Source organism: Crinia signifera, chromosome 1 (genome assembly GCF_055691185.1).
Source record: "Crinia signifera chromosome 1, ASM5569118v1, whole genome shotgun sequence".
Classification (NCBI taxonomy): Eukaryota; Metazoa; Chordata; class Amphibia; order Anura; family Myobatrachidae; genus Crinia; species Crinia signifera.
This window is the reverse complement of record NC_139217.1, coordinates 137,651,439-137,723,527: the sequence shown is the minus strand read 5'-3', so window position 1 is coordinate 137,723,527 and position 72,089 is coordinate 137,651,439. Positions and strand designations below refer to the sequence as shown.

The following is a 72,089-nucleotide window of genomic DNA, read 5'->3' as shown; positions in this document are numbered from 1 at the left end:
GCTCCCCTCCACACACTGCTAGATGCACGTGCCTGGCATGTATTCGGTGAATACCGACTGCTTTGCGGAGCAGCTGTGATCACATGCTCCACAAATGTGTCCCCCCCCCCACCACTGGCATGGCACTATGTAACAAGGGTGGACAGGGGGACAGTGTCCACATAGCAGGGGTGTCCCAGTGGAATTGGTCAATGCATAGCAAAGTAACAACCAGACAGCAGCCACCAAATCGGTCCAGCATTTGAGTCTGTATCAGGCCCTATATCACATAAAATCAAACCAGACAAATTAAGGGAAAGACCTGGAAAGGCCTTGGCTATACAGACAAAGCAATATTTAACAAAGAGTCCTCTGCCTGGAATTATCAGTTATACAGACTTATTCCAATACATGAAAATTATCTAGGAGAATGAAAGATCAATTAGCTGTTCTTCATGTACTCTGTCTGTGATGCGCCTTTAGAGATACTTGGCAACAGTATGATTTGTTTGATCTTACACTGTATACCAGCACTAATTGTGATCAAACTCAGCAAAAAAAGAAAAGATCTTGCAAAAAAAGAAGCTGCTTTGGCAGAAATAACAAAGTTTTCTGCGTTACATATGATCTCATTATTTCTTTAATGTAAAATGAACTGTTTCAATACCAAATATTCCCACAGTACACAATGTTCTTCCATAATACACATCGGTTAAGACTTTAACAATAGTCAGGGCCCTGTAAAAAAGGTAAACTCAGTCTGACACTCATTAAGAAGATGAGGTACTAGCTTCCCACAGAAGTGTGGAGTAAAGAAATCCTAAATTACTTTTAATAACTAATATTATCTTGAACCTTTCCGCTTTTTGTTACTCTGTGTGATTCTCTCCTTATTTAAGTGACCATGCATGATTATTTTTAGGTGGTATTTGATCAAAAGTTCATCACTATCTACAAAAGGCTTAATCCTCCTCACCTTTTTGAGGTGAAGTTCTGCCAGTGACCATTTGAGGCCGCTGGATGGACCAAATTACTCCTCAACAGAAAGTAAAACCAAAATGATATGTTTCAAACTTCCTGGATATGAAGAGAGGGAGCTTTGAATACAGAGATTGCAGGTAGGAGCAGATAGGGATAACGCCGTCATTTTGACAGACTTTTAACTAGTACATAATAAGTTGTTTTTCATATGTTGAAAATTGTGGTATAGTATTTAGAAATACTTTATATATACACAAATACAAGGGAATTAGTACTTAAAAATGTAACTTCACACATTTCATATTTTAATTACTGGCATTGTACAGTGTGGGCATGGCTATGATGGCACATTTCAATGTGGCTCATGCTATTGGTCATCCTTTGTGAGCAGGTGACTGGGTGGGTGATGTGCTGGTGGCTCTAGGAAACTTATCTATTGCCATGGGGCTGAGGGGGGAGAGGCCAGGAGATTAGGTAAATTAGTGCTGGAGAGAATATCTAATAAATAGTTCCGGGTACTGTATGTATAGCACTTTGCAGATTACTCCATTGGAATAAATTACAATTATTCATAATTGTTTATTATTTTTAAAGTCCACAAAAAAAAATATATATATATATATTTGGTTTTTAATAGACACTTGATGGCATGAGGGATATTTTATCACTGGAAAATTTACAGAAATCTGTGTTATTTCTGTGCTGTAAGAAAGGACAGGATCATATGGTGGACCAAAGCCAAATTCAGTAGTACTGTACTTCCTGCTATCCAAAAGATTCCAACATTCCAATCAGAGGAACAACACCGTTTCTTCTCTTACTTTATATTGGACAATTCTCTTGTCGAAATGAATTGGCAAAATAAACTATGGTACTTGTTTCCTAGCACGGCCACAACGATTTAGATCGTTGTGGTCGTAAGATAAAAAATCGGATCGATCGCATCGCATGCGATTTGGTCGCATGCGATGCGACCGATCCGACCGACCGATTTTTCACCCGATTTTTTTTTTTTTTCACCTGATTATTTTCAATTGCCCCCCCAAATGTTACTAAGTGGGCTAGACCCCACGATAGACGTCAACCCGAAGCGTGGCGAGCGCAGCGAGCCCGCGAGGGGCGGCGGTGCGCGTCCTCCGACCTTTTCATTCCCCTACTATCCACTAGGGCGTGGAGTGAGAATAGAATAGTGTGGCGAGCGCAGCGAGCCACCGAGCCCGAAGCGTGGCGAGCGCAGCGAGCCCCGCGAGGGGACGCGTATAACTTCACAGGTATACGCGTCCCCTCGCGGGGCTCGCTGCGCTCGCCACGCTTCGGGCTCGGTGGCTCGCTGCGCTCGCCACACTATTCTATTCTCACTCCACGCCCTAGTGGATAGTAGGGGAATGAAAAGGTCGGAGGACGCGCACCGCCGCCCCTCGCGGGCTCGCTGCGCTCGCCACGCTTCGGGTTGACGTCTATCGTGGGGTCATGGCGGGCACATAAAAAATGTGAAATGGGTCATATTGGCCCATTTCACCTTTTTTAACATTTTTCCCTATGTGAGATGGACTTAATCAAGTCCATCTCATCTTGTGCCATTATAATGGCACAAGACCGACAAGATCCTCCCGATTTCAATGTTAAAAGATTTTTTAACATTGAAGTCTATGGAAAAATCGGGTCAATCGGTCGGTCGCATCGCGGCCGATTTTAATTGGTCGCGACCGACCGATTGACCCGATTTCTGTCAATCAAAGGGAAAAAATTGTAAAAAATCGGCCACATCGTGAGGATCGTGTCCCTTAATTAAGAGCCACGATCACTCACGATTGTGGCCGTTCTAGGAAACAAGTACCTAAACTATTGTTACAGCCCACAATGTTTAAGGCATCCAAACACCTTTGTAAAACTGCTTTTAGGAGCAGGAATTTTACATGGCACATGCATGTGGATGTGCTGAGTTTGTGCTTTACAGAGGATATTGGTGTCAGAGTATTCAGCCATGTGCTCAATGCCCGGATTCATTGTGTGTTAAAACTGGCAAATAAGAACTGGTAGAAAATACAAATCTTTCAACACAAACACACTACAGCATTGTTCTGCCATTTAAAACACATAGGAACCGGCAACAGATGTCATTTTATGTGTATTCCATTCTGGAACAAGTTAAATTAGGAGCAAGTGGACTGTAATGAGCATGGCATATGTACATATTTCTTAATGGATGTAAAACATAATAGAAGCTGTATGTTTATGATTTAAATTGTTTATTACTATTGTTCTAAATATTCAGTGGTGCAGAGAGGGGGTGTGCGCAGTGGTGGAACTTTTGGGTGGTAAGTCCAGGTGAAAAAATATCATTTGGGTCCTGCTGCTCCACCCCAACCCAAGTTCACAAAAAAAACTGTGAAACAACATCAACAAAGAAGCACTCAAATGCGTGAAACATCCACAATTAAATACACAGGTTTTAAATGACAAACTGAATACTCCCTAAACAGGAAGTGTCAGGAATGCGTCCATCATGATTTTGCCCCTCAGGATTCTGCTGTCAATCCCCTGACTGTCAGGTTCCTGACGGATGGGATTTTGTACCCAACCCACTATTCAAACTTCACATTTCTGCTCCCAAACGCAGGCATTTGTGGTCATTTGTGTGTTCCTCAGTGGCATAACAGTAGCCCCGCGGTCACGGGGAGCTGCTGAGTGTGTGGGCACCAGGGGTCTGCGGGGCTATTGATGCGCTTCCCTAGCCCTGCCTTACCCCGCTGGCACTGCTTGCCGCTGTTGCTGGGTGTCTGGCCGGAACCCACAGATCTACGGGTCTTGGCCACACACCCGGGGCAGTAAGCAGTACCAGCGGGGTAAGGCAGGGTTGGGGAAGGGCAAGCTTTATTTCACCGGGGGGGGGGGGGGCACAATTTTTATAGTTACGCCACTGGTGTTCCTGCATAAATAGAAATACATTGCACCTCAGCAATTTTGTTCTTAGCAGTTGATCATACAAAAACTGCAAAGTATAATATTTGAATATTGAAATCTCCCATTATACAGTAATACACTTAACTACTGCATCAATGTGGCTCTCTTGCCAGGCTTGACCAAAATATGGGTAAGGCTCTTATAAAAAAGAATTTCTTACGAATTTAATGGTGTGAGCTCAGTTTCCATATTTCCAGAAAAAAACACCTTTAAAAGTGGTAAAATCTATAAAGTTGGCCAATGACAACAAGAAATAAGTGAACTGCCCTCAATTTTATAGACCTTCAATTCCCCCCACCACCATTAAAACGGAGTTTGTGTAAATTTGACTTATTGGATCACTTTAGTAACTGACTGTTATTTTACACTTACTCTATTAATGTGCGATAGGTGTGCATGAATACAGTACATAAAATTATGCACAGTATATGCTTTAAATAGAATGTATTTCCTAGAATGCTAAGCTATTTATATGAAGTGGAAATGATGAAACATGGTGGGAGATAAGTACTTATTTGTGCGTCAGCTAAAATGTGTCAACTGTGTTTCTAGCAATTTGGGTTACATTCCACTCATAAAGTATTTATATGTATGAATTTTGAATGAGTAGTAAAAGTACAGTGCATACCTAAAGCTAGCATAAATAAGAACGTTTTACAGTTTTGCAAAACCATTGGAAAGATAAACAGCGACATAGTGTATAACCACTAGGCTCATTCACTATGCCCATTTTCTTATATGACATAATCATTATGATGACCTCAAAGCTGATCCACTACTTACATTTCTTCTCTGCCCCCTGCACAGAACTAAATGTAAATGAGTATGGCTGGGGCTGAATATTTTCTAAAGGTGGTTTAAAGTATAGAAACTATTTTGAAAATGTTAAATATGTACAAATAAGGATATGTTGCAGTCAGACAGATTGTTTTAGAATGGAAATGTAACACTGAATATACTGTGTGACCACTTTTGCATCGTCATAGGCAAGGTGCATATATTGGTCTAATCATAATGAACAGAAATACTTGAAAAATGACAAACTCCCATAAAGGTCATTAAGATTTTAGTATTGGAAGCATCCCCCCCCCCCTTCACACACACACACACACACCTCCCCCATTTTGATTCTTTCCCAAAAAAGGTACTTTATAAAGAAATACTTCCTTGATAAAGAAGTAAATAAATACTTGTATAACACATTTTACAGAATCTAAAGTGCATCATTTTGTAAAGCAGCCCATTTTAAAAGTTCACTGTTAAGGTGCCCATCCACTAGTCTGATTTGGGTTATTTTCATCCAATTTAGATAGATCAGGCTGAGAAATCGGATGAAAAGTGCTACATCGGATGTTTTTTTTAATCCGATTCCAATCCCATGTACATCGGATCAGAGCTGGAGATCAGACCTGCTTTAACAATGATCTGTCATATCCATCCCACAGCTATGACTGGGATCACATTTGATGCATCGTATGCAAAAGGTCCGCATACATACAATATATCATATGCGATCCTGCCTCCCGCAAACTGCCAGGTGAGTTGGCGAGGTATCGCATGCGTTACCTCGCAGTAGTGGATGGGGTCTTTAGGATTGCTAATGTCTGTACATATCATTCTTGCTCCCACCTTGTCCTGAACACTTTACTTCCATACTATTTACTTTCTTGTCAGACATTTGTTTATAGATGAGGAGGATGAGACAGGATCTAGAAGTGCAGGTACAGTAGCTGAAAAGACCACTCCCTACTGTGTGTAAGTAAAGTAATTGTCAAGACTTTAAGAAACTATACGTTATGATGGATCATGATGTTTCACCATCCATTTATCATGAATTGTCATGTTCTGGGTGTAATGATCATCTACTGAGTATGGGGAAATAATCCCTAATTTAGGAGCCCAATGGTTCACAATAAAAATTCTGTCTGTAACAATCTTGTTGTCATTTGTAACACAGGTTAATCTGTTGATTTACATTGTATTTAGCAAATCAAGCATAGGAAAAATCACTGTAACAAAGAATTGGTAGTTTTGTAAGCCACATAGCAAGTGTTGGGCCCATGTTCTGCCTCTGGACAAGCCTTCAGGTGTTTTTTTATTTATTCATTTCCGATATGATTAACATTTTTCTCCCTGCTTCCACAAACAGTGCTAAGAATTCAAATGAGACTAAAGTAAATTAGTAATTGAAATAAAAAAAAATATGTATGGAACCAAAAAGCATGTGTCCCAACTGTTTTATTCTTGAAATTGGGACCTGCCCCACTGAAAGTGCAGCGAGAAGGGGCGGAGCTACAAGTGATCTGAAAAGGCGGTGTGGCTGAGTGCTACAAACCCAATCTTTGTCAAATTAGGGGAGTACCCAGCGCTCCCAGGGCAGCTGGACGGCCCCCGGCTCCCTCCCTGCACTAAATAGATGCCATCGGCATGTGCACAGCATCCATTCAGCGAGCACTGGGGACTGCTGGCTCCTCCAACCTGCACCCCAACCCCTGCTGGACACGGTGTCAGTCTTGAATTACCCAGACTGTTGGGAGATATGTATAAAACGATGCATTTCTACACATTGACACTGACTTTTCAATATGACATGCTATACTGACAGACTGGGGAAATAGAAGTGAAATAAACATGCTGGGATCAAAACTCAATTCTGCATATTGGCAATTTGGATATGAAAATGAGTTACACGTGAGGAGCAGTACCTGTGTCTCATGCCTTTACTGGTTCATCTTTATTCATGGCTAATTTAAGGGATTTCACTATTCAAATTAGATTACCCTTCTAAATTGATACCTGCCTAAAAATGGAAGGCATACATGCATCTATACAGGGAGATAAATATTTGTTCCCGTTTAAATAATGACTATGAAGCTTCCATAATACAGTACATTTACAGTATTGGAAAATATATTTGTATTTTATGCATTTATTTTCCAAAAGCAGCTGATGTATCTATGTGATACCTATAACATGAAATTAGGGTCATCTCTGGAGACAACAATCTCTTTAAAACCAGGGACCATTCCTGGAAGCTAGGGCACAGATCTATGCTTTTTATTGGTGCCAAAACAAAATAAGGTGTTACTGTATGTTTATTATTTAAATACGCTGTTAGGGTCAATGGCCTATTTTCAAAAAGTTCTTTAGTTTGTGTGCATGTGGTAAATGAGTTACACTGTAAGCTCCACTAGGACAAATATGTTGGCACTACATCAATAAAATGATGATGATAATTATTATTGTGCAAGAATATTGACAAAAAGTCTTAATATGTTGATATTTTAAGGATCCAAATGTTTGCAATCAATTCTGATCACACTAAAACACACTAGTCTGTATTTATACACCACTCATGTCTTGTCTCATGTCATGTAAACAAAATTGTTATTTACATGACATTTGCTTCTGCGCATTCCCTACTCTCCTGCAACTAAACTACTCTCTCTCTCTCTCTCTCTCTCTCTATATATATATATATATATATATATATATATATATATATATAGAGAGAGAGAGAGAGAGAGAGAGAGAGAGAGAGAGAGAGAGAGAAAAAAGGTGGATGTATGGCGCCACCTGTGTTTCTGGACTAATATATAACCTAGTAATATGGTTATGATAGGTAACCTTTATAAAAAAGGGGGGGGGGGGGGGTAGTCAGCTGGCCTTTAAGGAAAAACACCTTGGTAAGTGGTGTAAATACAAATAGCAGCAAAATTGGATAAAGGAAATAGCGACTACCTATACCTATACAAGAAACGTATCCAGTTGTGAAATACAAAGGATTTTATTCAAGTACACAGTACTAGTTAAAAGAGCAAACAATGGGTAAAAATAGAAAAAACACTTTTAAGTAAAATATGCGAAATATTATAAAAAACGGCCTACATATGAAATCGCTATAAAAAGGGGGCGAAGGGGGAGAGAGATAAAGCTGTAATAATTAAATAAAACAGGATCAAGGAAAAAAAAAGTTTTTTTAAAAAGCTGAAGTGGAGTGTCACTTATCTAATAGGGAGGAGTCAGCAGGCTGTACCCAACGCGTTTCGTCGCAGAGACTTCATCAAGGGGTATATATATATTGGGTAGTCCCCCGTAACCTTGAAAGAGTTTGCACCCGAACTGCATCCTGCCCACTTCCTAGTGTAGTAGGCAATATGGGAAGAATGATAAAGCGGTCTTTGAAAAGAGGGAGAGACCTAGTCACACAATTCTACGGGAATTGTTTGATTATGGCCCCGCTCTCTATTCAAATATTTGCATCATGACATTTTGGTGTTAGGGATAGTGACCTAAAGTTTCAAATAGTCTGTGGCCTACCTGCATCTCCTTTCCACCATTCTCCGGGAGATAAAAAAACGAAAATAGTCAAGTATGTGCTGGGGTGCCATGCATTTAAATTCTGCATGTGGTAATGCCTGGAAATGTTCAATGTTCTGTGTATATTTATTTGTATAAACTGTCCACAATTTAAGCTTTCTTGCAGAAAATGCTACTAAACTTTTTTTAATGTAAACTTTTTAATTTTATTGAGGTGTGATGAGTGGATTTTATGGATTGGGAATTATGTCACATAAATGTTTTGGTTTTCTTTTTCAATATAATGAGACTCTGACTTTACTATATAATAGTACTGAAGTATGTGAATGTGGATTTAACCATCATACACGTGAGGTCAGGTACTGTAACTCATAAAAAAAACGCATACTGTATATGATTATATGTGACATATATAATATATAAACAATTTCACTATTTATCTATTATATTTGTATATGTGTTATATATTCCTGTTAAAATGGAATTGGTTTTATTGCCTCTTTAATATTGACCACCTAATTATAAATCTTTCAACTGCTTTAAGAGGCCTGGTCTCCCTAAAGCCTTAATCCAGCAGTGTTTCTGCCGTCTGGCAAGGGAAGCAGATATATGTGTGTGACAGACTTTTAAGTGCACTTAACACTTGAGAAAAATACCTTAAAATGTGCAGTGCCTCATGCTTGTAAGCACACAGATTGAAATGGTCTTGTGGCAATGAAGTGTAAAACATATAATTTGTGCAGCCAAGATATTGCATTGGAGCGTGCAGTTACAGTAACTGTTCTAAATTATCCCTCACCTGCTCATAAAGATTCAGGAGGTGTATTCTCTTGTATTCTGTTGTACATATACTTTTGAATAGCTTCCAGGTCTGTCAGGGGTTACAGAGACCGAATTAAACTGGATACACATTAGACTACACTGCAAACAATGTTGCTCATGATTTCTCTCAAACTCCTGGACAAAAGATATCATCAGCGGCAACATCCCGGATTATAGCTGTCATTGACAATAATTTCGGATTGGAGTACATGTACAGACAATGGAGGACATCGTTGACAACCTGCCGAAGCGCACATCGTTAACGATATAGGCCCTCATTGAATTCTGCCCCGTTCCGATGTCTGGGGCTCTACGCATGTGCATGGTATATTGGGGATTATTCTGGTTCACTCGCAAAGGCAAATTCACTCTCTAATGGACAAAACCATTTACACTACAGGTGGGGCAGATGTAACATGTGCAGAGAGAGTTAGATTTGGGTGGAGTTTGTACTTCAAACTGATATCTATATTGCAGTGTAAAAATAAAGCAGCCAATATTTACTCTGCACATAAATGAAATAACACCCAAATCTAACTCTCTCTGCACATGTTACATCAGCCCCACCTGCAGTGCACATGATTTTCACCATTAGAGAGTGAATTTGCCTTTGCACGTGAATGCGCATTTGCAGGTCCCCTTTGCGGATGTACCGGTGACTTTCATAGCTGTTCACAAGAAGCGGGGCAGGCAGAGGGTGGGCGGCGGTGGGGACTGAGGCAGCCATGGGAACGCCCAGCGTTTATGGGCGTCCCCATGAAATGACAGGCATCCAATGACGGGCATCCTAGCTACAGTTTGTTCGGGGCATGGTAGCACACAGAGAGCTGGAGGCGGCAAGTGAGCTAATGCGGTGCCTGGTGTCCCCCCTCCCAGCGGTAATAGCAAACAGTGAGCAGACGAGCCGTGCGATTGCAGGGCTCATCCACTTCTAGAAACCCTGCCCCCTGGCCCAGCCTGTCACTGAGTGTTATCTTAGGTCGGCCCTAGGCATAGGCTAGTATGCATATGCCTAGGGCCGGCTCTGCCTGTATGGTTGTCTACTTATATTAAGTAGACATTAATGGCTTAAGATGAAGAGAGAAATATATCTCCAATACCGGTCCTCATCCCCTTAGAAGTTTTTCAACATGTGGAGAAAATCAAGAATATACCTCCAATGGTGAATTAACTTTTAATCAATTTAAAAACACAATAAAAAATTGTATGGGTGCAAACATTTCCCAGTTCCATATGATTCCAAATCTTGTATTTGAACATAATAATCATATCACCTCTCAACCTCCATTTCTCCAGTGAAAACATATTCAGCCTGGTTAACCTATCTTTGTATTCTAGTGAATCAAGAGCTTTTACTAGCTTAGTCGACCTTCTCTGTACCTGTTCCAATTAATTTATGTCCTTTTTAAGGTGCGGTGCCCAGAACTGAACACAATATTCCAAGTGTGGTCACATTGGCATCCCTTGAATCCATACCCCTTTTAATCAGGGCCGGTTTAAGGTCTGTAGGGGCCCTGGGAAACAAATGGGGGGCCCCCACAGATCACGCCGACGATGCCCCCGTGCTCCCCCCCCCAGAACGCAGACGATGCCCCCCCAGATCACGTCAACGATGTCCCCCCCTGGCCTCCCCACACATTAATTTACTGACATGGGAGAGTGGAAAGGCGGCTGGGTGCACAGCAGACATCAGCGGGAGCAGGGCAGACAGGAGCTGGCGAGTGGTGCTGGCAACAGCAGCAGCAGAGCCGCCCGGAGGGCGTCCGGCCGCAGCTGCAACAGGACTGGTGAGGTCTGAGGGATCACTCTTGGGCCGGATATGGGCAGTACGGCCTGCCCAGCATGACGGTCAGAGGTCACGCTGCGCAGGTCAGACTGCCTATACCCGCTTCAGACTGCGGGCCGGGGATCGGGAACTCCTGGGCATCGTCTGAGCACTCGCTCAGATGCTGTCGGCATCATTTGGCAGCAGAGCGGTAAGTGTGGGGGCCCCCTGATGTGTGGGGGCCCCGGAGCGACCGCCCCTATAGCCCCTGCCTTAATCCGCCACTGCTTTTAATGCATGCCCGTGTCCGGTTTGCTTTTGCTGCTGCACTCGAGCAGTGTGCACTATTACCCAATTTTTCATCTATGATAACCCCCAACTCCTTCTCTACAGAAGAATTCCCCATAATAACTCCATTTAGCCTATAAGTAGCTTGTTCATTTTTGTTCCCATAATTAATTACTTTACATTTTTCAATGTTACACTGCATTTAACAACATTTCCATCCACCTTTTCAGTTTATTTAATTCACATTGTAGAGTTTCCACATCCTCTCCTGATTTAATTTCCTTACTCAATTTCGTGTCATCTGCAAATATTGCAATTTTACTCACTATGTCACATTCAATTTCAATCATCTTTCATAAAATTTCTTGATATATTGGTTGTTCAAAGTTAGCACCCCCACCAAACAAAAGTGAATTAGGTGGACCCAGATTTCCTGAAATATAGGAAACCAAATAGGTGTGTGCAGATTCACTCCCTCCTCTCTTCACTTTCAATATCATTAATAAATATATTAAAACAAGGTGGGTCCCAATATTAAACCTTGAGGGACTCCACTTTTGACCTTACTCCAGCTGGAATGTATGCCATTCACCACCACTCTCTGTCCCTGGTTGTGCAACCAGTTTTTAATCCAATTACACATTTTATACCCTAACCCTAAATTACCTAGTTTCATTAATAAGCTTTTATGAGGCACTGGGGCAGATGTATTAAGCCTAGAGAAGAGATAAACTGGAGATAAACTGGAGATAACATGGAAGAGTTAACGCACCAGCCAATCAGCTGTATTTGAAATATGACAGTTGGGATCTGATTGGCTGGTGTGTTATCTCCTTCCACTTTATCTCCAGTTTATCTCTTCGCCAGGCTTAATACATCTGCCCCACTGTGTCAAAAGCTTAAGCGAAATCAAGCAATATTACATCAACAGATTTCCCTAAGTCCAGCTACTGACTTCCTCATAGGGGCTAATTAAAAAAAAATTTTTTTTTGGGTGCGCTCCCCACTGGGCGAGTTTTTTATGGGGAGCGCTCCCTTAAAAAAAAACTACCACTACCTCCCCATGTCCTGGAAGCGCCTGCACTGTCAATCAACGGCTGCCCGGACATGCGCCCCCCACGCCCCGTCCCTGTCCCCGGCAGCTGGCTTGTAATAAGCCGGCGCCGGGGACTTCAATAAGAATCCCGGAGGGGAGGGGGGAGGAGGGGGGAGGAGGAGGGAGGAGGAGGGAGGAGGCGGTGCCGCAGAGGGGAGGGAGCTGGGCAGCGTCTCCAAACAGTGGCAATCCCGAGAATTTTCCGGGCTTGCCAGACTGGGCACTGAGGTACAGCCCGGAAAATTCTCGGGATTGCCACTGAAGGGGTTAAATTAGTCTGACATGATCTATTTTTGACGAACCCATGCTGAGCCTTACTTATCACTTTCTCCTGTTCTAAGAAAATTTGAATACTATCTCTTATTATTCCTTCTAATATTTTTCCCACAATGGATGTACGGATGACCGGTCTATAGTTTTCAGGGTTAGTTTTGCTACCTTTCTTCCATATTGGTACTATGTTAGCTATGCGCCAGTCCCTTGGTACCATCCCCGAGTTGATTGTTTCCCCGAATATCAGATATAATGGTAATGCTATGACAGAACGCAATCCTTTTAGTATCCTAGGGTGTATTTCATCCGGGCTAGGAGATTTTTTACTATTTAGGTTTTGTAATCTATTTTTGACTATTTCCTCACTCAAACATACAGTTTGGGAGCAATCAAGAGCCAAGCATTTAATCTGTGGGATATCTTCTGAAGATTCTTCCCTTGTAAATACTGAAGCAAACAAATTAATTGAATAATTCCGCTTTCTCTTATCCTTCTATTACCAGGGAATCCTGCTAATTTTAGTGGGCTAATATTTTCTTTCCCTAACCATTTCCTGTCTGTATAACTAGAATTTTTTGGAGTTTAGATTTGCTATCTGCGGCTATTACGTTCAGTCTCTAATTTAGCCATCTTGATTGTATTATTACATTTCTTATTACATTCTTTAAATGTGGCAAATGATTTGGTTGTCCCATCTTTCTTAAACATATTGAATGCCCTACTTTTGTTTTCATTACACATCCCCTCGCATGTTACACACGGGGAATCATCAGCGCTGGGGGGGGCATCACACAGACGGCTCAGGCCAAAATTTAAATAGGGGAGCCTCCCTGATTAAATTTCAAACTGCATCACAGCCACACCTCTGGAGCTGCCACTGGAGATTCAGGTCACTTACTGAGTTGTGGCTAGTATTGCATGCAAAACTGAACCATTCATTAAGGATGTTATGGGAGTGTCATGTGCATGTCAATGCAAGTGGCTGCATTCCGAGAAACACACAGGGCAGTAGAGAGCCTGGCCAGGCCCATGTATTTTTCTGGGGGTGTGTCCTAATCAGAGAGGCATGGCAATGTACCCTTACAATAAACTATTGTAAAAAAATACATTAAGTGCCTCACTGGTCACACTGCAGCCCAGCACAGCAGCATGTGCTGTGTTGAGGAGAAGAGCTGCTGCAGCACCTGCTTCCCAGTAATGGGTGGAGAACTAGGGTCCCCACTGGTCCCCTCCATCTGGCCTGCATAATAAGTACTCCCCATCCTGGTACTAGTACCCCTCATCCTGGTTACCACCCGGCCATGATTACTCCAGACAGTTTGGCAATTAAGACCGGAGTCCGGAAGGGTGGCATTCCGGACTATGCAATGTTCAGGGATCAGGGTCTGGAGTTGGGAAAAGCCGGGCAGAGAGTGGTGGTTAGCCTGGCTGTTTCAGAGCAGGTCAGCGGCTATAACAATTCTCACGCCATCTTGTGTGCCAATTGGCGCTCATGTCTGGCAGCCAATCAAGAGTGCCAGTAGTGGCTCCTGATTGGCTGTTGCGTGAGTGGCCACTGTCCTGGAATCTCTCAACACAAAGGTGGTAAGCCTCCTATAGGCACCATAGAAAAATTATATGCACCAACAATATTGTTTATGAAAACAATGCCTGAAACATTATTTCTGTATTTTGCAGCAGCTGTGTCGCAGCTGCTGGGATTAATATGAGAAGCCCATTGGAGGCATCTCAGATCTGCCACTTGTGTATAGAGATGCAGACACTGGAAGCGCATTGGTCGATAATCAACACACACATACAATGGTCACAACCTGCCTGCGTTTCAGTTTATATTCTCCTATTACCTCCCACAAACGCTGCCTTCCTGTGAATAACTCCATACTGCGCTCACTATCGCAAGACCATTGTGACCCATTAGCGGTGGCAACAAATATGGCTCCACTGCATACAAACAGCCATTGCATTAGTCTCTGAATCAGGCCTTTGGTCATTGGACATCTACCATTGCAGATTAAGGGAATAAAGTGTGATTATTTTGCCAATACAACATAAAAGGTGCTATTGTTTTGGCTGTAAATTAGCTGAGCAGCAATGACAGATATTTGAATGCTCCCTTTGCCTACCCCCATTCCTGTAGTAATTCCAGCTAACAATTCACTTTGAAATAGTCAGCATAGAATACTGTATGTGGAAGGGTGTTAGCCACATTATGTCAGCCTATTTATATATCAAAGGAGATGAATGCATGCTATCCTGCTCTTCCATGTGAGCCATTAAACGTTTCTGGCATTATAACTTACATAAGTGTTTAATATAATTTGACAGTAGGCAGGCCAGGATATAATTCCAAATATAACTAATTACCAATACTGAGTGATTTGCTGTAGTGTATGGTAGTGATAGTAAGACAGTACTGAGTATTTATTGTACGTTTCTTCCTTCATCAAGTGAGTTTATGGAACTAGAGGTAGAGATTCGTTATTTCCATCTAGGATACATAAGCTGGCTGGAACAATGCCCTGTTTTCTTAAAGGGTGTAGCACCACGGCTGTATGGATTGAAATGAGCAAGTTAAACATTAGTAAAGGTATTTCATTTTCTGTCCACAATTTTTACAGTCATGAAAAAAGGGTGAGATTTATTAATATGATGCTGAGTCATAACTGGCTCCTAGCTGTTAGCTAGCGGAAAATGTAGTGATGTATAAATGACCAATTGCCGGATTTAACACTACAACAATCTGCACCCATAAGCTAATAAGAAATCATTGATAAATAGAAATATTTGACCCACCTAGAAATACCTCAAAGTCAGCCTTGGAAATAGACATTGGGAGTGTACTGTATAAAAAGTTGAGAGTTTTCAGGGCCAGATGTATCAAGCTTCAAAAGTGATAAAATGGAGAGTGATAAACAGCCAGCCAATAAGCTGTTTATCACTCAGTAACTGGAACTGCTCCACAGTCCATTCCTGTTGTCTATCTGTGTAGCTTCTAGCATCTATTCCGCTAGGCAGATCTAGTAGTCAGTTTGCTCGTCTGTCTGTGTGTTACTGATACTGAGTTGCATGGTCCATGCACAGAGAATGTATTTGCGAAGTGAGTCCTGTCTGAATTGACACTTCTTTTTAGCCTAGTCTCACATCTTGTCACTTCTAATATTGTCTAATTTAGTTTTTACCTTCTGCCCACAAAATCTCCATAATTACTCTACTTAATAATCTACTGCAGTTGTACAAACATATATTTACCAAAACTGTTCTTTAACCTGCATTTAAAAAATGCACTGTCTCTATCTAATACAGCCTTTATTGCTACTTCCTGTTTTTCACCCCATTTTCACCTCTATCCTCCCTTAGTCTAATCTACCTCAGCTTCCTGTTTCTCCATTTTTGTTAATTTCTCCCCCAACATAGTTCTACTACCCCACCTATTACCTTATTATTATCCAGAGCTGCTTGTGGGGAGGAGGAGGCAGAAAAGCTCTCTGTTGTTTGTCTGAAACGTGTTGGTGTTTGATCTGGGACCTTATCCAACTTGCTGTATCTCACCTGCTTATTCATCTGGACCCTACTATTGCCTTTTCTTCCCCCCATTGGAGCACATTGCCACTTTAAAGCATAGACACACTTTAGAGAGGATCCCCCTCCATTCACAAGTCCATCATTGGATTGTTTGATTTTGACTAGGAATCATTTTGGGGAGTTTTGGGTTGATTTCTCAGTCCATTTTGCCATTAGTAAATCTCCAATCTTCAAAAAAATATATGCCACAAACAGAGTGCGCACATGTGCGTATGCACTGCGCATGTACCAGCAATCCATAGGATTGCATGGGTGGGGGGAGCTGCTGTGCACGGATTGCAGCCAGATATGAATAGTCACAATTGCGCAACATTCACACCCACAAACCATGAGAGATGGCACATCAACTCTGCCAATGTCGAACTGCACATATGTAAACATATTGTACACCCTTTTGTGTGTGAATATATATATATATATATATACTGTACACACACACACAAAATCATGGTTGCCTACCCTTGAATGGCCGAGGGATACTGAAAATCGGGTTGGCAGGTCTCCCGCAACCCCCCCCCCCCCTTCCCCGGAGCTAATGGAACAAATTCTGTGTACTGTATAAATAGTATTGCAGGGACAGCATACTTCCACATGAGGTGAATGTGGAATATCCAGTCCAGGACAGTCCAGCAGCAGAAGCAGCGGTAGGGCTAGTGAGATCCAGTATGGGTTTTCCTAAGATGTATTGTGAATCACTCTGCTAATTAACACCTTTTTCTTCCTGTTATAAGTTTGTCCACGGCAGAGTGTCAATGTCTCAGCGCTGCAATGCTTGGTCATCAGCGCTGACCTAACGCCGTGTACAGCCCGTCCTCCCTGCACCGGTACTTTTTCCTTCCCTAGCGTGCTCTGGTGCGCTCTCTCACCGGCTGCCCGCTCACATGGATGACAGCTGGCAGTAGAAGCCACGGGGATACACATGCTGGGTCTTTTCCCACTTTCTGCCCCCTCCCCTGCACTCCCTTAACTGCTATACTTCTCCAGCAGTGGTTTGATCCCCAGGTGGCAAATTTCCATTTCCCTGCAATCCACATGTGGCACCGGGGTGGATGATCTAACACCACACCAGTGCCGTCTTTCCCAGTTGCCCGGGGGCCCTAGGACCTAGGAATCCGCTCACCCTCGCTGGGGGATCCGGGCAGGGGGATCAGGGCGGTGGCGGCAGAGGCGTAGCGAGGGCGGTGCCGGTGGAGCACCAGCTCCGGGCGATGGAAGCTATCCTGGCGCCGGAGCCGTCCCAGCACCGCCAGCTCGCCCGCTCCATCTCCCCCGCTAGCTCCCACCGCGGCTCGCTGTGTGCGGGAGACGTGATGCTATTTAAAATTCACGTCTCCCTCTGGACCGCCAGCCTATAGGCGCTTGTGGTCCAGCAGCCAATCAACTGGTGGCTGCTGGACCGCGAGCGCCTATTGGCTAGCGCGGTCCAGCGGGATATGTGAATCTTAAATAGCAGGCGCAGCAGCACACACTAGTGCACTGTTACAGCGGGGACTGGGAGCGCCTGGGCAGCGGACAGCTGGGGGGTCCCCACTGTCAGATGTCGCGCGCAGGGGCGATCCGCGGCACTGCTCCCCTCTCGTGACAGCCATCACAGCCGCCGCAGCTAACATCATCATCCCGCCCACCCGGCTCCCAATGTGCTGGTAAGTTGTGGCCATCAGAAGGGGGACCATGCTCGAGCTCCAGTATAACAAACCTAAAAGAGGTCCAGACTCACCACCCTGGTGTTGGATGGTATGGGTATGTTGGGGACAGTGAAAGAGTAGGGTGTGTAATTGGGAGTGGTGTAGAGGAATAGGGAGTGAATGTGGCACAAACAGGGGGACTAGGGTGTATATGTGAGTAAAGCTTTATAGGGGGTCTGTGGGTGGAACAGGGTGTTTGTGGTGGGGATAGAGGGTTATGGGGTGTATGTTGGGGGACAGGGTGTTTGTGGTGGGGATAGAGGGACGTGGCAATGAGGTCTCTCCTCTTATATGGAATCAGTATGGGAATTCTGTAAGGGGCAGTAATATGGGCAATGTTTAAGGGGCACTACGAGGGGAATTATGTGTAAGGGACGTTACGCCGGAAGCTGACTGGCTGTCGCACGGAGCCAGAGAGTTGAGGGTTGGGGAGGTGACTGTGGGCTCCTGGGAAAACTAATTTGGGGGGGGGGGGGTCCAGTGAACTAGATTGCCCAGGGGCCCTTCCTAACGTTAAGATGGCCCTGCACCACACACTGGTGATATCACTGGAGCTGGTCTCAATTTCACAACAGCGTGCCCTCTCCTGCTCTCAACTCCGTCCGCTCAGAGAAGTCAGAGACAGCAGAAAGGTTTGGGAGAACCACGCTGTCTTTGCACTTCACTTTACTATTTGTCCCCTACTTGGGAATCAGCAACTTTTAACAATATTTGGATATTCAAACTGATATTCAAAATTCCACTGTATGCTCATTATATGCAGAAACATGCTCTAGATGAATATATGATATCTACAGTGTTTAATTGAGTGTTCAGTTTGTTATATCAGATTTACAGGATCCATCAGTGCAAAACCGCAATACTTTAATGTGATACCCTTTTTTTGGATATATATTAAAATATCTGTACATTCATTAGAATAACACCACCACTACATATGCAAGTTATGGTCTGTATATGCCAACATAGTATAACTTTGGACTATATGGAAAACTGATTAACCTTTCTCTCAGGTTCCAGAGTGACTGGCAGTTACTCACAGGTGTATACAGGACCCATTTGCAACTTTTACATTTTTGTTTGTGTCGTCTTGGTATGTTTGTGTGTTTCACAGCCACCAGAAGGTGACTGTAATATTTTATTCAGAACCTAATAAAAGCTCAATTTTAAATTGAATTCATCATTACACAAAACTTTTTTTTAAAAATTAGATAAGTGTGCCCCAAAAAAAGAAATCCTTTTGACAACCGACTCACCCGGCGACAGCAGGAGCCGGCTAGCTCCAGGACCCAGAGACGGGGGGGGAAGCGCTGTGACATCCTGTGGCAGTGTCCTCTGTGACCCCGACTGGGATTGACAGCCCAGGAGCTAGAAGAGGAGGGGCTGACCTACCTACGTGTGCTGGGGAACCGCGTGCAACAGCTGAGCAGCAGGGGCGGCACGCAAGCGGCTGAAGAGATAGAGGAGAGTAGGGATGGCCATTGTTGCCATTGCCATTGATGTTTGCCATCGATGGCAATTCGGCAACAGGCCATCGATAGTGCTTAACTATGCAATGGATGACCATCGATATTTTTACATATCGATGGTCATCCATTGTGTTTGATTGATTGGCCTGTGCAGCACATACTTTTTGTACCGTACTATGTGATGCGCGGGAGCGCGCATCGCATAGTACAGAACGGAGCCATACACAACGGACCATGTATGGGCTCCTTAAGTGCTGCACTGACCCCACCAGACTGTAAGCGAACCTGTAAGGCTGTAAGCGAACCTGACCCCAACACTTCAGACCGGAGAGCACCAACAGATAAAGGTACATTAACTTCAGCGACCCCCACCTGACCCGTAGAGGCAAGCCTGCGTTACAATCTTCAGCTACAGGTAGTACCAATATACCCTAGAGCCAAGGGCGTAACTACCATAGGTGCAAAGGGTGCAGCTGCTATGGTGCCCAGATCTGAAGAGGGCCCATTTTTACTATCTAAGTTATATGTGCTATATACATAGTTGCTAAATAGGGGGCCCTTACAAAGTATTGCTATGGGGCCTGCGAATGTCTAGTTACGCCCCTGCCTAGAGTGCCTGCGGTATCCTACCAGGGCACTGGACGGTCGGCAGGAATAGACTTTGTTGTGCTCTTGCTGCCCTGCTGACAGGCAACATAGGGCTGATAGGAAGACACCCTCTAGATGGTAGGCTTGAATCAGGCCCACTGATTACAGTACCACCATAGCCCCTGAGGACCAGGCAGGGCCGCCGACAGGGGGGGTGCCCTGGGTACAGCTGTCCCGGGCCCTGGCCTCTGGAGGGGCCCAGACAGCTGCCCACAGCCCCCTGCACACCGCCTCCCCCACCCGACGCCCAGGCATGCACAATACACAGTGCAGCCTTCAGGCTTGCTAGGACACAGAGGGGCTTGGCGCTCTGCAGGGTGCAGTGTGCGCTCTGGACCTGATCGTGGAGGCTGAAGGAGCCAGAGGACGATGCTGCAACGCGGGTGATGGTAAGTAATCGTAATGGGGACTGCATGCGGGGGGGATGCATCAGCCGGAGATATGGTGCTGTGCCACTGGGGGCCCGGACTATAGGTCAGTCCTGGGCCCCAACATTTCTAGTGGTGGCCCTGGGACCAGGTCCCTCCTACCATCACCCTACACTTACCATGGTTAAAAGACTAACCCTCCAGTGACTATTGACCCTATGCTTCCTACCCACCGGCTGGTGGCTAAGATAAGGCCTTTCCCTTTTTGTGGTTAATTTGCCATATTCCTAACCTGCATTGGGAATATAGGCGCTTGGAAACCAAGCTACAAGCAAATAGGAAGGTGCTACTGACTCCTTTGTTCTACTGAGGACATTACACCCCCTCCACTTTATTTGGGACGTCGCCTAACCAAACCCTTGTCCTTTTCTAACCAAAGAGGATTGCTATTCTACGACCTACCTTCACTGCGCAGTGACCGAGGAGAGGCCTCCAGCAAACTCTCAAAATGCCTGTGCACAGGTCTGTCTTAGAGACAGTGTTTAGTATAGGAAACTGGGTACCCAGTAGCATAGGATTGTTTACAGTAAAGTATTATTGTGTGACTTTAACTTGCACTGTGAAGCGGATAGTTTAATAAGTCAGTATAGTTTAATGTGATTGCTAATTACCTTACATTGCTGCAAAGTGACAACCGTGAATGAATGATTGAATTGATATTAGAATTGTCTAGGCCAAAAAGTGATTATATTCGGTTATAGAACGGGACGGTACACATTTATATTCAGACGTGCCTTATTTTATTATTGTGATTTTATTGTATTATGGTGCACCCCTTTCAGTGTTATCTATGCCATAGGTAGCCCTGCCTGCTACCCGACCTCACATATCCTATTTAATCATAAATAAATTCGGTTGCACCGTTTCCTTAGTCTGGTTCTTGTCCTGTGTCCATCAAGAAGAGACGAAGAAAGGAATCCGGCAATCCCCAGAGTACAAGGTAAATAGGGTTACTGGCCTGTCTGTTCCGGTTTACCACACAACCACCCATTTATATTTGAGTAGAGTGTCAGTGTTCCCAATGCCTGTTAGTGGCTGGACTATAGAGTGGGGAGAATGTGGGATTTAAGTTAGGGATTATCTGGAGAACCTTTATTGTGAGGCCTGTGTGTTACCTGCTGAAACCTTCCATTGCTGGAATCTGAAAACTGCATTGCTGTAAAGATGACGATCGCTATTGTTGACCTGTGTCTGCCATCACTGAGCACAACATTGCTGCCATGGGGGGCATAGTTGAGATGGATGCCAGGATAAACATGGCCCAGTTAGAGGAGTAGGAATCTATTTGGGATCGGCCACTTTATACTCCACAAAAAAGCTTGACCTGAGCAAGGTTTCTGGATGCTAGGTGCCTATTAAACTAATTCAAGAGTAGAGAGGCTTGTGTGCCTTGGTGCTGCAACATGCTGGATGGGGTCACTTGAGTTCTATCTGGGAAATCATCACTAGTGATCAATCCTGGATCTACAGTTACGAACCCGAGACTAAACAAACAACAGTCGGGCCAGTCTATCCCAGTTGGCGGTTCGGCGATACAGAGATTCCAATGTGAGCCCAGCATAGCGATGCAGTTACTGGCTGTTTTAGCAGCCAAGACTGGTCATGTAGCTACCATACAACCTGTGCACCAGTGTAGCGTCACTGGTGACTGGTATGCTAACCAATGCCTGCCGCAAGTGCTGGAAGCCATTTTAAGAAGCTGAACAAGAACTCTCTCATGGTGCCATAATCCATCATGACAATGCGCCTGCTCACAAGTCCAGAAAAACTGTGGATTTTATGACCAATGAATGCATCCAGGAGCTTGATCATCTATAATAAAATCCAGTCCTGGTCCCCTGCGACTTCTTCATGGCTCTACAAATCGAACCATTGAAGAGTTTTTTTTCTGTCTGTGCAATTGCAAGTCTGGGCACACCTGCGTTGTTTCAGGCACACCCATAAAATGGCAGGTTACCACCCCTAAATGCCATTTTCCTGTCAGTAAAACTGCATTGATCCAAGCGCATTTTCTATCATTAATTTTCCTGGCGCATGCACGATGCATAAATTGCACATGTGCAGCTGTTGGATAATCACTCAATTTGCAAATTAGAATAAACCTCCCAACACCTTACACACCCCTACATTCAATTACCAGTTAGTGAACAAACAGCACCATGGGTAGTATGTGTCCTTGAAAATGTATCTGCTAAAGGTTGAAATGTCAGCAAAAAGCTGGATTAATATATCATCTAGAGCAGAACATTGACCAGAGCACCCCCAATAGCATGTGATTATTGTTTTTATACATCCTAAGACCCCAATACAATACTACGACTTCTACGAGGAGAGAAGTCATAGCCGATCTCCCTTGAACCGCCCGGAGCTTCTACAATATATCATAGGAGTTTATTTTGCTTAAGTTATTTCTTATGCGTTCCCATTCCCCGCTGCTGGGAGGTTTTCAGAGTCGGAGGTCAGACGTGCAGTACATCTTACCTCAGACTCGGGTCTGATACGCACTGGTAAGCTTATTGGATATCAAACATATGACACTTCTTCATACCTCCCAACATGACCCATTCCAGGATGGACACAATGCTCTGTTTCTGGACTTCCCTCTTAATGTATGATTGCCATCACCTGTGCTGAATAGGTTAATTGATAAGAAAAGATGTTTAACACAGGAGATGGCAATCATAAATTAAGAGGATAGTCGAGGACCCCCAATATACAGAGAAGCCTTGACGTGGCTTGGGGGCATAGCATACACCTGCGCAGGTATATGTAACCAATATCTCTGAATTCTATTATCATGTAGTGTTCAAGATTGGTTACTATTACCACCGAGTGACCTGGGGGGGTAAAAGTCTTATTTACTTACTCAGTATTAACCCCTCCCTCATGCACCTGAGTAATATTACTGAACTAATTGAGCATTGCCTACTATCTGTATGTATGTTGTTAGAGGCAGAAGGGAGCCCATATTAGGAGGAGATGTGGGTCCTGATATGCCACATGGTGTAGTCAGGGGTTGCTCCAAGGTAGGTAGCACTTAGTTTGGATATATCAAGTAAGGAGCCATTATCATGTTGCTCCCTGCTGGTTAATCGTAGACCCAATTTAGGGTAACAGTGGTGTGGGGTGCGGTGCCCCTGGACTGGTTGGGCTAGGTGGCTTTAGTGCGGCATGCCCTTACATTCTATTAACACTTTTCCCTCACTAACACTATCTCTCTCTTATTTTAATTACATTTCATTTTATCTCTCTCTGTTTATATATAGCTTCAGCTTCCTATCACTAATTATTAACACTATAGTAACTCACTGGCGTGCCGCACTGGGCTTCCAAGCTTATGATAGTTTTTGGGGTGCCGCACCCTGCACCTAGATATAGCGCTAGGGATCCCCAATATACAGAGGGGGGGGCATAGCATACACCTGCGCAGGTATATGTAACCAATATCTCTGAATTCTATTATCATGTAGTGTTCAAGATTGGTTACTAATACTACTCAGTGAGCTGGGGGGGGGGTGTCTTGTTTACTTACTCAGTATTAACCCCTCCCTCATGCACCTGAGTAATATTACTGAACTAATTGAGCATCTACCACTATCTGTATGTAGTCCAGGACTAGAGCATTCTGTCCCTCCTGGAGAGGGTCATGTGGGGAGGTATGCTTCTTGCCTGATTTCTCAGCCCGATCTATCAGAATTGGGTGAAAAGTCGCCAAATCGCACTAGTGTATGGCCAGTATAAGAGTGCCATCCATTAAATTCAACATTCTTGATTCGCTTAAAATAATTATTGAAAGGAGTGCTGTTGGAAAATTTGGGATATATAATATTATGACAATTATATAGTTGCTAATATGTTAATTTTTAAATGTTCTATGTTTCCAACCTTTCAGTATGTTATGTTTGCATAATCTATTCTATCATTTTAAATCATCAAATATGTGCGTGCCTTTTATTTATGTACAGTAGCAACTGGTGACATTGGCATGCAAAACTCAAATGTTTCTGGCAGTTAACCAATAAAGTACTTAAATCACACACTGGACAGCATAAACAGCACAGAAAGAAGACAGAATTTAAACTAAAATGCTGAAACATGATGATATGGGAGATACGTACGAAAGATTATCTAGGCTGTGTCCTTGCCAAAAAGAGCATCAAAGCATCATGTTTATAAAGCCGTTTAGCAGAAGTTTTGTGTGCACTACATTTATGTTTTTAAATTAAAATGTATCATAATGTGGCTAAATGCTTTAATGCCTCAGGGGGTATTCCCCCCAACAGCTATGCAACAGATGGCCTGCATTCCTCCACAGATTTCACAGTGCAGGGTTGTAGCTACAGAGGGAAGTCTGTATGACCACTGTCTGCATTCCACTTCCATTTGTCAAAGCACTATAGGCAGACAGACTAATTTAGTGATGAGTGGAAAATGATTATTAAGTGGCAGGTGGCAGAGATTGGCTGTTATGAGCTGAGTCAGCACTTGGAAGCCTAGGTTTGCAGGCCCAGCTACATATTAACTTACATATTAACATACGATGTCCTCATATAACATTGTTTTCGGTAGTGTTTCAGTTTCCAATACTTATAGTCAGAGGTGACTATCTAGCAGTGACTTAAATGCAGTAGCAGCCTGTTGTAACTGAAAATGATTTGACCTCTTCTCAGTTGTCAAAGCCAAGTTCAATCTAAATGGAATTTAAGTTTAAGATATAAAGGTGAAAACATTTTGATGAATGAGAAGGATAACTATATAAAGAAACAGAGCTGACCCTTGCATACAAAGAACTAACATTCTCTTTATGTTATTGAGATAAAAGGATATAAAGAGTCACAAAACATTAAACTAAGCACACAATCTTGCTGAACTCATGCCAGTGTTGGGTCTTTATCTACATTTATCATTTGGAGTGGTAGCAGCTACAGAGGAGCAGACACCAGAATACAGGAGATTGTACTACAGAGTTCTGGCTGAGAATATATATTTTATAATTGTAAACTAAGCATTCAGTCCAAGAGTAGTTACTTTTAATATACCGAAGATGTATTAATATGCCTCTGTGCAATGTATTTTGCATTAAATGAATATGGTCATGTTTGTGACCACCATTTAGGACGTTTGACCTACTTAAATCCTGTGGACTTACTGCCTCTACTTGTCCATTACGGGTCTGCTATGTGTGTCTGGTGTTATAACTAAATGAAATCTATCTACAAATTCTCATCCTGTTATCACCGTTACGGAACTATTCCTAGGATGACAATTTATCTCCCAACCGATCTCATTCTTGCATGTTTCTTTAGATTATGCTTGCTTACCTGACCCTCTCCTTCAGGGAGAAAATGCTCTATTCTTGGACCTCCCTGGCCGGGCCGGGGCTAGGGTGCTTGGCGCCATCCTGCGAAATATAAATTTGCGCCCTTTCAACAAATAAAAAAAAATGACTTGATCTTACAAACCATTCTTAACGCTGCCGCTAGGCCCATCTTCCATCTTCCTCACCACCACCTACAAGGCTCTCTCCTCCTCCACCGCTCCTTACCTCTCTTCACTGATCTCTATCCACACTCCCTCCCGTCCTCTTCACTCCATCGCTGACCGCCGACTGACCTCTCACCTAATCACCTCCTCCCACTCCCGTGTCCAAGACTTCTCTCGCGCTGCCCCCCTGCACTGGAACAACCTCCCGCCACCCATCAGGCTTTCTGATTCCCTTAACTCCTTCAAGCGCTCCCTCAAAACCCACTTTTTTGACTAGTCTATCCCTCCTCCTAACCTCTTTTGATCCTCCTATCCTGCCTCCGTTCCCCTCCGTTCCTACTTATCCTGTTGTTTTTCGTTCATCCACCCACCTATTTTTAGTATGTTAACTCTTATGAGTAGGGTCCTCCTGCCTCACGTACTCACCCTACCTCTTTACCTCACCTGTCCTCCTGTCCTGTTCTTCCCTTCCTCTACTTCATCTTCAGTCTCCTCGACAATTTTGACACCTACTTCTGAACTAATGCTGATTTTATTTCTACCAGCTATACCCCTATTTATACTGTATTTTTCAACACACCCTGTACGTTACCTTGTCATTTGTTTTTTGTTTGCTATGTACGGCGCTGCGGACACTTTGCGGCGCCTTATAAATAAACGTACTACTACTACTACAAGAAGCATGGCCACACAATAGTATCCATTTTAAAAACATACATTTATAAACATACATTTGCAGCCTTTAGCGGGTGGACCAAATCATTCGATGGTCACGAATATCACCGACCATCGAATGATTTGGTGCATACAAGCAAAAGAAAGGCACTCTCAGGTGCCTTAGCTTTGCTTGCACCCAGTACGACGACCAGGTGGGCAGCTGACATCCGGTGATGTCAGCTGGCCGCCCCAGACAGCCGCGTCACTGCCTCACTTCCATCCGCCGCCGCCCCACGCCCTATGCAAAATTTGCACCTGGCGTCTGCGCAGATGCCAAACAATGCTCTCCGTGCAAACGGCGGGGAGCAAAGGGATCAGAATAAGGCCCTGAATGTGTAAGCACATAAGTTAGAGCTACTCAATCCATAATAAGAAATATATCAACAACTAATGAAAAATTCACTAATTATGAAAATTACTAATTTAAAACTCTAAAAATTATGAAAAAATTATGAAAAATAAATAAACAAAAAGTAATCAAATACCAAAAGAATCCCATCACCCAAAACAAACATATATCCTAAATCAATAACAATAGAAATTATTTATATATCTACCCACACACACATATGCTGTATAAAAAAAAAGGGTTGTAGTGCTGAAAAGACATATACTGTATGTGTATATAAAAGTAACATGGGTGCCTGCCTACCTGATTGCACCCAGGCTAAGGGCATTGGGCAAAAGCGGTCAGAGGTTTCATTGCCTGAGATGGAGAGAGGGCGCCAGCACAAGTAGGGAGGGAAAGAGGTGCTGGGGGCCGGGCCGGCCCGGGACAATATGTAGGAAGTGGGAGGGAGGGAAAGAGGCTGCTGCTGACATGGGACGGGACCGTAGGCGCCGGGTGTAGAGGAAGAAATTAATGGGTTTGGATGGTGCCGACAGAGAGGCGGAGCCGCTCTTGAAGCTGCCGCCTGTGCTGCGCTGAGCTAACCTGTCAGTCATACAAGTTGACCGGTACAGCGCAGGCAGTAGCAGAAGTGCACAGCAGCAGGGTCAGCAGAGCAGAGAGAGGCTTGCGCCTCTCCAGCCGGGCGCCTCCCTGCCTTGCAGGCTCCACTGAGCGGCTAGCGCCGGCCCTGCTCCCTGGTAATGTATGATTGCCATCACCTGTAGTAAAACACCTTTCTTATCAATTAAAAAGCTTCCCACAGGTGATGGGAATCATACATTACCAGGGATGTCCAGGAACAGAGCATTTTCTCCCTGAAGGAGAGGGTCAGGTAGGCAACCCTGATTTAGCTGCTGTCTGACCCTTTTGGTTCTGACCCACATGCAAGGCTGATGCGCTCCTATGCAAATTCACACAGGAGCACAATATTTTTGTTGTACATATGGGCATTTCTTCACTGTATGCGAGTAGCCATGGCGAATAGAGTGTTCGTCAGGTGCTCGCAAACAACAGTGCGGGCGTGGGGCAGTGGGCTGGGGGATGTGCCCATAAGAATGCCCAGCATTTCATGGACGTTTCCATGAAAATGCTGGGTGATCTCATGGTAATGGGCTGATGGCACTGGTGTCTGGGGTAGGCAGCTGACATTACCGGATGTACTTATTGCTTCACCAAGTGTACACACCTCTTCTTCCTACAGTTATACTTGAGGATTTTGATACCAACAAAGCTAGTAGTTGCTTTATTTTTCATCATACATGTATTATATCATTTGGGAAAATTTACAATAAAAAAATGTTCTGCTTTCATTCCTACACAAGATTGAATATTATATCTGCATTATTCTATATATTTTTTGCACTTAAATTCAAATTTAAAAATGAATGCAGTTTTCTTTATGAAACAAATGTTAAAAAAATGTTCTTGCACATATGACATGGTTGAGTGTAAGTATAATTGAGCATTAGCTTTCCTAAAGTAAACCTTGCACATACAGTATGCTATGGGGGCAGAGCTGGATGCATCTTGAGATTCAAACACCTCAGCATACTGTATGTGCATAAATGTGCTATTTTGGGGAGTGTATTATTTGAATGTGAATGCATCAGCCAATCTGCGTACTGTAACATACATCTTTACTTCCTCTTTGATTGAAGAAAATATTTTGAAGATTTATTTTACATTATTCACAGTGCCGAAACGAAGGTGTGCAACCGATACAGCTGCTCACATGGACGGATGAAGGGCCTAATGGGCCTGGAGCTGGCAATGTTCAAGGGCCCATTATAAGAAAGGGAGGAGGTGAGGCCAAAGCCATGTAGGCATGTAGAACCCACACACTGTAAGTACTAATGTCTCCCTAAATATATAAAGTACAAGAATGCAATTTTAATACTTGGTGTCTTTCTGGTGATCACCATGCTATTATGATGATGGGCCTATATTTATGTGAAGCTGTAGCTCCAACCATTCCATTGTCCCTGGCTGCAAAGAGAGCAGACACCCTGGGGCACTACTAGTACTGTGCAGAATAATGTGCAAGGGCCACTACTACTGTGTGGGCATAATGTGTAAGGGGCACTACTACCAAGTGGCATAATATGCAATAGGCACTACTACTGTGTTTAGCAGCAAGGGGCACTAGTACTGTGTACATTAACTGTATGGGGCCCTACTACTCTGCCAGGGATACAGTCATTTGGTCTGCAACGACAAGCATTAGGTCAACCCCATTAGGTCGACATGGGGAAAGGTCGTCATGGGTCTAGGTCGACCTGGATCAAAGTCGACATGGGTCTAGGTCGACATGGCTTTAGGTCGACAGGTCATTAGGTGGACACAGGCATTAGGACGGCATGGTCTAGGTCTCATGCCCTACCATCCACTAGGACATGGTGGGGGTTTTCACAGTTTTTTTTACCCAAATGCGCTCGCCATGCTTTCGGCACACTAATTTATTCTCCCATGTCGACCTTTTGACTGTCGACCTAGACCATGTTGACTTAGACCCATGTCGACATTTCCCCATGTCGACCTAATGGTGTCGATCAACTTCTTGTAGACCAAATGATCCCAACCCCTCTGCCACTACAAGGGACACTAATACTATGTGGTGTAATGTGCAAGAACTGATGCATGTGATGTAACATGTAAGAAGCACTACTACTGTGTGGCATAACATGTATAAATGGCACTACTACTGTGTGACATAACATGTATAAATGGCACTACTACTGTGTGGCAAAATTTTAATTAGGGCTATTACTTTGTGGCTACGCCCTCCCAACAAGGTCACATCAACTTTTTGGAGCGAGCATGCTTTCCATGTTTATGATATCGGGGTTGGGGGGGGGGGGGGGCACCTTTGCTCTTAACATCACAAGACACCAAAATGTTTAGTTGCACCTTTGATTGTTTGTTTGTACAGCAGAAAGTTTATATGTTGCTAGTTCTCCAGCAAGTAAATTCAATTTGTAAGTGTCCAATTTGTAAGTGTGTTTAGCTTACCCATTTGGTTGGGCGTGAGTTGCTCATGTGTCTACCCAGCATAAGTCTACTACAAAGTACATCTCTTGTCCGAAACAAAAACTTTGGACATGAGGATATATCCCAAGAAAAATTTAGTAGGAGAAATCACTAGATTTTAATCTTTTGCTTCATGAACTGGTTTAATTGCTTTGCGTGTCATTAAAGATGTTCGGATACCTCCTTGCACTAACTGCTAGGGGTTTCAGCAAGGTCACTGGGAAGAGTAGCTAGTTTTTACCACAAATCTCTTCAGTATCCCATTAGGTCACAGATATTTGCCAGATATGGTCAGAAGATCAAGCAACCTAAAAAGTACCACATGAGGGATTCAATGGAAAATGTCCCTAAACACTAGGGATATACTGTGCATTATGAATGTCTAGTCATGTCCTTTGTCTTTGTAATTATTTGGCTGTCTTCCAGGATTTAATGACTGATATTTCCTGTGAGTTATGAGGATGCATCGTACTTGTCTACTTATAGGATAATGATTATCTCCTCCAATCCTGGAAAACACAGACAGTATATCTGTCTGGCTTTACTTCACATCTGTAAGCAAAATTAGACAAATGTGTTTCCTTTCCTTATGTAAAATTCTGCGCTATTGAATATCTGTTAAAGTATTACAAATGATCCCTCTGGGTCAGTACAGCTTTAACCTGGGAACAACTCAGGAACTTGCATAGAGGAATAAAAAACAACAACACATTCACTCATCGATATTTGCATCTCTTATGTACTGATGGTTAGGGAGAACTCGCCTATTCTTGATAGCTACATACTTATGCAGATTATACAAAGATTTATAAAAACAGTTCACACAAAAGCATTTTTTTTAAATAGTAATGTAAAACTGATTTCAGTATTGAGCTGCCACAGATGTTTCCATTATTTCTATGTATTATTATTTTTTTTTTTTAAATAGTCTAGACCTGGTAACTAGTATTAAGTGAATTTAATTTAAAAATGACTCTGTATGCAAATCAACAAATCAATTTGGTTTTGGATACTGTGCACCTCAGTAGTCCAAACAGATCACTGTAAATAATAACTGATGCAGAGCTACATACGGTACAAATGTTTGCATAGAGAAATACGCACATGCCTAAATAGTGGGGAACTGTAAGTGATTCACTACTACCTTCAGGTAGATCACCGATGGTGCACAGTGTTATAAAAATAACTACTGTAATTTAATAAAAATTAAGAAAACCAAAAGAAGGGTATGTGCCATGACTTTTTAGCATTATTTCACCCAAGTGAGAGTGTGTCAATTATACATCATTCTCATATTTTTAATTATTTTATTCATCGATTGCCAATATATTATTTACTATTATAATTAAAATTTGTTCATTTTTATACCTTCTTGTGTATTTTTCAGCCAGTGCTGGCACATACCCTTCTTTTGGTTTTCTTCATATTAAATAAGGGACTGACTACCCCTAGTGCCAGCAGCTGCTAATTGCGCACCACACACACTTTCCCTTTAATTTATTAAAAAGCTTGGTTTAGTAGCCATCATAACAGGAAGTGTAAGGTACCCCAACTATAGTGACCAATCCATCAAAGTCATTATGATATTTCTTGACTTACGTACACTACAAACATGAAGTGTACCAGATAATGAAATACTATGTTCTGTAGCAGGAATAACATATTATTATTATTATTATTATTACAACACTTACAGTATATATAGAGTACACATATTCCGCAGTGCTTTACAGAGAATATTTGAACACTCCCATCAATCCCTACCCCAGTGCGGGACACAATTAACCTACTTGTACAATTTTGGATTGTGGGGGGAAAACCGGAGTACCCGGAGGAAACCCACGCAAGCACGGGGAGAATATAAAAATACTGTGAGCCATTACACCATCCGTGCTGCCCATACTGTATTTAGGGTTATAAAATATGTACACAATAGAGATAGTAAAAGAGATAAAATCGCATCGCATGCCATACACCCGATGCACAGCGATGCGATTTTAAATTGTATAAGCCCCCTATATGATTTTTAATTGTATAAGCTCCCTAATGGGGGCTTACAATGTTAAATGCACCCCCACGCCAACCCCACTATAAACGCCAACCCGAAGCGTGGTGAGCGCAGCGAGCCCGTGAGGGGTGGCGGTACGCATCCTCCAACATTTTCAAATCCCCACTATCCACGTCGCTGGAGTTGATTTTATATAGTGTGGCGAGCGCAGCCAGCCACAGCCCGAAGCATGGCAAGCACAGGGAGCCCCGTGAGGGGACGCGTATTACTTCGGGCTCGGTGGCTCGCTGCGCTCGCCACACTATATAAATTCAACTACACACCAACGTGTATAGTGGGGGTATGAAAAGGTCGGAGGACACGTACCGCCGCCCCTCACGGGCTCAAAGCGCTCGCCACGCTTCGGGTTGGCGTTGATAGTGGGGGTGCCGTTGGGGGTGCTTTTAACATACTAAGCACCATCACGTTTAATTATCTTATAGGGGGCACTTTTAACATTGAAAAACCCATTAGGGTACTTATACAATTTTAAATTGCATACCATTGTATATGCGATACAATGGCATACAATGCCATACAATGCCATATAATGCGATGGTATACAATTTAAAATTGTATAACATCGCCTGCCATCGCGTAACATCGCATCGCATACCATCATATGCCTTATGGTCTGCGATGCGATGGGCGCCGTGCTAGTACACAAGTACCCATTTTTCAATTTAGTATTTAGACAGAACACAGCGGTATTAGCTGCACCAACAATGTGTGCTGAGCAATCTGTGCGGTCCGGTGTTCTTTCGGCGATCTTTGCGTAATTTCTAAGCTATCAAGTCAGATCACTGATAAATAGGCCTTGAATCGCCGCATGTGTATGGGCCTTAACAGCTTATCACACAAGGTATATATTTATTTTACAAAATTTATAAAAATATAACAAGTTAACTCTCTCTCGCTTTCCAATTGACCTCTGTCTGCACTATTTCTTTTTTCCCCAAACTATCTTTACAGAGCTTCACCCATGTGTTCCAGCTGATTAAGACAGCTTGGATTTTTTACTTGCAGTTTTATTATTCTTCAATACAGATGTGTCCTCAGTGGCAAAGCTTGTGTAAGGCAGCCCCCGCTGCCGCTTGGGGGAGCAAGTGACAGCGGAGTCTGTGTGGGCACCGGACGCCGACACCCGCCCGGTGCACTAACAATCATCTGACTGTGATGACATGCTGCCGCAGTGCCGCCTGCCACTGCCTGCGTGCTGGCTGAGCACGTGAGGCAAGTTGGCCGCAGCATGTCAGAGACAAACAAATCCCTGCCTCACTAGGCTGTACACAGAGCCGGTTATTGGCTACTTTGTACAGGATGGGCAGGCAGACGGGCTGCGCTGGAGGGGGCACATGTCCTCCATTGTCTCTGGCTCTACTGTACTCAGCAGCCCCTGCTTCCCTCTCTCTCTGAGAGAAGAGGAGCAGGAGGGAATACCGGTGGTTACCTTTGCTGCAGCCTCCTGGATCCCGGGTGGTCGGGGCAGCACACAGTAATCTGCAGTGCACTACTGGGTAAAAAATCCCAGGAGGCACTGCAGTGGGGTCAGAGGAGCATGTGCTGAGCTCTGATTGGAGGAGAGCCCAGCACTTGCTCCTCTGAACTCTGGAGATATACAGTATTCAGCAGCAGCAGGAAATGGGACCCCCCAGCCAGCACACAGCACCCAATGCTGTCCAATCCAGCAGTCAGCAGGCACAGGAGGAGACCCCCACACTATGAGCAGCTACCACCAGCTACAGCCAGGAACTCCTTCCCCATCACTTCCCCTACATATGGCTCATACAGGTCATTGAAATTACACAAGTAATGACGCTTATGCAGAGCAGGGAGTGGGCTACAGCCAGAGACATATAACCTGCTACCCTCCTACAGCCTTACCCTAACCTCTCCCCTCCTGCAGACTTACCCTGGATTCATCCTCTGCATTATATGCGGTTCTATGACCTATCTTTAAATACGGTAGTGCATACTGTATACAGCATAACAACATACCTCCCAACATCTGGGACCCCGGCGGCGGGACAGGGTGTTCCCCGAAGGCGTGCAACGAATTTTTAGGGGCATGACCTGTCTGAAAGGGGGCGTGGCCTATACTCACGCCACTGCTGTGAGGCCACGCCCCCATTTTTCACTGCGCGGGGGGGGGCATGCCCAGCAGCACAGCGTCTATTCACGGACTACAAGGGGGACCCCCAACTGCCCCCCCCCTGCCGCGGGACACTGCCGGCGGCGGGAGGGATGCGGGAATGTCACAAAATATTGGGACGTTCCTGCAATATGCGGGGCAGTTGGGAGGTATGTAACAAAGCTTGGCAAGGGGTAAAGGGATGAGAAAGTGACAACCAACCAGATACTGTATTGGCATTTTTACAACAGTGGGGCAGATGTATTGAGCATGGAGAACAGATGAAATTGAAGGTGATAATGCACTAGCCAATCAGCCCCAAACTGCCAAGTTACTGACTGGGTTTGAAAGATGACAGTTAAGGGCCAATTTGCTGTTGTGTTATCACCTTCCATTTTATTTCTTCTTCAGGCTTCATACATCTGTCCCACTGTCTTTAACATGTTAGTTAGTAGTTGTCCTATATGGACAAGATGGACATAATGAAATGTCAGATTTAGGGGCCAATTCTCACCTGTTCTTTCGGGTCCAAATTTGGCCCTGGTTTCGACGTATATGCACATGTAAGACCCCCTGTGCAAAGGCCATCGGCGAGTATCATACTCGCCACGGCGGTCGCACGGGCAGGAGGTCTGTGGTGTAACTATCACAACCGTGCCCCCCTTCGGCAGCGCCCCCCCCCCCCCCAGTAAAGATAACGAACACCCAACCCTGACCACTATGCAGCCCAGTGAACAGTTCTGAAACAGGCCCTTAGTCTACAGCATATAAACATAAACATACAAATATTGCTTAAAAAGAAAATAAATCATTTTATGTGTAGCAGACTATACTGTATTACAACAAGAAAAGCTGTGAATTGGATGTGAGGACTATGATGGTAAGAGAGCAGTTAGAACAGATGGATGATTCCACCGAATCTCGGGAGTACAATAAGCAGTGCCGGCGTTAATGGTAGAAAGGTTGATTTAGGGCTGGGAATTAGTACAATTCTGTACAGATCATTAAAGATGCCATAGTGTGCCTCCAAGTATGTTGTCTCCACTATTTCACAGACAGCCAGATAAATTTGTGCCAGGAGCCTGCAACATATAATAAGGTCAAATGGACCCTTTAAAGTCTGACCCTAAAACTGACACACTGCTTACTCTAAGGAGGAGTGGAATTTCTGCATGCAAACATCAATCACAGTTATGGCTGTAAAAATGGCTGGATTGAGATTTGCTGCTTAAAAACATATCATCGTAAGACACTGCATTTGTGTGGCATTGTAAACCAATCATCGTTATGGATATTTATGCAGACATTATTATTACTAGTTGCAAAACAACAGCTTACTTATGTTCACCCTAAGGTGGTCCAGGAACATAAAGGTACTGTTTAGGAGATTAACTTTTATTAGACGATAGTTTTTACCACCACAAGAGACTCCACATAAAGGCAGAGGCAGAGCTCTGGGAGGCAATGGAGTCATCTGCCGCTGGGCTTCTGCTCCCAAGGGGGCACCTCTCCTCCCCTGCAAGGTTAAATCCGTTAATAGAAAGCCATCGATATTGCTTCAGTGGCTGAGTTCTGACATATACAGTATATGTGTTCTCTCTTGCTCTATATAGATATATATTTCATAACAGACATATATATATATATATATATATATATATATATATGCAGTGGCAAACGCAGGATTTTCAGAAGGGGGTTTTTCAGAGGGGCGGAGCAAAGCACGGAGATGGACACTTAGGTGACCCAGTATATGCTGGGTCAGTTAAAGTATTATAGATAGACCAAATGTATATAAATAATAATAATAATATATATATATATATATATACACACACACACACACACACATATATATATATATATATATATATATATATATATATATATATATACATATATATATACAGGGGCATCAACAGCAGTGTAGACCCCTGGGCATAGCAATGTATTGGGGCACCTACCGAACCTCCAGCGGTAGGGGTGGGGGAAGCTTTGATGTCCCCCAGGTTGTAGGGGGTATTATATCAACCGCTCAGCATGTAGGGACTGGATCAGTAATTTCCACTAATTACACCTTTACTGCACAGATGGTGGGAGATGGGGTGGGAGAAGGGGGCATTGGGCTGAATGAAGGGGCCCTGATACATAACTTCCAGGGTGGTAGAGGATGTTTAATATGCAGAGGAGGGGTGTATAGTGGAGTGGGCTTATTATTCATACTTTTCTGGTGGGAGGACAGCTTGCTTGACTGCAGATATCTCCAGTTTCCAGGAATTAAAAACTAGAGAATCCCACCTACCAAATGATATTGGTGACTAGGGGATCAGAGTTCAGTAGGCAGAGCAATCTGCCAACGAGTATATAAAACTACATACCAGGTGTGTAAAGCTGGAGCAGTAACCAGCTGCTGGAAGGCTGATATCTCTGGTTTTGGGAACAGTAGAGACAAGCTACTAGTGTCCATCAAAGGGGAAGAATCCCAGCTTTTGGAATATACCCTCAGAAAAGCTCTTAATCAGACAGAACCTGAAATATCTGACTGGGAAGAGCAATTAACAGGCTTGGATGGGGACCACTGCTTTGAAGTCAGATATCTCCGGTTCCCAAGGGCCGATTTTTAAAATTCTTGTACCCATGGAAAGAGGGGACCCTCAGCTTTCAGACTAGGGCCCTTAGACTCCTGGGGGGGTTTCTGGGTACTCAGAAACCCCCCCCCCTGCGTGCGCTACTGCTATGGGCAACCAATCAGTTCCTGTCTACTATCTTCTAAAGGGTGCTAAATAAATAAGAAGTAGATTCTGATTGGTTGCCCATAGCAACATCACATGTGAAGAAGAATACACATCTTAGTAAATTTCCCCCATAGTGTGGAATTGTTGCCTCATTCGGTCTTATTTATGAACAGGCCGTTATTAATTATAGAGAAAAACAACAACAGATAATTAAATGCTCACTGTGCAATGTAAATGCGATTCAAAGTGCTGGTGCTATTATGGCCCCCTCTGGTCAGCAGTAGTGCAGCAGATGTGTATTATATTGCATACTGAATATTGTAATGATAAAAATCCACATTGAATTGAATACGCTGCTTGGGGAGGTAGGGTGGGGTGGGGGGGCAGAGATATCATTATACCTTGTTGTCAAGGGGGAGGGAATTGCTCGTTGCCAAGGGGGAGCCCCCGGACTCACACAATTGAAAGAAATGACAGCCGGACAGAGTCTGACCCCACCTCCATACCTTCCCCCTCTCATATACCTTCCCCCTCCGTCCCTTCCGTGCAGCAGCACACACCTACAGCATGTGCTGTGCTGACAGCAAGCTCAGCATGAGCTCTCACGCTGTCAGTAAGACGCTCATGCTGAGCCTGCTGTCACCACACCACATGCTGTAGGTGTGAGCTGCTGTTGAGGTGGGGGGTGGGCACTAACACTCCCACCTTGACTTTAGAGTGTTTTTTCACCCACCTTAAACATTTTGGGGGCATGGCCTAATCTCGGGAGTTGGCCAAGCCTCCCATGATTAGGCCACACCCCCAAAAAAATTAACAAGGCCCGGGATACCTCTCGGCGGCCCTGGGTATGGTTAGGGTTAGCAGCTCTTCCAACAAACCCATGAGGTGGCTGCTTAATGTCGTTTTTTTTTATGGGGTATCGCCAGTAGCCCTATTCCCCAAATGGATTTTCTGTTCAGGTTTATAATGACTTGGGTCCAATGGGTATGAGAGCTCCAACAATAATGGTCCATCAGGAACAGTTGGAATATATTGGAGCTCACCCTTAAACCTTCATACAATGGGCGCGACCCTATTGCGTCTGTGGATTACATTCAGCACTGATGTTCTAACCCGTCTTATCAGTCTTTGCCACCAGAAGCGTGCGGTCTGATAACGGATCTCTTTCTGCTGATGCTGCAGGTCTTTCAGTTCAGCAGCTTTCGGCTTTATTTCAGCACTTAGTTCTTTTTCATGGTGTTCTATGGCCTGTACGGTGTCATTGGGAAGAGATTCTACCACTTCCTCCAGTTGGGCATTGGTCTCTGCAACCAAACTGCCACTATCTCCTTCCCCGGTGTCACCTTCAGGCCCATCAGTGGCATTGGTGTCCCTTTCTGCTCTCTCATCGAGGGTCCACATTGCATAGTACTCTATCTGCATTTCCATCCAGCCGTTTTGAGGAGCATAGCGGTCAAAGCGATGCATGATAGTCTCGCCGAACATTGAAATCTCCACTTTTCCATTCTCTCTGGTCACCATGAGAGTTTCCTCCTCAGTTGCTGGAGCCGTCGCTGGTCTAAGCTCATAGAAATGCTCACCGCTTTGTTGTTCTCCCAGATCTTCAGTCATAGTTCCGGAAAAAACAGATTTATTAGCGGGTGGTAGTTCTTCATTATATTCTCCTTCATCCATCCACGGAATGCTAGATTCCCCCGAGCTGTCATTAGAGGAATCCATTTCAATATTTTTTAACTTGATGCGAATTACTGTAAAAGCAAATGCCAAGTTATAGCTGCTAACTCTGTACAGTGAGTAATAGATGCTAACTGTCCAGTGAGTCTACAGCAAAGACACCTGTCTGTGCAGTGAGCTAGGTTATGTAGCACAAAGCCATTGTGATATCATAATGACATCACAATAACAGCCTGTCCCTCTGCATATGTTGTTGTTGTCAATAAAGTTTAATATTTAAAAAAAAAGAAACATTGCACAAAACTAAGTTTTCTAGCATATATATGATCTAATCATGTATTTTATATGGACATACAGTATTGTACTGAGGCCGATCACCATGACACTACTAATTTACACAAACTCTGGCTGGAAGAGGCGAGGAGAGTACAGTAAGCCTGTCCTATGAATGCGGTGCCCATACAAAATCTTTGCATTACCACTTATAAATGGGTCCATTCTAAATATTATCCACAGTGACAGTGCTATAAACTCACTGAATTATAAAAAAAGAGGGCATATTAGTGGGGATGTATGCACAGCAGTCCTGGTAAATCCATACCTCCCAACTGTCTTGGTCAGGGTCTGTTCAGGGAGTGCCCACTCCCCCAAAATGTAAAAAATGGGTCATGTTGCTGAGTCCTGCCCCCCTCCAGCCATTTTCTGGAGTAAGGTCCCACTTCCCATTCTAGAAAACTTGGGAGGTATGATATCAGTGTTATTCATTATTACTTGCTGCTAATTATGCTGAATACAGGAGGCAAGTAGAAGAATGACTCATGTCTGCACCCAAATAGTCCAGGGTCAAACTGTATCCAGGGTTGTGGTGAGTCCTGGGTTCTACTTAGCTCTGTAATACAGAATATTAGATCATTAACATTTCAATGGATCCTGCGTTGATATAATGAAATTAGCATATATTAAAATATGGAGGGGAAATGAGAATATTTGCTGTTTGTATGCGTTCGCTGTGTTGTTTTAGGCACAAGTGCTGCAGTTTACAGAGAAAGGAAATGTTAGTGTGAGTGAGAGGAATAATGTAACTTAAAAACACATAAAAGCATTTTTTTTGTTTATTAGGACAGTGTTTTGTTATTTATTTATTTATTTATTAGGGCAATGTTTTTGTTGTTTATTTTTTTCTTTCTTCATTTTTCACTTCCATTTATAACTTAAGGTGCCCATACACGGTACAATTATTGTATACTAGCTGACCCGCCCGGCGTTGCCCGGGAAAACCTTTATTTCCAAAATTGCTGAAAAATGTCATCTTACAGTATGCTGTGACAAAGACCTAAGATTGTAATTTGTTATAGATTCCACCATAATGTTAGAATGTGTTTGCATTGATACTCAATGATGGCACTGAAATCAGGTGTGGTGTTGTTGTTTGAAACACAACGCTCCTGAGTTGAAAACTTGTATGTGTTGATGAATTCCACATCCACTCCTGAGATTTAGCACCCACATCCACATCCACTCCTGAGATTTAGCACCTACCTTCTGAGGGTCAGAAATCGGTACAAAATCAGAAAGGGACATGTCCACACCTCAATTTCTATACTTTCAATGGTACAGTTTCTAGGGTGTGTAATTACAGGCGCTGAGTGTGTGGGGTCCGGGGTGGGCGTTACTTACCGCGCCATAATTAATTAAAAATTCACTGCTCCCTGCCACTCACCGAACCTGCCTGCAGCAGTCTCTGAGGTCTGGGGATCTGTAAAGCACATGCACCGAGCATCTCTACCAAACAGTGGGGCAGCCCCTGAGTGTGGGAGCAGGTCCGCGGGCCTGGCCAAATGATGTCATGACGCGATGCACACTATCCGCACCACTGTAATGCACCACTGGGAATGGGTGCAATGGGCAAAATTCTTCCCTACACCCACCGGGCCAATCCACTGATCCAGCCATCACAATCATCAATGGATGCATTGATAAGGTTTGGAGTTTAAGAAGTTGAAGAATAAGACTGAGAAAAAGAATTGCCATGTTACAAAGTGTACAATTTACTCAATAAATCGTGAAAAAAATGTAAGTGTACATAGAAGTACAATCAAGAAATGAAAGTAGGATTAAAAAATAAGTTCTGATTCAAACTGATAATTGTTTGGATGGGTTGGGTTGTGAAACAAATCTATAGGTGAGGGTATGGATATTGTGGGCATAATTGGTGTTTGTTACACCTACAGGGGGCCCTCAATTGATGGGATTTTCACTACAGTGTCACGGTCACAGTGTCACCATAGGGGAATTCCCAATTGGGGTCCAGGTGGTCTTTTGGGACCCTTTACAATCCTGTAGGTCTTTTCTCCTTGAGCTTACAGTCTCCCTTAATGATAGTCAATCACTGAGGGAGACTGTAGGCTCCAGGAGAAGAGACCAACGGGATTGTAAAGGGGTCCCTAAAAGACCACCTGAACCCCAATTGGAAATCCCCCTACGGTGACACTGTAGTGAGAATTTCTCATCAACTGGGGACCCCCTGTAGGTGTACCAAACACCAATTATGCCCACAATCTCCATACCCCCTCCACCTATAGATTTGTTTCGCAACCCACTACCATCCAAATAATTATCAGTTTGAATCAGAATTAATTTTTTAATCCTACTTTCATTTCTTGATTGTACTGTACTTCTATGTACACATATTTTTTTCACGATTTATTGAGTAAATTGTACACTATAACGTGACAAATCTTCATCTCAGTCTTATTCTTCAACTTCTTACACTCATAACATTCAAACAAATGCATGCAGCGCTCATGCCCATCGACCAAACATTATCTATGAACCAAAAGAGTCTGAGAAACCCTTAAGGCAGAGCAGTGCCTGATATCCAACTGACTAACAGGGTGAGTGCAGTGTACCCACTTTGTATTGATCAATGGGTGCATTGGCCAGGACAAAGATTTCTCAGTGCAACTGGCCGGGGAGCGCAGTGACAGGCTGGAGGACTGGAGAGACGGATATGGGGAACAAAGTAGAAACGGTACATTAAGTACAGTTTTTATTTGCCGGTACAGACGGTTAAATAAACGGCAAATTATTTATTATGTGTTCTGTGTGCTTGTGTGTGTTGTACTGTTTTTGTGTGTGTGTTGTAGTGTATGTGGTTGTGTGTGTTGTATTGTATGTATCTGTCCAATGCGTAAGTGTGTGAGGTGTGCTACGTGTATACAGTATGTGTTTGTTGTGTCTTTGTGTATCTGTGCAATGTTTAAGTGTACTGTTTTTTGGGTGTGTGTGGTGAATGTGTGTGTGTGTGTGTTGTGCTGTTAGAGGTATGTTATGTGTGTGTGTTGTGTGTATCTGCCCTATGTGTAAGTGCGTAAGGTGTGCTATGTATAAATCTCTGTGTGTGTAGTGTGCTGTGTGTATCTGTGCAATGTTTAAGTGTGTGTTTTGTGTAGTGTACTGTTTTTGGGTGTGTGTTGTAGTGAATGTGGGTGTGTGTTGTACTGTGAGTGTTGTGTGTATCTGCCGAATGTGTAAGTTTGTGATCTGTGCTACGTATATATGTGTGTGTAGTGTGCTTTGCGTATCCTGGCAATGTTTAAGTGTGTGTGTTCTGTGTGTTTGTGTTGTACTGTTTTTGGGTGTGTGTTGTAGTGTGTATGGATTTGTATTGTACTGCATGTGGTGTGTTGTGTGTGTGTATCTGTCCAATGTGTAAGTGTGTGAGGTGCTCTACGTATAAATGTGTGTGTTGTGTGCTATGTGTGCGTATGTGGTGTACTGTGTGTGTGTGTGTGTGTGCGTGTACAATGTGTATGTGTGTGTGTTGTGTGGTCTATGTATATCCTCAATTATTTCCTAATTGTTAAAAGCCTTCACCATAATGTTAGAATGTGTCATTCATACTCAATGACAGCAATTAAATCAGGTGTGGAGTTGTTCCTTTGCAAACGGTTTCCAAGATCATCGATCTTTTCCCCAGAACATCAATGAAGGTAAATTACAACTTGGTGTTTTTTAAATTTCTAAGTGAAATTTCCCAAAAACGGCTTCGAGGTGCACACCACCGGGTCCAGAGGTATCTTGTTGCTGAATTTGGTGTCTCTGAGTGCCTCGGTGTGTCCGCAATGCGCCGGACACGCACACACGCACACAGATTCTTCAACTTATTATATAGACAATTTAGACTATTTAGCATCACATCCGTTTTGCAACACAATGAGCAATCTAGTAAAAAAAGTATACGCAGGACATACTGTTTGTGCTGTGCGATGTGATGTGCATGGGAGCGCGCATCACATGACACCCATTCAATTGTACCGTATATGGGCACCTTTACTTGGAGATTGCTGAAAAAATCCTATATATTATTAACTGGTTTATGTATTTTTTTTTTAAGTATTTTCAGGTGACACCAAAAAGGTTTTATCCAATGACAGTTCTACTTTGGGCTGCACTGAGAATCTTCTGTCTAGTCAGGGCCATTGACAAGGGGGGAAGGGGTACCAGGTAGATGTGTGGGTAAAAGTGATAGGGGGGAATTTACTAAAATGTGTATTCTACTTCACATGTGATGTTGCTATGGGCAACCAATCAGTTCCTGTCTACTATCTTCTAAAGGGTGCTAAATAAATAAGAAGTAGATTCTGATTGGTTGCCCATAGCAACATCACATGTGAAGAAGAATACACATCTTAGTAAATTTCCCCCATAGTGTGGAATTGTTGCCTCATTCGGTCTTATTTATGAACAGGCCGTTATTAATTATAGAGAAAAACAACAACAGATAATTAAATGCTCACTGTGCAATGTAAATGCGATGCAAAGTGCTGGTGCTAGTATGGCCCCCTCTGGTCAGCAGTAGTGCAGCAGATGTGTATTATATTGCATACTGAATATTGTAATGATAAAAATCCACATTGAATTGAATACGCTGCTTGGGGAGGTAGGGTGAGGTGGGGGGGGCAGAGATATCATTATACCTTGTTGTCAAGGGGGAGGGAATTGCTCGTTGCCAAGGGGGAGCCCCCGGACTCACACAATTGAAAGAAATGACAGCCGGACAGAGTCTGACCCCACCTCCATACCTTCCCCCTCTCATATACCTTCCCCCTCCGTCCCTTCCGTGCAGCAGCACACACCTACAGCATGTGCTGTGCTGACAGCAAGCTCAGCATGAGCTCTCACGCTGTCAGTAAGACGCTCATGCTGAGCCTGCTGTCACTACACCACATGCTGTAGGTGTGAGCTGCTGTTGAGGTGGGGGGTGGGCACTAACACTCCCACCTTGACTTTAGAGTGTTTTTTCACCCACCTTAAACATTTTGGGGGCATGGCCTAAATCTCGGGAGTTGGCCAAGCCTCCCATGATTAGGCCACACCCCCAAAAAAATTAACAAGGCCCGGGATACCTCTCGGCGGCCCTGGGTATGGTTAGGGTTAGCAGCTCTTCCAACAAACCCATGAGGTGGCTGCTTAATGTCGTTTTTTTTTATGGGGTATCGCCAGTAGCCCTATTCCCCAAATGGATTTTCTGTTCAGGTTTATAATGACTTGGGTCCAATGGGTATGAGAGCTCCAACAATAATGGTCCATCAGGAACAGTTGGAATATATTGGAGCTCACCCTTAAACCTTCATACAATGGGCGCGACCCTATTGCGTCTGTGGATTACATTCAGCACTGATGTTCTAACCCGTCTTATCAGTCGTTGCCACCAGAAGCGTGCGGTCTGATAACGGATCTCTTTCTGCTGATGCTGCAGGTCTTTCAGTTCAGCAGCTTTCGGCTTTATTTCAGCACTTAGTTCTTTTTCATGGTGTTCTATGGCCTGTACGGTGTCATTGGGAAGAGATTCTACCACTTCCTCCAGTTGGGCATTGGTCTCTGCAACCAAACTGCCACTATCTCCTTCCCCGGTGTCACCTTCAGGCCCATCAGTGGCATTGGTGTCCCTTTCTGCTCTCTCATCGAGGGTCCACATTGCATAGTACTCCATCTGCATTTCCATCCAGCCGTTTTGAGGAGCATAGCGGTCAAAGCGATGCATGATATTCTCGCCGAACATTGAAATCTCCACTTTTCCATTCTCTCTGGTCACCATGAGAGTTTCCTCCTCAGTTGCTGGAGCCGTCGCTGGTCTAAGCTCATAGAAATGCTCACCGCTTTGTTGTTCTCCCAGATCTTCAGTCATAGTTCCGGAAAAAACAGATTTATTAGCGGGTGGTAGTTCTTCATTATATTCTCCTTCATCCATCCACGGAATGCTTGATTCCCCCGAGCTGTCATTAGAGGAATCCATTTCAATATTTTTTAACTTGATGCAAATTACTGTAAAAGCAAATGCCAAGTAATAGCTGCTAACTCTGTACAGTGAGTAATAGATGCTAACTGTCCAGTGAGTCTACAGCAAAGACACCTGTCTGTGCAGTGAGCTAGGTTATGTAGCACAAAGCCATTGTGATATCATAATGACATCACAATAACAGCCTGTCCCTCTGCATATGTTGTTGTTGTCAATAAAGTTTAATATTTAAAAAAAAAAAGAAACATTGCACAAAACTAAGTTTTCTAGCATATATATGATCTAATCATGTATTTTATATGGACATACAGTATTGTACTGAGGCCGATCACCATGACACTACTAATTTACACAAACTCTGGCTGTAAGAGGCGAGGAGAGTACAGTAAGCCTGTCCTATGAATGCGGTGCCCATACAAAATCTTTGCATTACCACTTATAAATGGGTCCATTCTAAATATTATCAACAGTGACAGTGCTATAAACTCACTGAATTATAAAAAAAAGAGGGCATATTAGTGGGGATGTATGCACAGCACTCCTGGTAAATCCATACCTCCCAACTGTCTTGGTAAGGGTCTGTTCAGGGAGTGCTGGGCACTCCCCCAAAATGTAAAAAATGGGTCATGTTGCTGAGTCCTGCCCCCCTCCAGCCATTTTCTTGAGTAAGGTCCCACTTCCCATCCTAGAAAACTTGGGAGGTATGATATCAGTGTTATTCATTATTACTTGCTGCTAATTATGCTGAATACAGGAGGCAAGTAGAAGAATGACTCATGTCTGCACCCAAATAGTCCAGGGTCAAACTGTATCCAGGGTTGTGGTGAGTCCTGGGTTCTACTTAGCTCTGTAATACAGAATATTAGATCATTAACATTTCAATGGATCCTGCGTTGATATAATGAAATTAGCATATATTAAAATAAGGAGGGGAAATGAGAATATTTGCTGTTTGTATGCGTTCGCTGTGTTGTTTTAGGCACAAGTGCTGCAGTTTACAGAGAAAGGAAATGTTAGTGTGAGTGAGAGGAATAATGTAACTTAAAAACACATAAAAGCATTTTTTTGGTTTATTAGGACAGTGTTTTGTTATTTATTTATTTATTTATTAGGGCAATGTTTTTGTTGTTTATTTTTTTCTTTCTTCATTTTTCACTTCCATTTATAACTTAAGGTGCCCATACACGGTACAATTATTGTATACAATTTAGACTATTTAGCATCACATCCGTTTTGCAACACAATGGCCCTTATTCTGGTCTGTGCGGCCGGAGCCGCATACGTTGCTCCGGCCGCACAAACCAATCCCCGCCTCCAATACGGATCGCCACGGCCGTCCGTACGCGGACGGCTGGCGATCCGCATGAAAATGGTGGGGCGTACGCCTCCACCATGGTGGGAGCTGCCCCCTGCATTCGATGGTCGGCGACCATCGAAGGCAGGGCCGCACGCTCCAGCAGCTCCCGCAAGCTTAGACCACACGGACAATCGTCCGTGTGAAAGCTTGTATGGGGGCTGAGAGCTGACATCCGGCGATGTCAGCTTTCCGCCCCCATCACTGGCGTCATAGCCTCATTACCATGCATACGCCCCGCGTTTGCATGGGAACGCCCATGAAACGCTGGGCGTATTCATAGGTAAATGAGGCTATTAAGCCCCTCACGCCCCTATACGCCCCCTTTGCGGCGTATAAAATTTTTGTGCGGCGATTTCCCCTGCACATGCGCAGAGTGACCTCTGCGCATGTGCAGAGCGAAAACATCGGCGGTACGGCCGCACGCGGGCCGTACCGCCCACATCAGAATAAGGGCCAATGAGCACTCTAGTACAAAAAGTATACGCAGGACATACTGTTTGTGCTGTGCGATGTGATGTGCATGGGAGCGCGCATCACATGACACCCATTCAATTGTACCGTATATGAGCACCTTTACTTGAAGATTGCTGAAAAAATCCTATATATTATTAACTGGTTTATGTTTTTTTTTTTTAAGTATTTTCAGGTGACACCAAAAAGGTTTTATCCAATGACAGTTCTACTTTGGGCTGCACTGAGAATCTTCTGTCTAGTCAGGGCCATCGACAAGGGGGGAAGGGGTACCAGGTAGATGTGTGGGTAAAAGTAATAGGGGGGAATTTACTAAAATGTGTATTCTACTTCACATGTGATGTTGCTATGGGCAACCAATCAGTTCCTGTCTACTATCTTCTAAAGGGTGCTAAATAAATAAGAAGTAGATTCTGATTGGTTGCCTATAGCAACATCACATGTGAAGAAGAATACACATCTTAGTAAATTTCCCCCATAGTGTGGAATTGTTGCCTCATTCGGTCTTATTTATAAACAGGCCGTTATTAATTATAGAGAAAAACAACAACAGATAATTAAATGCTCACTGTGCAATGTAAATGCGATGCAAAGTGCTGGTGCTATTATGGCCCCCTCTGGTCAGCAGTAGTGCAGCAGATGTGTATTATATTGCATACTGAATATTGTAATGATAAAAATCCACATTGAATTGAATACGCTGCTTGGGGAGGTAGGGTGGGGTGGGGGGGGGGGGGCAGAGATATCATTATACCTTGTTGTCAAGGGGGAGGGAATTGCTCGTTGCCAAGGGGGAGCCCCCGGACTCAGTGGCAAATGCAGGATTTTCAGAAGGGGGTTTCCAGAGGGGCGGAGCAAAGCACGGAGATGGACACTTAGGTGACCCAGTATATGCTGGGTCAGTTAAAGTATTATAGATAGACCAAATGTATATAAATAATAATAATAATAATATATATATATATATACATATATATACACACACACACATATATATATATATATATATAAATATATATATACATATATATATACAGGGGCGTCAACAGCAGTGTAGACCCCTGGGCATAGCAATGTATTGGGGCACCTACCGAACCTCCAGCGGTAGGGGTGGGGGAAGCTTTGATGTCCCCCAGGTTGTAGGGGGTATTATATCAACCGCTCAGCATGTAGGGACTGGATCAGTAATTTCCACTAATTACACCTTTACTGCACAGATGGTGGGAGATGGGGTGGGAGAAGGGGGCATTGGGCTGAATGAAGGGGCCCTGATACATAACTTCCAGGGTGGTAGAGGATGTTTAATATGCAGAGGAGGGGTGTATAGTGGAGTGGGCTTATTATTCATACTTTTCTGGTGGGAGGACAGCTTGCTTGACTGCAGATATCTCCAGTTTCCAGGAATTAAAAACTAGAGAATCCCACCTACCAAATGATATTGGTGACTAGGGGATCAGAGTTCAGTAGGCAGAGCAATCTGCCAACGAGTATATAAAACTACATACCAGGTATGTGGAGCTGGAGCAGTAACCAGCTGCTGGAAGGCTGATATCTCTGGTTTTGGGAACAGTAGAGACAAGCTACTAGTGTCCATCAAAGGGGGAGAATCCCAGCTTTTGGAATATACCCTCAGAAAAGCTCTTAATCAGACAGAACCTGAAATATCTGACTGGGAAGAGCAATTAACAGGCTTGGATGGGGACCACTGCTTTGAAGTCAGATATCTCCGGTTCCCAAGGGCCGATTTTTTAAATTCTTGTACTCATGGAAAGAGGGGACCCTCAGCTTTCAAACTAGGGCCCTTAGACTCCTGGGGGGGTTTCTGGGTACTCAGAAACCCCCCCCTGCGTGCGCTACTGATATGGGATGCATTCATTTGGCCTACAGCATGATGGTCGACACCATTAGGTTGACATGGGTCTAGGTCGACATAGGAAAAGGTCGACATGGTTCTAGGTCGAAAGGTCATTAGTTCGACAGGTCATTAGTTCGACAATGTCTAGGTTGACAGTCAAAAGGTCGACATGGGATTTTTCACTTTTTTTGAGCCGACATGTGCCGACAGGCGGTATTTCATGCCCTACCATCCACTAGGGCGTGGTGGGAGAATAAAATAGTGTGCCGAGCACAGCGAGGCACCGTGCCTGACGCATCGCGAGCGATGCGAGGGGATACGGTGCACTTGAAACTGTGTCCATGTCGACTGTGTTGACATTCAGGTAAAAAAAAAAGTGAAAAACCCCATGTCGACCTTTTGATTGTCGACATAGACATTGTCGAACTAATGACCTGTCGAAGTAATGACCATTCGACCTACAACCATGTCGACCCTTTTCCCATGTCGACATAATGGTGACAACTGAGGCGAATTTACGCCACTGCATAAAGGGAATTTACGAAGATGGAAGTTCTATTTCACATGTGATGTTGCTATGGGCAACCAATCAGATTCTACTTCTTATCTAATAGATAGTATCTGATTGGTTACCCATAGCAACAACCTATGTGAAATAGAACTCCCACCTTAGTAAATATTTCCCAAAATGTTTAGTACAAACCTTTGCAAGCTGGGTATAAGTGATATAACAGTAGGATGGATATGTTTGTTATGTAAATATGATTTCTCTTATATTCCTTTAATATGCAATAACCATAAAAATGCTATTCTCCAGGGAGAGCAAAGGGGTCAGTTACAGATTTGGTACAGCAAAGTCTGACAATAAAATACAGAGGGATATTGTCAGACCTGTGTCTGGGATGCAGTTCCTAATTGAACCCATACCCACGTATTTTATCAGCTGCACCAGAAAATAGCCGCCACATCTGGCAAAGAAAGAGATAAAGGGCAACCATCCACACTTTGATCCCACATTACACTTTATCAGGTTTTTATAGCATTACAACAGTGTTTGATAAAGAGTAAATGCTTTTAAGTGAGTGATTTTTCCTGATTCCCATGTCTGCTACTAATGCCTTACACTGTAATTAGTGTGCCCCATGACATTCATAGATGTGCTGGGTATGTAGTTGCTATCAGTGTGGCTGTGGTTTTTTACATATGGTAGGCGTAATGATTCTTTCTAATGTTATCTTGAATCCTCATTTCTGGGCATGAAAACAGTGGGCTTGTTTGTTTCAGAGGACAGAAAATCAAACCGAGAATAGTTTTTTCATTTTTTAGTCATTACTTTCAGATTTGAAAACGTTTGTTTTTCATTTGTTGCCATTCCTCTATCTCTCAGCCTGCCTTGGTGTACTCAATAAGCAGGCTCTTCCCTGCTTGCAAAACACTCCATTTGAAAAGATGTTCTGTAATGTAATAAAATGTGTGATGAGAACTGCATACTTTATACATGTGTGGGCAATATTGCTGGTTGATATTATTAACATTACTACCATAAAGCCTGGTGGCCATGAGCACTATCTGTGTATAGTTATTATTTTTATTTAAGAGGAAAATAGTGGTTGCCCTGAGCCTCCTACCCATTTTGTTCGCTTGACTTCCCTCCATTGCAGGCCTTGGGCATCCGCAGCTTCTTTGGTCAGTGGTCTCGCTGACTCCCAAATTTCTCAATGCTTAGTTGTGGTATCTACGTCTATTCTCCCTCTATGGGTGTCATGGACACCCATAGAGAGACAAAGTGCCGGCATTGCGGCAGTCCGGATTCCAGCATCGGTATTTTGACCGCTGGGATTCCAACCACCGGCATATTGACCGCATCCCGGCACCACAAGGGTTCTGCAGCACCTAACAATACATAAATGACCAAAAAAAACAAATAACAATTACAGTCCAAGACAATTTAGGACAAGTACATGGTAAATAAGGATAGTTGCATCAGGGGACAGGACACTGAAGCAATTATCAGGGTGGCAGAGATGTATATATTCTAAGAAAAGTACATGAGGAGAGAGGGCCCTGCTCGTGAGAGCTTACATTCTAAAGGGGAGGGTAAGACAGACAGGAGTGACACAGAAGGTGTAGCAGTGAGCATAAACAGAAGGTTAGGATGAGAGATGGTTGGGTTCTATGCGGGAGGGTGTGGAGATGATCAGTTCAGTCTTAGACATTTTAAGTCTTAAGGTGCCCATACACTGCCTGCAACGTCTCGCAGCAGTGTACGGACACCCAACAGAGTGCGAGCCTTCCCGGCGGTAGGGACACAAGCGATCTGTTGGGATGGATCACATGAATCCCTGCTTCCCGCCCGCCTTGCCGCCTGGTCGGGTCCGATGCGCACGGGACCACTCATCGGACCCGACAGCATGTCAGGAAGAGGCGATTTGGTCCGATTTAATGGGCCGATTGGCCGTAATCGGCCGAAATCGGACCAAATCGCCTTGATGTATGGGGGCCTTAAGAAAGCGCTGGGTCATCCAAGAATAGATAGCAGAGAGAAAGATGGAAATGAGTGAGGACAGAGGGAGAGAGATCAGGAAAGGAGAGATTTAGTTGAGTATTATCAGCATAATAGTGATATTTGAAGTCAAATGATCGAATTAGCTCACCCAGAGAGGGCATATAGAGAAGAAGAGGACCAAGAACAGAACCTTGGGAGACACCCACTGTGGTGGAAATGCAGGACAGGTGGAGGAATTAGACGTACAGCTGGACATTTTTTGAAGACTAGCAGTGCAAATACGAGCATTAACAGTTACAGTGAATGTTCTTGCTGATGTCAAAAGGTGATGCTCTCAAGGGGGCACCTCTCCACCACTGCCAGTTTAATACCATTAATTGAAAGCCATCAAAATTGCTTCTGTGGCTGAGTTCTGAAATATATATGTGTTCTCTCTCTGTGTAAATACAGTATATACAGTATATAATATATATTTCATAACAGACTATATATATATATATATATATATATATATATATTGAATAACATTGTGTGTGTGTGTGCAGGGGGGGGGGGGGGCACCAATATTGATCTTGCCTCCGGGCAACTGGGACAAACTTACGCCACTGGTCAACTGTCATTTACTCTCATCCATTACCAGGATTTTGTCAAACCACCCCAATCTGACAATCGATCTGTAGATGTATGGCCAGCTTTATTCCTCTATGGCTTCTTCCTTTGGTTATTGCTTTTTGTGGATCATCAGTACAGGCTCTGGCCCTCTTACGCACACACAACCACACAGACTATACTGGTGGAACAGAAGGTAGGGGAAGGTCATTCCCATATAGGTAAAGTTAGTAGGGTTGTATTCAAAGGCATAACTACCATAGATGCAAGTAGTGCTATGGGGCCCAGAGCTGGAGGGGGCCCATATTTACTGTATAAGTTATATGTGTTATACAGTATACATTTAAAACTTTGGTGCCCTTACAAACGTTTGCTATGGGGCCTAGGAATATCAAGTTACGCCCCTGGTTGTGTTCATGCAGATGTAGCACATACCAGTTAGCAGCTATGTGCATACTGTACACTTGTTAGTAGGCTTATTTTTGTACCTGTTTTAGGAAAACTGCAAGTACAAACTGAGTGAAAGTGATGTCAATACAGAAGCATCCAGAGACGCATATAGCTCTGCACAGCATGCTATTATATATTACACCTTGTTTTCCATCAACCCTGCGTCAGCACTAAAGGCTCCACGTTTTCACCCCACCCTGCTTCCTTCGCCAGTAGATCAGACTACCACAATGATGCAAGAGGAATTGATGATGCAAGGGGAAGACCTCCATAACACTATTCACTGTATAAAACCCCTTTCACACTGAACATCAAATTACTGGGTGAAGCAGTTCCAAGGATTTAAGACCCGGGTTGACCCTTTCACACTGAACAAATATCCGTGTAATTCAGCAAATTACCGGGTTAACATTTTTAACCCGGTAATATGCTGGTCAGCTTGAAAGGGGGTCAGACTGCACCCGACAAAATGACCCGGCACTCAAAATGGAGGGTCATATTACCGGGTCACATGTCTGAAAGTGGTATCAGAAGCACTGATGGAAAGTGTGAGTACTGCAGGGGTAGGAGAGGACAAAGAGGTGTCTGTGTATGGCATAAGGGGAGCAAATGTCCATGGAGTGGAAGACAACAGATAATCTCTCCATAGTTATTCTGGCATGTTATTGTTTATTATGATTAGCCATTTACTGAATTCATTTGAGCCTAATTATTTCCAACACAGAGATACATATGAACTAATTTGTTTTAGAGATTTATCCCAGTGACTATAAGTTTGGCGATCAATCATATAGCCAGGAGCAATTTGTGCTTTGAGGAGAAAAGGTTTTTTGTTTTTGTTTTTTTTTGTGTTTTTGGCAGGATTTTTAGTATGGTTGTGTATATTTACAACATGCTTTATTGTATACACTATAAGCTCGGTGACAGCCGTGATCTTTTCATTAATCACATATGAGCCTATGCTTACATTTACACATTGTGCTGATTTTCAATGTGAAATCTTTCTTACTACTATCCAATAATGACAAATATTATGAAAAATGACATTTATTCTCCAATAAAACTTTCTTTGTTGTTTACACAAATTCATGTGAATAAATCATTATTTTATGAAGGGTAGATGTGTAACTTTGCTAAAGGGATTGTCTAAAGGAAGTCTTGCAAGAAATTTGATTAATAATTGACACCCTGACTAAATAAGAAATAGGCCCTAATTCAGTTTGGTTCGATAAGCTGCGAACATCGCTGTTTACCGAGCGCCTGAGACGCTGCCCACCGCCCGGCCGACTCCTCCCTCACCCACCACGTATATCAATCCCCTCAGTACCATGCGAGGGGATGTATAAGAGAACACAGCCCCTCGCATGCCAGGAAAAATCATTCCATGGTCACAAACTGTAGTCTCTACTGACTTTAATTTACCATCACTAGAACGAAGGCGGGGCAGGCGGCTGACATCCTGTGGTGTCAGCCACCTGCCCCCGGCAGGCATCCACCACCCATGTACCCTTGGGAATGCCCAGCGTTTTCCTGGAGACATCCATTAAACGCTGGGTGTTCATATATAAGCGAGCCCCATTTTTGCCCCCAGCCCTCCCTCCGTGCAGCGTATGGCCCGGTGAGTGTGTAACTTGCCAAAGCCGTTCGTTGTCGGGGTTTACACATGTGTGGAAATGCGCATGTGCGAACCTGGACCATCACGGCTGAGGCTGAATTTGGATCAATACGAGCAATCCTGAATCGGCCCCACTGTGCTAGTAAATTATATAATGGGGTGTGGATCGCAACGTCGACAGAGCCTAGGTTGACAGCCATTAAGTCGACCATGAATGGTCGACATGGGAAAATGGTCGACGTACAGTAGGTAGACACAAGCAATAGGTCAACATGGAAATGGTCAACACTGGAAAGAGCATTGTGGGTTATTCACATTTTTTTGTGTCTATGTCGACATTTGTCAACGTGGACCAGCGACTAATGTAATGCATGCCCTCACTTCTCTTGGCAGTTGGCACACTTTACAGTTCCCAATTGTAGTCCGTGTGGATGGTACAGTAGGCAGAAGTCCAAAGAAAGAAAGAAACTGGGAAAACTCATGTCGACCTTGTCATGTTTGACCATTGTCATTTTGACCTATTGCTTGTGTCGACTTTTTGTCAATGTCGACCTAGTATATGATGAACTTTTGGCCATGTCACCTTTTTGCCTGTCAACCAATAGTGGTTGACCACTTGACTGTTGACATATTGACTGGAACCAGATAGAAGTTATCTGTGTAGCACACATGTACAGTAGCAGCCTATGACATGCAAACTTTAGGTCGGACATATGTAACATGTACAGACAGAGGCATGTAAGAGCACCCTGGCTATATCACATCAGGGTAGGTGCTTAACTACGGAACAATAACTTTCAACAGCTTTATTTTTACACTGCAAGTTAGATTTTAGTTGTAACACACCAAACCCAAATCTAACTCTCTCTGCACATGTCCCATCTGCCCCCCCTCCCCCGCCCCTGAAGTGCACATGGGGCCTAATTCAAACCATGTGCACTGCAGGTGGGGTAGATGTAACATGTGCAGAGAGAGTTAGATTTGGGTGGGGGGGGGGGTGTTCAAACTCTAAATTGCAATGTAAAAAGAAAGCATCCAGTACAGTATTTGCCCTGCACAGAAACAAAATAATTCACCCAAATCTAACTCTCTGCACATGTTACATCAGCCCCACCTGCAGTGCAACATTGTTTTGTCCATTTACTAATAAAATGTGCCCTGCGATCATGACTGAATTCGGCCTATGGTTTTACCCATTTGAGGTTTTGCTTTTGCCATCAGCTCTGAATCAGGCCCTTGAATCCTTCCATTGCTATACCTGTGCACTAAGGCAGTATACTTTGTATTGCCGGGTTCATGCTGTCATCTTAATTATCTTGTGCGGTATGTGTTTTCGTCATATGTTTATTTGCCAAAGAGGCAATTCCTGGCAGATTAAACCAAATGCTCTGGATGAACAAGAGAGGAATTGTAGGTATCAGTACAGGGAAAACCGTTATACTGTCCCCAAGGCTTTATAGCAAACCACAAATTGCAAAATGCAAATGTTCTTCAGGCTCATTTAAGCTAAGAGGTCCATTTACTGTATGTTTATTTGAAGTACGTCAGTCATGCCAGGGAGTAGTCCTTTCTAAATTATATTTTTAAAAAGACATTGAATTAAATTACTAGACCATATTAACATGCAATTTACTTGCTCAATAGTACCCGGTATGTGAATTCATCAGTTAGGAAAATATGGCATGGTATATTATTCCACCTTACTTTACCTGCTGGTAATAATAATTATGAAATGAAAGCTGAATACTGTGATAGTAAAAATCACAGTATAGCCAGATAATGGGGCAGATGTATTACGCCTTAACAAGAGATAAATGCAAGGGTGATACAGAGAAATAAACGTCCAGCCAATCACCTGCCAACTGCCATGTTACAGGCTGTGTTTGAAAAAAGTCAGTAAGGAGCTGATTGGCTGGACGTTTATCTCTCTTTATCACCTTTGCATTTATCTCTTGTTAAGGCTTGATACATCTGCCCCAATGGGAATAATTCAAAGATAAAGGGGCTATTCATTGATTTCCGTGCGCCGGAGCATGCATGAGCTGCGATCTCAAGGGCTGGCAACTAACGGCCATTTTGGGAGCATCGTGTCTGGGAAACTAAGGAGTTTCTGGACCATTTAGGGGTGGCGCAGCGACTGCACAGCCAGGGCACAGTCAATAATGTGCAAGCTTGTACTATAGCGAAGCACCCTCAGGATGTGCATCGCATGAAGGGACACCGCCTGCGCGGTGGCATTTCCCTGTGCTGGACCGCCCTCCGCAGCTCACCACCGTGGGCTGTAGTTATGTGAATCCTTGAAAAATCCTGGAATTTAGTGTAAATGAATGTTATTGAGGTCAATAATACTGTAGGAGCGCAAAAAAAAAAAATGATGTGATTTTAGCTGTTTTCATGATTTAAAAAAAAAAATATACAGATCCAAAGCCAAAAACCGGAAGGGTGGTTTTGGCAAAATGAATCGAGATACAAAACAGGAAAGGATATCCAGATCCTAAACCAAAACACAAAACACGTAAAGTGTCCGGTGCATACAGTATCTCTTGTTATAACCATGTATGTTCAGACTGGGCTAATACAAAACAAATTGTACTGGCTGGGGGACACAAATGTTATGCAGATCAATTCAATGATAAATGATCTATTAAACAAAGTATTTCAGCAGGGAATATACTGTAGTAATGCATTAAACAAAGGGGGTTATTCCGGTTCACTCCTTCTGGCAAATTCCGTCTCAAATGGACAAAACCATGTGTACTGCAGGTGGGGCAGATATAACATGTGCAGAGAAAATTATATGTGGGTGGGGTTTTACTTCAAAGTGAGATCTATATTGCAGTGTAATAATATAGCAGTCAGTATTTACCCTGCACAGAAACAAAATACCTCACCCAAATCTAATGCTCTCTGCACATTTTACATCTGCCCCCCTGCAGTGCACATTGTTTTGTCCATCTAAGAAGGAATTTGCCAGAAGTAGTGAACCAGAATAACCCCCAAAGTGCCTTCATGATTGCTTAATAAAAAAGTTACATTCATTGAAGTATTATAAATGACACTGCAAAGGCATTTTTTTGTGAGGATGGAAACAAGGCACTGTTACAATGACAGTATAAGGATAGCTTTGATTCTTGGTTCTCCTCAGTCACTTGCGTTCATAGTAGTAGCTTCTAGGAATTTAAATGTGTTTAAACATAAATAGGTCTGTTGCCTGCATGCCATATACAATGCCTATAAGTGTTACTGCCTGTGATATAATGGAATAACCGTGCATGCAAATACAATTTCCCCTAAGTGATGTACCACAAGCATGAATAGCGCTTGTTGTGTCCAAGCCTCCCAAACAGCAGGGAAATCTTATTTCCATAGCTATACCGCATAACTCTGTAAAACTGTGTATTCTGAGTATGTTTCCATTTAAAAACAATAAGCAACTTATGCATGCCTTTTAGCATCAAATCTGTCCTAATATAGACACAAACGTTCAAAATTGCTTTCTGAAATATATCACTCCCCCAAGAATTCATTTAGTTATTTTCATGGCTCAAAATTCAGTCCTGTGACTGGCAGCCAACTTTTACATTGTACTTTATTCACTGAAAGTTATGTCTGTTTTATTAAAGAGGACAATTTGGAAAGAAGAAACTATCAGAGTTAAGTGGAGGGTGGAAATTTGGGAGGGAAAGAGATCTCATGTTGATTACCCAGGAGGCACCAGGACAACAGATTGAGCCAAAACATCATAAACAGTTACCCATTGTGCAACAATGTCCTTTTACTACCAGGAAATGGGTAATTCTTGGCCAAGAATACTCTGCATTTACTTCCTTTTGATGGCACCATGTACTTTATATATGCCAAGTGCAAATTAGATCCGTTCTGCTTCCATCAATGATTGATATTAACGTGTCAGGTGCAAGTCTGGTAGTAAAGTCATTGTATTTACCCACAGTCTAGCCACTCCTGAATTCACCACTGCCAAAAAGGTCTGTGACAGTTACTTATTACTCAAATGAAACGAGACATTTTCATGAGGGTGTACTAAAAAGTATGTCAAATCTTGGTAACAATTGATTTTCATAAAAATAGTTCCTTCAGCTAGGCACTGTTGCTGCCAAATAATGCGTTTCCGGTGTTTTGTTCTCTGCAGCAATGAACTACATGTTAATGGAATCCCAGATGAATGATCTCCTCACTCCTACCAAGGCAGCCTTTTCCAATCTGGCAAGGACACAATGTGACCCCCACAGCTGTATTCGGAGTACTGGGTAGGTTGTTGCAGCATGAGAAAGCAATCATTTTACATTTATGTTATACTCATAGGAAAAACACTGCAACAAAAAAAACTATTTTATTGGTAGATAAATGTCATGTGCCCAATTACCTCAGCGATGCTGCTTGTAGTGATGATTTGACAGGAAGTAACCATTGGTGGTGGTAATGGGGAGTAGCAGCAATAGCGCAAGTGAGCCATGGCTAATTTCAAGGCACGTATCTCTATCAGCTGCAATCATGTACGTACAAAAACATGGCTCTTGCTTCATTACTGCAGTGTCCTGTCTGTATAGCCATAGGGATACCCCATTAGCAGATGTTCCTCATTATTTCTTATATGCTGCATATGTATATGTAGTTGCCAATGAGTTTGCAATGGCTCCATTGGGCATCTGGCTTATTTTCTGAGCATCATATTCACTCGCATTGATTAGCAATTCCATAGCCCAAACATTTGCAGCTGTGTAGGCAAGTGCATACAAACATGAATTTACCCTCTGTCAATATCAGTATGCAGTACCTCATTAGAGGCTGAATGGGACAGTACATAACGTGGATGCTTCCAGATAGGAATCACCATCCCCTCCACATTAGCAACAAGCAACTAGAAGAGTGATACACAATGATACACGATGACAGCCCAAACGATGAGGACCACCTAAAAATTATGAATCCTTCCAATACAAAAGCAAAAGAGTTTTTTTTAAGGCAAATAAGTGTAATGTTATGCAATGGCCAAGCCAATCACCTTACCTGAATCCAATTGAGCATGCATTTCACTTGATGAAGACAAAACTGAAGGGAAAATGCCCCAAGAACAAGCAGGAACTGAAGACATTTACAGTAGAGGCCTGGCAGAGCATCACCAGGGATGAAACCCATGGTCTGCTGATGTCTATTTATTTACAGTTTCTTATATAGTGCAGCAGATCCCATTGCGCTTTACAATATTAGACAGTGATAAAACAAACTGGGTAACAACAGACAGACTTGGAGGTGGGAGAGCCCTGCTGCAAGCATACAATCAATAGGGATATGCGTTCCAGACTTCAGGCTGTAAGTGACTGCAAAGCAGGGCCGGTGCAAGGGTGTCCGCCGCCCTCCTGCAAACCATAAATTTCGCGCCCTTTCACATTGCCATTGCAACAAGCTGCAGCCCGATTGTGGGAGCGTATGCAACATGCGATCCTATGGAGGATCTCGGGTGCATGTACATGTATGCATACACCATCTCAGTGCTGTGTCCATAAAATGTTGCAGACACTAAAGGTGCCCATACACTCTGCGAGAATCTCATACGTTATGGCATAGATCGCATCGCATCTTACGTAATGCATGCAATGTGTGTGCGATGCGATCTGAAAGCAGTACAAAAAGTATGTGCAGCATATACTTTTTCTACTGTGCGATGCCTGCAGGAGCGCACATCGCATCGCACGCTGCTATTGCAGCGTGTATGGCCACCTTTAGGCACATAACCCAGCACATTATTGAAAAAGTGTCTAAATTAATATTAAAAAAATCTAAAATTATTAAAAAATGGGTTATAAACATGTATAACATGCTGTTTAACTCTTGTGCAGTCCCTCCTCTTCTATCTGTGTAGGCAGGACACTGAGGACACCATTACACCCCTCTCGTGACTGAGGGGGAAAGGAGGGGAGAGAAGGAGGAGATGGAAGAAGAGGGGAGGAGATAGACATTAGATTGACAGCTGACAGGCGCAGGGAGCAATGGGTAGGGGGCAGATCCGGACATGACATGTCTTCCAGGCATTCACAAACAGTGTTACATGCCTCAGTGCAAGTGTCTGTGAGGAATAGGGGGCAGGGCGCAGGATGAGGACAGTGTGTGCGCGGTGCAGGGAGCTGCTCAGCCTCTCCATAATGCCGCCCGCTGTCAGACAGGCACTGTGGGTGGTGTGCAGGCTGTGTGCACTCATGGTGCAGGGAGCAGCTCTTTATACTGTCGCCCGCCCGCTGTCAGACAGGCGCTGCGGGCGGCGTACAGGAATCAGTGACAGTGAGGGCTGAGTCAGCTTTAGCAGAGCAGGGAGAGAGACAGCGCCTTTTCAGCATGGCGCCTCCCTGCTTTGCAGGAGCTGCTGAGTGGGTAGCGCCGGCCCTGCTGCAAAGGATTTGTAACAAAGTATTTAAAAAGTGAAGTTTGATTTGGGTTATTTAGTTTGTCCCATTACTTTTTGTTCCTTAAAAAGTTGGAGGCACATATTTTTTTTTTTGCTGTGTGTGCTATGCAAATGCATGATAAATTTAAAGAAAAAGTTGTCTTGTGGCGAATTAAAGCTACATCTGCAGAAAGAATCTATTTCTGTTTATCCAAATTCTTCTCCACTTCATGTTTGCAACTCACGCATAAGTGAGCCTAATTCTGATATCGCATAAGGGGCCTAATTCAGCATGGATCTCTAATCAGAGATATTGGGACATGTTTAATTCTCGAATGACTGCACATCCACAACGTCCACATTGCACATGTGCATCTGCAATTAACGAATAAATAGAACAGTCACAGATTGACTGATGGGAGGCTTAGTGTAAACATGCCGTTTGCTGGGTTTGTTTGCAAAAACTGCTTTTTTTTGGAAGCCTCTCTGACGTCAATGATGACCAATTTCAGACTGGTTTTGAGGGGATTAGACTAGACCTAGCCCTAGACTGCCGCAGATGGAAAAACTGTTCAATAGTTCTGTTTTTGAGAATGGATCGCTATCTATGATGCATTCACAATTTTGATAGGGGCGGTTTCTATTTCTTTCTGGGCAATGGCTTTTTGCTCACATTCCATTGTGAATTGATTAGTGATGCCTGCTGAATTAGGCCCACTTGCTGCATAGTAACAAACTGCCTGCTGTCAATACACAAATACACTAGGGCCCTATTCTGATTGAGATGCAAAACTGTGAAATTCATAGCTTTGCAGGTCATCTAAACGCACACAGATTTCACCCGCTCTCATGCCAATGGATGTTTTGCATAAACATCCATTCGCAGCTTGGGTGCGGGGCAGAAATCATTCGATGACCGACCATCAAATGATTTCTCCAGCGCTCGCAGATCTAAGACACTCTCTTGGGTCTTAGATCTGCGACGTCAGTGTATGGGAAGAGGACAGGCAGCTGACATCTGGTAACGTCAGCTACCTGCCCGCGTCACCAGCAAATTTCCATGACAATGCCTATGGAATGTTGGGCGTTCCCATGGGCGCTGCAGGCTAGGTTATCTCAGCAATATGTAACTGTTCTAGTTCGGTGCTGTAGCACTTCACTGGTCTAGCTCTCAGCTGCTCTAGCATTCTGCTGCTCTACCACTCCGCTGCTCTAGCACTCCTCTGCTCTAGCATTCTGCTGCTCTACCACTCCGCTGCTCTAGCATTCCGCTGCTCTAGCATTAAGCTGTTATAGCATGCATTCTGCTGCTCTAGCACTCCGCTGCTCTATCACTCAGCTGCTCTAGCATTTCGCTGCTCTAGCACTCAGCTGCTCTAGCAGTCAGCTGCTCTTGCATTCTGCTGCTCTAGCACTCAGCTGTTCTAGCATTCCGCTGCTCTAGCACTCAGCTGTTCTAGCACTCCGCTGCTCTAGCACTTAGCAGCTTTGCAACTCAACTGGTTTGGTAATAAATTAGAAGAATGCCGTAAAGGTTAACTCATAACATATGCTAGGCCAGCTTTTGATCCAGCTCACCTACACATCACAGCATGCCCTGCTACAGTTTTACTATTTAGTCATGCTAAACCTGTTGCAGGGCATGCTGGGATGTGTAGTTTAACAACAGCTGGAGGGCCAAAGGTTCCCCATCCCTGATCTATATTGTACCCAATTTAAGGGATGGCTGTTGAGTTTTAGATCCACAGAATACCTGCTCGTAGAAGTCCCGAGGTCTAGATTTTACCACTTACAGTTAAATATTAGCATACTATTTGAAAAGCTTTTTGATAATAAATTATAAAGCATCTGGTAGACATTAACACTTTTGGCATACATATTAATGAGCACTTTCAGTTTATTACAATTTAAATTTATACCTGGTTTAAATGACAGGAAACGAAGTTTAATTGGTGAACTATTTCAAACTATTGACTGTATTTTCTTAATTTACAGTGCCTTGATTGGTAACAAGAACTAAGGATTAGTTTACCCATATGCAATTTGTTGGGGCTGCGCTCTCATGACAACCTATGACATGGTATTGTTAGCAGGTGAATAGCTTCCTCTGCTGGTAGTCACTGTAACAGCAGCCCAGCAGCAATGTACGAGTCACAATGGAGCAAGCAAGGAGGACGCCAGGATCAGAACCTGATGTCATGAGCCCACAGGGCTTTCCAATATATGTAGCAGTTAAACAGAGACACCCCTGTGACATGTCACTTGCACAGTTCATAAAATTCTCCATATAATGTATTTTAAGTGCCAAATGCAGTAACGCTGCTATAGCTGGGGTCTTTAGCCTGAATGTCACAAAGTGTGTTTCCATGTCCCTCCCTGGTAGTGGATCACCACTTAACAGATTGACATTTCTTTAATATGATGGAAATATTGTTATTCCCGCAACAATAAACAATGTGATTTGTAAACAGCAGTGTGTATTACAGAGGAAAACATTACTTACTCAAAAGTTTTCTGGGTCAGGGTAAAAAAAGTAAAAAATGCAATTACATGTAAATAAATTCTACAGTGGCTTTGGGTGATTACTCTGAATATCAGTCAGCAATGTCAGTGTGGTTTTTTTGCCTGGTGATTTCCTCATAGGGGGGTAATTCAGACCCATTCACCAGGTGATTTTGTAGACCTAGTGACAGAATAAAATAGCATCCCGAAGGTTTCGTCTGTTCCATTCATGTAAGGTATCTCTTTGTAATCTCTAGTATGTTACACTGTAATATAACCCATTCAAGGGATTGATTTCTAAGGATATTATACCAATGAGTTCCATGACCTAATAAAATCTTGAGATCACATTCCTTGACTACTTTAATTCAGAACTCTGAAGTCTGAAACTGGCTTTTGTCTTTTTCTTCATCAGACATGTAATTAGGAGTTTTTCCTCATGGCAAGCTCTCAGGAAGCCCTGTACAAAGTGTCTATACATTCCATTGCCTTTAAACTGATGATTGTTTCTTTAAAATAATTATTTTGTATCACTTGTATTAGCTGTCCCAAAAAATCCTAACAAAATGTAACCTTGAGTTAAAATGTATACAGCTGAACAGCAGATGAGAGATCATGCAGCTAATGACAAGGCACTAGAGCCAACCTGGAAATACAATCAGCACTCTGTACTGTACAAAACATACTGTAAGATCTAAGATACTGTTATTCTTGTAAGAGAAAGTGAGTATTAAGTGTAAGTCTATTTCCATTTCAGTTTTAGCAGGTGTTGCAGTTCTTAAAAATGAAAGTATCATCTAAATTGCGAGGAACTGTACCTGAGTTCATAGTGTAAGGGAGGAATCCAAAACGTTATACTTTCAGGAAATTAAAATGATGTACGTTTCCAATGTACACCAATCTACTAGATTAATTGGATATGAAAATGTAAGAATAATGTACTTCACATAACTTAATTAAACAAAATACCTTATGCAAGCATGCCACTACTTTCTATTAATGTGTTCATTCATTTCACACTTAATATATTTGCCTAGATAAACTGCACAATTCAGTATGGCTACAGAGGATACTATGCAGGAAATTCCATAGAGTCAGTGAATCGTGATTCGCCTACATTTAGAGGTTCATTGGGATGTGGGCACAACTGTGATCCAAAGACACACATAAAACAATACAGTATATGTTCAGACTGGTGTCAATTTTTAATACGGTAACATTTGATACAGGCGTATTTCACACATGCAATTGTGAGCACTTCTGCCCTACAGTAGAGTAGAGATAGTGTAGAGATATGGGGCCAGGTGTAATGCGGTGTGAGGCCAGTGGCCCTGCGGGATCCTGGCCAAACTCAGAGGTACAGGTTGAGTATCCCTTATCCAAAATGGTCAGGACCAGAAGCATTTTGGATAACAGATATTCCTTATGTCAGAATATTTTTATATTTCAATGATGTATCCTTAGATATCTTGCCTTTATGTTGTATAAGCACATGAAATACACACTAATATATTTTATTTGTACATGAAACAAAGTTTCAAAACATGAAACGGTACTTGTGTGGTTTCACGGCGCCACTAAATCGCATGCGATTTTACATGCGATATCGCATGCGTTACTATCCAGTTCATATCCCCACTATCCACTAGGGCGTGGAGTTGATTTTATTTAGTGTGGCAAGAGCAGCGAGCCACCGAGCCCGAATCGTGGCGAGCGGACGCGGATTGTATTCCATGGAATTGCATGCAAATGGCATGCGATATTGTGAGTCGCTGTGAAACAAGTAGCGTAATCCGTGTCCGGTCGCCATGCTTTGGGCTCGGTGGCTCGCCACACTATATAAAATCAACTCCACGCCCTAGTGGATAGTGGGGATATGAACTGGATAGTAAATCGCATGCGATATCGCATGTAAAATCGCATGTGATATCGCATGCGATTTAGTGGCGCCGTGAAACTACACAAGTACCCATGAAACAAAGTTTGTGTACAATCTCAGGCACTGAAATTGAATAGTAAGTAATCATTTTCTAGCACATATTTAGTGCCAGTTACATATCATGCCCCCAGTAGTGCCAGTTACAGATATCCCCAGAAGGCTTTTAGCAAAAAAAAAAAAAAAGTACATTCTAGAATAATGACAAATCCATAATTTGGATAACTGATATTTGGATAATCTATACTCAACCTGTACCATGCCTTGTAAATGACTTCCCCTTTAAAAACAACCTCTGTGTTTGGCCAGCATCCCATGGGGCTGCCGAAATTGCAACACATTACATCCACCCTGTGGTTTGAAAGTGTTATCAGTAAATGCTACACCACTATTTTTTTTTTAAATGGAAAATAAATACTTGCCTGAGGAAATAAACAGTTATCTGCGACACATGCTTCTCTAAATAGTGTGGTTTATCTATTCTAAATGTATTCCTATTCACTTCTCTACATGTTATTGTCATTTGTTTTTTATCTCTCTCTCTCTCTCTCTCTCTCTCTCTCTCTCATGTTTTTCTCCCATTGCATTCTACATATATAGGGGGAGATTCTCTAAGGTGAAAATGTGGTAAAAACCCTGTTATCTGGGTTTTTACTGCATTTCGGGATGCTCTAACTGGTAGCCCGGTGGGGGGCATCGCCAGAAAAATCTAGCGATGCCCCATAGAAGCCAATGGGCTTCTAACGCGAACCCACCGTCGCCCCGCATGGACCCCCCCGCCCCGCATCGCCCCCTCACCTGCCCGGACTTGTGACCTCCACCCTGCACTGATCCTCTTCCGGGTGCAGGGAGGAGGAGAGCCCGGTGCAGCAGCAGCAGCGCCGGGTGTGTGAGGGAGGGGGGAGCCGCCGGGACCTGCTGGGACCCGGCGACTCTCACCGCAAAGGACAGCTCTTAACGCAAGAGCTGTCCTTTGCTATAATTATCGCATATGTTAGAACATATGCGATAATTATAATTGCGATGGGCGGCGAAGGGGGGCGGAGATTCTTAGAGAATCTCCCCCATTCTCAGAACTAAAAAAAGCTAGAAATCCAGGAGACAAAGTTGCACCAGAGGGTATTGATGAAATATAACACTGCGTCACTGCCTAATATCTATGGGAACATCCAGCGTTTTCATGGGAACACCCAGCAAACTGCCCCATGCCCCCCACACGCATTGGTGGGTGTGAACAGGAATGCGAACTAGCAGTTCACCGTGCCCGCTCACATCCAGCGTATGCACCTGCACATGCACAGAAGTAAAACATTGCTCCCCGTACGAACACACGGGGGAGCGTATGAACATCCAGCTATGTCAGCTGTCCACCCCCCAGCACATGCGACACGGCCTCATTAGCATATGTACACCCAGCATTTGAATGGGAACGCCCATGAAATGCAGGGCATGCACATATGCTAATGCCCCAGCCCAGCACTCCACGCCCCTCTCCACTCCCCGCTCGCAAGGCTGGAAGCTTGCACTAGGTGACCAGACTTCTCACCGAGTTCACACGCACCCAGCGTATACACATGCACAGAAATGCTGCTGCGCATACACAAAACATCGGTTCCTGTGTGAATTCACGTCCGAGCAAATTAACCAGAATAAGGTCCTTGATGTACAGTATAGGGGTCCTTGGTTTTAGGGAAATGTGCAGGAGGGTGCACTGTATTCTAACAGGGTGCTGTGGAAAATGAAGTATATATAAATGCACACAGGACACCACATTACAAATCCCCCAGGAAGTCCACGGGCCAGATGTACTAAGCTTGAAAAGTGATCCAATGGAGAGTGATAAACTACTAGCAAATCAGCTCCTAGCTGCCCTGTTGCAAGCTGTGTTTGAAAAGTGACATTTGGGGGCTGATTGGCTGGTGGTTTAACACTCTTAATTGTATCACTTTTCAAGGCTTAGTACATCTGGCCCCAGGAGAGTGAGTGGGCAGGAGGGTGGACGATAGGATTTGCATTGAACCGCATCATCCTAGATAGAATCCTGGGCCATACTCTAAATCTAAAATACTGTAAACCGTACTTTTAAACAGGTGTACAAAGCCGTGATGATGTGGAGCCCAGCTGCTGTACAATTATGTCAACTCTGGTTTTAATGTCACTGTTTGAAGCACCCATTGGAGAGGATTGCCCCCTCCAGGTCTCTACCCTCTACAAGTAGGCACTATAATCTTTGTCCCAAATAATTGAATACAGAGTCCTCCCTCTTGAGTATAAGTATAGAAGGGTGTTATAAATTGTAATGGTGATGCCACTATCAAATTCCTTACATGAGCTACGTATCGAAAATGATATTTTCCTTATTACTAACTATAGAGGTTTAATGAGTTATACGATAAGAACAGTAGCCTCCTTTTCTTCCTTACAGCTCTCCATCATTCCACCCCTAACACCTGTTGCTCTACTATGGAATTCATCCCAGTGCTGTCATTGAGTTTCGTTGGATGGGTTACAAGACCAGCATTGTACGCCAGGAAGGTTCACATAAGTTGCAGAATTCCAAATAAATTCCTGCAGTAGTCTATGTGTGGTAGCAGCAGAGGACTGCACCCAAGGGGCTTCCTCTATGGACAGTTCTGTGTTAAATTTGTTTGCTGAGAGTCTATAAAGCTATGTAAGCAATTGTGGTATGTTTCTGAAGTTTCAGTTTATATGCCATAAAGCTATACAAATGGCTGCCTAGGTGCATGTCACCTGGTGAGTTACATTTGAGTTGGCACTTGAGGATTCAACAAACCAGTGCACCCAACATAGTTAAATTTAATTAAAATAAATAAGCCTTTAATGTTGACTTCTTGGTTCTACAAATGTTTCACAGTTTGCATGTTATATTAAGTACCACATGTGTTATCATAGCATGCATAATGCAGTTTTACTGTTTACTGTAGAAGGATTCATGTCTTTTCATAGTGTCCCTGATTTCTATGGAGTGACCCATATTTGAAAATGTATTAAATGATGGTGTTTGGAATTGTCACATTGTACAGTATTGACCACAATACACTTTTTATTTGGTCCATGTTCGGTGCAAGTCTTATTATGTATTCTTTGTCTATTGGCTATTTAAGTTAATATGTATTGTTGAGTCCTATATAATATACCAAAAAATAAATAAAATGAAGTAAGCAAGATGATAATAATTTTATTTAGCACTTTTCTCAAAAAAAGGACTCAATTTGCTTTACATTTCCAGATTTTTTTGCAGAAAATAAAAAAAAATGTATTACTAAACAGGGAAAGTATGAGTGGGAACCCCAAATGATATTCTAGGTTCAGTTATTAGCAGCAACCCCCCTAAGTAAAATCCGCCACTGTAGTGAAGCCAGATGCAGCCTGTGAGACTGCACTGGCTTCACTGTGACTGGCAGTGACTTCCTATTGGAAGTTTGACCTGCCAGTCACCAAGGCAGTCCCATTGGGAGGTGTTCCTTCCCTCCGGGACGCCTCTCTGTGTTTGGTAATATGCTCGTGCCAGTCCCAGTTCCTGTCATCTGTGTTATACAAGTGCCAGGATTGTGATATCCCTTCTATGGGCTGTTGCCAAAGCAGCCCATAGAAGCTGGCTGCATGTGCAGTACAGAGGTTTGTACCGCACATGCACCAGTCACGGCACCTGTCATCATAGTACATCTGCTAGGAACACAGCGCGTGTGGTGGGGACCAGGAGAAGCGGCGGTGGCCAGTGCGGCAGCAAGAGGGGGTATCTGCATTGCGGCAACCCACCTCCTGCCATGAGGTACGAGCCACCACTGGTTATTAGTCTTATATGCGGGTGTGCAATAGGTTTTCGGATATAAGATTGGGGAGTTCTGACCAACTGCATGCTGTTTTTAGTGAGGCAGCATTATTTTGGACCACTGTGTTTGAGTGGTTTGCAGAATTTCAGTGTGACAGAGTGCTGCGGCCGACCTGTGTCTACCATCATATCATTGCTTCCGTGCGGGCCAAAGTTGAGGCAGATGCCAGGTTAACATGACCCAGTTAGTGAAGGAAGTAGGCAGCTCATCATGATCCATCCGCTGGATTCTCCACAAAAAGCTTGGCTTGAGAAGATAAATCATGGCTTTAAGCAATTTGTATGAATGGAAAGTTTTGTCCGTTCATGTTTGGAAGCAGATTGCTGATTGTCATTTGCTCTCATCCATTACCAGATTTTCATTTCAACCAGATCTGGCAGATGACCTACCAGATAATTGGATGGTGGATGTGTCCAGTTTAACCCAATGTTCCCACTTACACTAAACTGCATAAGCCATTTACTCTAAAAACTGTAAGCAACATTTAAGGTGCGCACACACGGTACGATTTATGTTCCGTATGATATTGTATACTATTTCCCAGGAAAGTCCCAGTGGTCAAAAGCATAAGATTTGTGCTTAGAATAACGTACGATATGCATACGATATCATATACGATATGACGTCACAGCTATACTACACTATACTATCTTATGCTTTCTAGACAGAATTGAGTTGCATGCCCACCCGAGCAGCTCCCTGCCAGAAGACCGGCGGGAGCGTGCATCGTACGTTGGATAGTGCATACACACGGTAAGATATAGTGCACTATCTAGCATGCTATTCAAATCTAGCTAGATAGTGTGCTAGATTGTGCACTATATCTTACCGTGTGTACGCACCTTTAGTATCAAACTATTACCTAATTATGTACAATGAGCTGCTCTTTTCTTTTCATGCTTTATTTATAAATTGCACAATAGCTCCCTCGGGTACCATCAGCCTTGGGAGCTGCTAAAATACAGAATCACAGAGGAAAAGCAGATCTAATTTACAGTAAAGGACAATTCACATCTGCTTATCAATAAAATATATAAAAGCACTATCAATATACATCATACATTTATCTGGTTTATGTGTATGCTATGTACTTATTTATCTCTGCCCCTAGGACAGGGATGGGGAACCTTTGGCCCTCCAGATGTTGTTGAACTACACATCCCAGCATGCCCTGCTACAGTGTTGCTATTTGGCCATGCTAAAACTATTGCAAAGCATGCTGGGATGTGTAGTTCAACAACAGCTGGAGGGCCAGGGGTTCCCCATCCCTGCCCTAGGACATGGTTGCCTACCTGACCCTCTCCTTCAGGGAGATAATGCTCTGTTCCTGGACATTCCTGGTAATGTAGGATTGCCATCACCTGTGGGGAGCTAGGTAATTGATAAGAAAGATGTTTCACCACAGGTGATGGCAATCCTACATTACCAGGGAAGTCCAGGAGCAGAGCATTATCTCCCTCATGGAGAGGTTCAGGTAGGCAACCATGTCCTAGGAAGGAATTATTTATTTAACAAAAGTGTCCAATAATGAAGAGCTTCATCTAAAAGCTTCTCTATCATCCACATATGGTAAGTGCAAAGTTCAGTGACAGAGTCATTGAAAACATGTGTTGGTAATCAATGCCCTTGTTTATCCAATTAAATAACAGTTGCTAAAAATGATCTCTTTATTATTTAATGGAATGCAGCGTCATTAATTACCCCATATGCTATTTTCTTTTACATATACACTGTTCTCCCTATACTTTTCATTATCGCAGGGTGGTTTCTCCTGGGTTTAAGTGAACATGCTCATTCCAATAATATGTGTACAGAAAAACTGGTCATCAAAATTGGACTTGAAATCCCTGTGGGAAGACAACTTTTGGGAGTTAAGACAGAGAGGAGTCTCTGCAGAATTGGCTGTAACATGGTCACAATTTGCATTCCTAAAAAGTAAAAGCAGGGTTGCCTACCTGACCCTCTCCATGAAGGAGCAAATGCGCTGTTCCTGGACATTCCTGGTCATGCATGATTGCCATCACCTGTGGGCATACTTGCCTACTTTTGGAAACTAGTTTCAGGGAGATTATAGAATTTTGCACAGCACCCCATAGAGGGGGCGTGTCAAGCTCCACTTAAACAATGTGTCTATTTCCATATATGAAGAGATTGTGTAAAGAGATTGTGAACGTGGCACCTAGAAGCGTGGGTGTGTACTGCTACATCTGAGAGGAACCTTTTTAAATGACCTATATCCAAATGTAGATGAGCCCAAAAGCAGTCCGTAATAGATACTATACTTGGTAAAGTGTTAGGAAATTATGCAGATGATTCAATGTAAATGTATCTATATTTTATTCCTTTTTAACCCAAAAATGTAACAGTGTAATGTGGGCTTGGTGAAATGAGGGAGATTGCTAGACTAATGAGGGAGAGAGGGAGATTGCTGCTATTTCAGAGAGTCTCCTGCAGAATGCAGGAGGGTAGGCAACTATGCCTGTGGGGAGCCAGGTAATTGATAAGAAAGGTGTTTCACCACAGGTGATGGCAATCCTACATTACCAGGGAAGTCCAGGAACAGAGCATTTTCTCCCTGAAGGAGAGTGTCAGGTAGGCAACCCTGAGTAAAAGCAAATGTGACATTTTTGCACACATTCAGAGCTCAGCTGAACATAGCTCTGAAATATTCTCCACTCTGCATGGACAACATATATGATGCATTTATGCCAAATGCAAGAACTGTAAAAACATACATAGGATGAGATCATACTTGCCTACCTGACCCTCTCCTTCAGGGAGAAAATGCTCTGCTCCTGGACTTCCCTGGTAATGTATGATTGCCATCACCTGTGGTGAAACACCTTTCTTATGAATTACCTAGCTCCCCACAGGTGATGGCAATCCTACATTACCAGGAAAGTCCAGGAACAGAGCATTTTCTCCCTCATGGAGAGGGTCAGGTAGGCAAGTATGGATTAGATTTATAAAACCTAAAGTAGATACAGATAAAGTACCAATCAGATTTAAAGGGGTACATTTACTGAGATGGGAGTTCTATTGAAGAGGTTTGCCTGTAACAACCAATTAGATTCTATGGGTGACATTTACTAGGATGAGAGTTTTATTAACTTTTCAAAATCGCCCATTATCGCACTTTTTAAAATCGCATTTTTGGGTGCTAATTCACATATTTAATGAGCTGCGTATTCCGGGCAAAAAAGTGCGATATGGTGCGATATAGGGAAAAAAAGGTGGAGCGCTAGGTGGATCAATTGGATATCACAATTTTAATATTTTAAAAATATATTTTAAGAACAATTAATAAAAATAAACAATAACATTTATGTCAATGACAATAACAATAAAAAAGAATGGACAAGGAAGATAATACTTATGTCTCTGCGTAGCTGCCGTGTATCCTTGGTAGTTTGGGGGCTTTTATTTGCTGGGTATAGCCCTGGAGGATGAGGGTAAACAAATTGCCATCCTGGATGTTGTGAATAAACGCTGGAGGATGATCTGATTCCCAATTTTGGGGTCCTCGCTATGATGCGCTGATTTCAGGGGGGAACTGTAGTGGATTGCTCGCTGGAGGATGATCTGATTCCTTCTGTTAAAGGGTCCTCACGATGTTGCGAGTGATGGAGTCCACGATGTACTGGTGGAAGGTTCCCCAATTGAGGTGAAATTTTAGGAGGGCAATCCGGAGTGGTGACAATGAAAGGGAAAAGCCAGGGTCGGGGGG

General features: G+C 43.3%; 1 long non-coding RNA gene across 1 annotated transcript; it reads left to right on the top strand.

Annotated features, from left to right (window-relative positions):
• Positions 1 to 28,592: 28,592 nt before the first annotated feature.
• LOC146026556 (uncharacterized) lies at positions 28,593 to 62,637 on the top strand. Its single transcript, XR_014454485.1, has 3 exons — positions 28,593 to 28,735; positions 57,821 to 57,938; positions 62,066 to 62,637. It is a non-coding gene; the product is annotated as an uncharacterized LOC146026556 (long non-coding RNA).
• Positions 62,638 to 72,089: the final 9,452 nt, after the last annotated feature.